Consider the following 63,651-nt stretch of genomic DNA (forward strand, 5'->3'; position numbering starts at 1 on the left):
GCAACCACAACTGTCACTTAGGGATTTGGGACAATTACTGAATCTGGCATTTCACTGTTGAGTGGGGTAGTTGATGGGATCCATAGGTTACCCATTTAGTGGCCCTTATTGAAGGACCAAAAATACATTGGCTGTTCCATCTGTATAACAACCAGTTGTAAGAGGGAAAGGACATTTACTACCCTGTATGCAGATGCAGACGTGACATAGACATCATGGTAACAATCATTAGAAGAGAAACTATAGGCATGGAAGAAACAGAATATATTTCTGATGTTCAAATCAAAGTCTATTAGAATTCTTTGATCTCATAAAATCGTCTGTCCAATGGAATCTTCTACATCTATTTTTTGAACATCAAGTTTGGACTTGAGAGTAATAAAATCAGTACATGCCTTGTAAAACATTGATAGTTATTGAAGAAGTTACAATCTCAGTTTGTGTGACCCTTTGGGCAACTTCTGCAAAAAAAAAAAAAAAAAAGAAAAGATTAGGAAAAGTTCCAACATGCCAGGGCAGGTCATTTCCTCATCTCTTCACAGAAATAAAAGATATGAAAAAAGTATTATGGGGAATCAGGGAGTATCCCAGTTGGGTTAACACACATGACCATGGAAATTCCCTCTTGTGGTTTTTAGACTCAATTAATAAAATATATAAAGGACAGAATAAAATGTAATCTCAAAGTCAAATAACTATAGTTCAAAACAGTATAATCATATTGTTATGGCAAGGTATAAATCTGGCAGCTGCCCAGAGTAGGAGAGTGTAGAAGAGAAGGGAATAAAATAAAATACAAAGTTTGAGGTAAGATTACCTCAGTTAAAGGGCAGCCGGCACTGACAGTGAAGAGGGGACCTTTACAGGATAAGGAAGCCCACAGAAATAGGGTGGTAAAAGCATATGTAGGCTTGGGTCAGCATCCCAAAGAAAACAGCAGAAGAGGACAAAAAGTTGTTCCATCCTTCTGAATCACAACAAAAGAAAACATTGTTCAGCCATGTTCCTTGTTCCTCTGTTCATTGATTGGAAGTAACCTGGATATCTGTCAACAGATGAATGGGAATAGATGTGGAAAACTGATACAATGAAACATTACTCAGCTGTTAAAGGATGAAATTATGAATTTTTTTGGTAAAAGGATGGAACTAAAAAATAATCAACATGAGGAAACAGAAACACAAACATTGCTTATTTGGTTGTTAAGTCTTCATTTAGAAGGCTACAATCTGTGGAACCAGAGGTTAGCTACAGGGTAGTGGACCAGGGAGGAGGGATGAATTTCGCTAGGAAGGGACTTAGAGTCGACAAACATGGATGGTTGAGAGGGCTGGGGTAAACAGTTTGGGTTGTTTTTATCCTTGGGTTGAATGAGAAATATGGGAGATTAATGTACTTTGACACTCATTTCAATATGGAAGTTTTTTATTTACTTTTGATGACAACAAATAAAACACAGATCTTATATGGAAATTCAAATAAGATTTTTTTTAATGAGAACACATACTCCGAATAATGAATTAAGAAAACAGAAAACAAGACAAAAAAGAGTCAGTCAACTTGACCATTTTTTGTCACAGGCCACATTTGGTGTAACTTTAGGCTCTTTCAAAATCTATGTAGACACAATGGCAAATGTTTTCTGTCATTGCTGGATTTTCAAGGTGGTGTAAGATCAAAATTTACTTTTAAATTTTAGAATGGGGTGTCTTGAGCATGGCTGAATTTGAAGGAAGGCAAATTTTGCCACTTATTAGAAAGAAAATTGCAGCTACAGTTGCCAAAACCATGGCACTACCAACCTTCTGAGTGTCTGGGTCAGAAGGCATATTAAAAGATGGTGGAAAGGCAACCCCCCATTTATGAATGATGGATATGTAATTGATCAAAACAGCCAGGAAAAGTAAGCTGCTAGCAATGATCTTCAGAATTCCTGAAAGTCTGAATAGTTTGCAAGTGACATTCCTCCACACTCTTTCCACACACAGAATCCAAAGAGCAATAATGGTAGTGATTTTCCCAAACAGCCCAAAAAAGCTAGCCACCAGCAGCAGGTGCTGGTTTATTTGAATATACAGTGGAATGAAGGAGTCACTGTAGTTGTATTGGTGACATATTTTCATTTTTCTGGAGTTGTTGCCTTTGTGGAAAACACAGGCTTTCCACATGCCCACAAAAGCCCTTGTAGGCTTGGAAATCATAGGGTCTTCATAGTACCACACTCGCCACTGAGGAAGGCTCAAAGACATGCAGCAAAGTAGACAGGCCACTGTGGTCAAAACAAAACCTCCCATTTGGCGATTGTATGTATTCAACATGCTGCTGACAGTGAATACTTGAGATCTGCAAAGGTACACAGGACAATGTGAAGATAGTTACTCAGGACAAGGACAGGATACTCAGGTTTAAAGTACTAAGGGGAAAGTATTATATATGAGAGAGTGAGCCTTGCATGGAGATCTGCTGACTTGGATGTGGAATGAGAAAAGCCTGAGAAGCCCCCTGTGTCAATCTGTTCAGGCAGGTAGATAATCTAATCAACACACCCTCTACACTGTATAATTCTGCATTTGCCACAAACTTCTGGAAATCCCATTGCCTCTCCTATCCAAGGGCTAGTATGAGATGCATGAGACCCTACATCTGATCTGTTGCATGATATCCTCAAGGGACACCCGTGATTAGCAAGTGTGAGAAGTTTTTCCTAGTGATGTGTCAAACATTGTCTCATTATTCATTGTTCTTGGGTCTTTGGATTAGCTCAAAGCTTTGCCTGTTATGAACATCACCATATGAATGAGCATGGTACAGGAAACTTTGAGTGCACACATTGTGTTGTCATTTCTCTTGTGTAGATACTGAGGCATCAACTTTGAGGAGAAATAGTGTGAAGGTCATGTAGTTTTCATTGTGGAATTTATAAAAATATTTCCCAGAAGTTGCATGAATTTTACATACCCAGTAGCAAATCTAGAAGTTTTCAGTTTCTTTATGACATGCTTCTCACTTGCTGAGTACAATACACCAGCACACCAATGCTGAAAGAGATTAAGTAAATGGAAACTCATAAGGGAATAGAAAATTAACTTACTCTGGAATATGCAATATGAAACATATTATATATGTTATCTTACAGCAACCCATTTCATTCTAATATTTAAAATATGTCAAATTCTAAGAAAATTTGTGAACACAGCTGGTGCTAACCCCTAGGAAATTGTAAAATACAGAGAAATTATATTTATAGCTTTATGTTTAGTTGTAATTGTCTACTTGAAACAATATAAGAATGATCAGAGAAGGCAGTCTCACAGAGTCTAGATTTGGTTTGTCTTTAGGCATGCCTGTGAGGGATTATTTTGATAATGTTAACTGTAGAAGGAAGACCTACCCAGTGTGGGTAGCACCATTTCCTAGGAAGGGGATTATGAGCTGAATGTGAGTGTAGAAATGCATATAAATGCTAAAAGGAATGTATTCCTTCATTGCTCCCTCTTCTGGATGATGGCTATCTTGTGCTTAGCTGCTTCAGGATCTTGCCACCCTGACCTCTTCTGATTAATGTGTCTTGACCTGGAAAAGTAAGCCAAATAACCCTTTTCTCCAGTAAGTTTTTTTTTATAATATTTTATGCCAGAAAGAGGAAAAGATTAAGACATGCAGCATAAGTTGTATCTATTCATTCATGCTTGCATTTTCTTCTGTCTTCAAATATGCCAGGTAGACATTAAATATGATAAATTTGAGTCCTTGGAATCAGATTGGTCTAACTTTGTTTTAAGCTTAGAAGTCTATCTCATTATTTCTGCCATTGATTTTTTTGGTTTAGTTTTTTTGTTTATAGTAGACAGGCTCTTACAATGTAAACCAAATATTTTCTAACTTCATATGTAGTCCACATTGGATTCAGACATGAAACAAGCCTTCCTCAGACTCTGAGTGCTGAAGTTATGTGCTTGACCACTATTCATAACTTGTGTAAGAATTTTTCTAATGATGATAACATTTGCAATGTGTGTGTATGTGTGTCTGTGTGTGTGTGTGTGTGTGTGTGTGTGTGTGTGTGTGTGTGTGTTAGAGGTAGATTCCCAGGACAACTGCATGCTAATGAAATGTTCTACCATGAATTTATACTCCTATAATTGGAAGAGCATTTTTCACAGGCTCCCTAACAATCAAATGGAGGGCACAGAGTGTTAGAAATGAGGAGAGTGGATGCCAAGTTGTGCCTGAGACCTGCTCTGAAATTAAGGCTCAAATTATCTGTCTAGTTTGGGTGCAGGCAAATGGCGAATGTAGTTGAAGGTGAATGGAGAGAGTGAGGTAGAGAAGTCATTCAAATCAATCTCTAGAAAATATTTGGGCAGTGCCTAGGAGTCTTTCTTAGTAATACTTTGGACAGTGACATAAGGCGAGGGATTTTTGAAGCTGGAATTTGTTATTATTACAAGAGCCTTTCTGTAAAGGGCCTTATTAATAACCATCATTCTTTTTGACCTGATAATCCTAAATTCAATTTTCTGTGTTGCTGAATATTAAATCTGGGTCATTATGGATACTAGAAAAACACTCTGCTACTGAACTATTATTATTAGACATGATTGTGAAAGATGAACAAGCATATCTTATTTCCAAGAGTATTTCAAGGATACATTTTTTTTTTGCTTAGGATTTTTTTCTTATGATCTGAGAAATGGCCTCATTGAATAGGCCTAAATGCTCTCATGATCATTCTGGAGTCCAAAATGCATGTCAAGTTGTGATCCTCTAGATTTTTCCTATACCTGAATACTAAGATATACTTATAAGAATAGAACTTAGAAGGAAATGAATACTAATTCTTGAATTACTTCATGAGCTGAATCCAGGTTTCCTGTGCTCTACAGTGTTTGGTGATGTAAAGGAATACAGATGCTTTTTTTTTAAATGCTCCAATCAGAGATTTGATTAAAAAACCTGTTTTAATTGTTTTAAAAACCTGTGGTATTTCCGTGGGCCCAATCTTCTCCTTGCAACTCTAAATGATTCAAAAGAATCTTGTATGTGGTTACCCTCAGAGAGTTCATAGTGAAGTTATAGAATTTCCTAAGATAGAAGTGGGATAGCCCTGTGCATGTGAAGGTGATGAGAAGAAGCAGAATTACCCAGAACACAATGATAAAGAGAATGATAAGCTCTATGCAAGAGATTTGCAGATCACAAACATGGCTTTTGCAAGTAACATACTAGTTGAACAGACTAACAGCTCTAGGGGTCAGAGAGGAACAAGTAATGATCAAAGTTAAAAATCCAAATATGGCTTCTATTAAGCACATTAACTCTTACACACAGTATTGTTTTTTGGGTTTCTTTGCTGATGTTGTTGTTTTAACAGCATGATGCTGTTGAATCACCATAACTTAAATCTTCTCTACAGATTATCTTCTAGTGATGACCATTATATCGCAGAGGAAAACTAAATGGGAGTATATCCTTCCATTTATTTTACATTTTCAGATATTTCAATCTATAGACTGATGTGGAAGTCCCCTCTGTATGCCAGGAATATGGTTTTTTTATTTGCCATTGGTTAGTAAAGAAGTTTCTTTCAGCCAGTGGCTTAACAGAATATAGCCAGGCTGGAAAAGATATATAGAGAGAATAGACTGAGTTGGGGAGACACCATGTAGCCACCGAAGAAGACAGATGCCCAGGAACCTTACATGGTAAACCACGAGCTTTGTGGTAAAACACAAAATAATATGAATGAGTTAATTTAAGATGTAAGAGCTAGCTAGAAATAAGCTTAAGCTATTGGTCAAAGAATATTGTAATCAATATAGTTTTGTGTAATTATTTCAGGTCTGGGCCATCAGGAATTGAACAAGCAGCCTCTGTCTACAATAGATTTTGACTATGATTTTCAGGGATGAGAAAACAGAACAGCTCTGTGATGGGATTAGGTGGCTGTGGCTACTTATCTTATAGTGGAAAGGAATAAAAGATAGAATAGGTTCTGGGGATGAGAGAAAATCCCCAATGGCATTCCTTTTGAACTTTACCTCCCCCACATATATACTATCTCCTTATATTTACAGAATATTCTGAAATAGCACCAACAAGTACAGTTCAAAGATTTAATATGTGAAACTTTTGCAGGAACAAGGTATAACACTACTAAACATGATACAGAGTGTTAGTATCCAGGCATACCTTGGTAATATGCCTGGGAAACCTGGAACAGTGCATCATGTACGGTGCCCTGTGTCACGTCTGTGTGCATGGCAGACAGTACCCTGTCCCTTTAAGAGACAAGCTGTAGCACGAATAAAAAAAAATAACTCAGCTATAGAAACTGGGCTTCAATCTGCAAACCAGAAAAACAAAGCACTCAACCCACTAGAGAAATCTTACCTCTAGCCTGGCTGGGTGACCCTAAACTAAGCAAACTAAGTCTCTCCTCTCATTTTATATTCCCTGTAGCGCTGGGATTAAAGGTATGAGCTACAACCACCTGGATATCGTGTAGGCCAGGGTGGCCTTAAACTCACAGAGAACTATTTGTCTCTGTCTCCCAAATCCTTGGATTAAAGGTGTATGTCACCATTGCCTGACCCCTAGTGGGTTTAGGCAAGATTTATTTATCAAAATGCAAATAATATACCACTATATTTACCCTCTTTTGTTTAAAATAAACATGGCTATAAATAACTTAAGAAAAATTACATACAATAAGTAAAATGACTATATACAATATATACATGGAACGAATACATCAACAATGTCTAGTTCATTTGCATTTGACATATTCAGAGAAAATGGTCCACATCTATCCTATCTTGGTGAGTCCAAATTTTTGTACCTAATTTACTCTCTACTACAATTTACATTGCCATCCAAAACTACTTTTTGATATCTCTCAATCTTAAATACTTTACATTTCTTTAGTGAATTTCTTTTCTGAGTCACATGAACAAGGGAAACTATAGTTATAATTTTCTAGTCTTCAACTACCTCAGAGACTCAAAAAGGAAATAATATTAACTGGGTAAGCAGGAAGTGTAAGCAAGCTACTTCCAAAAAATGTGAGAAATGACAGAAATGTCTGGCTGTCTAGAGAGTCACCCAAAGTTCCACTGCAAAGTTGGGGTATCTCCATTTTTGGCCTACAGACCTAGTATAAATGGTACACCTTTTTGCGAATAAGGATTTCATGAAGGGTTTTCTCTCCTTGTCTCAACTAAGTTTGGTGTCTCTTTCTTTTCTGTCCTGATGCTTCAATTAGGACAGCATACCGTCAAGAGTAGAGGCAAGAGCATTTTATTTCCCAGTGGCTTACTTTCACCACAGAGAAAGTAAATTACATATGTAGTTTCTTCAATAACCTTCTCTGAAGTAGATTGGTGTTGCCAGGAGTAGACATGTTTCATTGTCAAACCAATGAAGAACCTAAGTCATTAAAACATCTTAAATGATATATTCTGTAAATCTTTGAAGTGTTTGAAGATGACCCATCTAAAATATATCTTTGTTGTACCTTTAAAACATACCCAATGTGACTACAAGTTTGATTATACTAGGTGATTAATTATTAACCTGCATTTCCTTATTATCCCAGTTGGTGATAAGAATTTTTGAGGACTATAAATTTGAATTACATTGCTAAAAAAGTTATATTGGTACAATACCTTGAACAACAGCACAAATGTATGTACAGTATGTTTTAACAAAATTAATATCAATATACAATATTTGTATATAATATACAAAAGTTCAATCCAATGTAAAACATTTAAAACTAGTAGCTGCTTTTAAAAGTAGATTCAGTAATCTCGTTTGTTTGTCTTACCATAGCTATATCCTCTCTTTTTTCTTGAGAGTAGATTCAATAATCTACTGTTGTATCCTATCATATCAATATCCCCTTATTTCTTTTCAAAAACAAGAACCTTTAATCTAATTTTCTTTGTTTAGCTTTTTTCCTGACCATTGCCCAAAATAACTTGTTACTAGCCCCCTAAACAAGGACAATTATTCACAATTCATTGAAGGACCAAAAACCCCACCTCTTGGGAATGTGGGCATCATATTCTTAAATTTACTTCATGCTGTCTAGGGGTGATGGTATCTTTAGGGGATCCTGAAAAGAAAATATGGGGCATTTGTTGTTCAGTCTATGCCTAATGTGAAAGTACAGAGCTTGTCTCAAGTCCTTGCTAGAGTAGTCTGTTAGGCTGGATCATCTCAGCTATCCTCCTCAAAATTATTCTGACAAGTTTTTAGTGCAATCTCGACCTTAGGTGATGCTTTTCAGCTTAGTGGTATTATCATAATCCTGGAGGAGTCATCATTGTGGGGCCCCATCACCCCCATGGAGACTTCAAATGTTGCTGTTAGGTGTGCTCATGGTTCACTGTAGAAAAGTGAAAGGGGTTCAAACCTAAAAGCATGTACAACAAGGTAGATAAAACTTTTTCTAGAATTAGTTCGTACTTTGTATGACCGTTAATATCATGACTAAAAGTTTAAAATACATTGACATATGTATTAATATATTAGTACATGTTAAGATATATTAATCTTATAAATCTTTTACCTTAAGAAAAGCTGACAAAGTATCAATATAAAAACCAAAGGATTATGAGACTAGTAGCAATAAAATAGTCCTTAAATTTTTGTTTTTCTTCTGTCCCATTGCATATCTCTTCTGACATAAGACAGAGACTTTGAATTTCACTCTAATAAGCATGCTTGAGTTTAGAGGAGAGAGCCACACTCCAATTCCAAAGCCATCTTAAATCTTTAGTTAGACTTGGACTACAAAAAGACCATTTACATTATATGTCTGTAGAGACAGCAGAAACAAAGATTTGGGAAGATTTTATGGAAGTCTTTCCCTGCTGGAAATGTAATATACTAATAGACCAATTTATTCTTTTTCTTGAGGAATTTTTTTATGGATGATTTGTTCTTTTTCTTCAGATATCTCATTTGTATAGTTATCTTCAGATTCCCTAGCTGGATTTCTTTATTCTTCTGAAAAGACAGGATAAAATCCTTCACTAAAAAACCCTAACTGTGGGGGAGATTCTCATTTGGCAAGTTATATCTGATAAAAATTAAAAAGCATTTGTTAGTTTTATATGTTATTTCAGATTAAAAGACCGTGATGAATTATCATCTCTTGTAATTAAGAGGTGTCTCTTGTTGAAAGCAAATCTTTATCAATTTCTGTGGAAGGAAAAGAGAAATCCTTTCCCAAACATAACATATGTCCTGGTTTCCATTCTGAGGTCACCACATCTTTAAAGTATATTGGCTGATTTAATTCCACAGATTTTTCTACAATTCAATGTCTCTCCACAGCGGTTGTTCTCATACTAATGTCCTTTCTCATTAGTATTTAGAAAATTAAAAGTTTATAAAGCATTATGAAACCTATTTTGGGGGGGTATTTATCATTCCTTTCTGTTTATGTGACATATACTTTAGAGTTTGACCTCTTCTTTCTGTAACTGCCTGGCCTATAACATTGTGTAGTAGATATGTAATATGTTTTATATCATAATAAGCAAAACGGAATTTCATTTTCTTAGAGAAATATGTTGGAGCATTATGTCTTTATTTGTATAGGTGTACCCATGATGGTCATACCTTCTAGCAAATGTGTGATGACCAAATCAGCCTTTTTCAAACTCAATCATTGCCCATCGAAAACCAGAATAGCTATTAATGGTGTGGTATACATATTTAAGTTTTCCAAATTCTACAAAATGGAACATATCCATCTGCCAGATTTGATTTCTTTGAGTACCTTTTTGGATGCTTCCTGCAGGTAATGCTGCTTGTTTGTAAAAAGAACAAGTAGGATATTCCCTTAAAATCTCCTTGGCTTGTGGTCATGTAATGGAAAAGTACTTTTTAAAACCTTTGCTATTGACATAATGATTTTTACGAAATACTGAGGCCTTCAAGCGCTTTTACATTCAATCAATTTCTGTATTGCCTGGTGCTAGGTGACCTGGCAGACCCTTATGGGATTGGGTATGTGTTATGTATATGGGATGATGCTTATTCCTTATTATATCTTGTACATGAAAAATAATAAAGCCAATTCTGTATAGTCTGTTATAAATTCAGCAGTTTCAGTATGCAAAATACCTCTCTCTGCATATTGTGAATCAGTAACTATGTTGAGAAGTCCTTTCAAATCCCTTAGTACCATGAGAATAGAATATAATTCTGACTTTTGGACAGGATCATAAGGATCTTCTTTCACTTTACTTAAATTTTCTTATTTGTAACCTGCCTTTCCTGATTTTCTTGCATCACTATATAATATAGGGCCTCCGGTTATTGGTGTGTCCCATACAATGTAAGGAAGGGTCCAATTATTAATCTTTATAAGTCGAACATTTCTCTTGCTTTTAGGATAGCTTTCGATAATCTCTACCAAAAAAAATACTGCAAGCTCTTTGCTATGGTTCACTCTCTTCCCATAATTTGTTAATTTCATCATTAGTAAAAGGTACTATAATTTCTTCAGGCAATAGATAAGGCAAACAGATGCTAGACTTTAGGGTCCTATTGGTTGAATCGTCTTATTAACAGCTCTGAAATCTGTTACCATTCTTCATTTTCCCGATTTCTTTTTAACAACAAATACAGGAGAATTCCAAGGACTGACAAGTTGATTCTTCAATATAGTGAGTATCTAGTTGCTCCTGCATCAGCTGTTCTAAAGTCTGTGATTTTTCTATTGGTAAAGGCCATTAGTTAACCCATACAGGATTGTCTGTCAACCATTTTAAAGGTAAGGCTGTTGGTGTCTTTGAAATATCATCAGCCTTTGTGCCCTCTTCTTGTACAACCTGAATCTTCTGTGACTGCTTTTTATAAAACCCAATATCGTACCCAGAAACATATGTTAATTTATGTTTTGGTTCTATGATTTGGGAAATGTTCATCTGAGTATTCCATTGCTATAACAAATCACATCCCCCCAAATTCATTGCTATGTTAGCTACATTTGGTTTTAATATTCCTCCCTGTTCTTATGGCCCTATACATTTGACACATCCCGTGCTCTACTTTATCTGAAATAAAGTTCTGATCCCTAAGAACTGAACATTTATATCCTGGTAGGATAATTTGCATGCCACGAAGCTGAGGAAGTTATTGTTTCATCTGTACCTGTGTCTACCAGACTTTCAATAACAATGTCATTTATTCATATTTTTAACTTTGATCTTTGTTCATTTATAGAAGTTTGTCAAAATATTCAGTTTATGGCTTCTCTTGAATTTCTTTGTTCTCTCTTCTATAGTCATTTTATTATCAGAAGCAGTATGGTTTCTTACAATAGGCAAAAGGTACTTTAGTTGTTCTGGGAAGGAGTTTCCTGTATAATAGCATGAAGGAACTGAACTAGGTTTGGAATAAGGGTCACATTTGTCTTAGGGGCCTTTGAGAAGCCCTTCACATAGATTTCCAATGGCAAAGGATTACCTTGAATATTCCTTATTGCCCTACATCCATGAATTCAGTGCCTGCTTTTGTAACACCTTTTGCATTAGTCCTGAAGGAAGGGTCATTCTGAAAGGATTATTTTAAGAAAAAAAGATTGTTTATAGGAATACCCTGTATACAATCCCTTTTAAAGTGAATTTTTTTTTTACCACAGTTATAATAGATAAGGCAAACAGATGCCAGACTTTAGGGAACCTATTGGTTGAATCATCTTATAAACAGCTCTGAAATCTGTTACCATTCTCCATTTTCCAGATTTCTTTTTAACAACAAATACAGGAGAATTCCAAGGACTGACTAGTTGATTCTTCAATATGGTGAGTATCTAGTTGCTCCTGCATCAGCTGTTCTAAAGTCAGTGGTTTATCTATTGGTAAAGGCCATTATTTAACCCATACAGGATAGTCTGTCAACCATTTTAAAGGTAAGGCTGACACTTTGATTTTTCCCTCAAACCTCTGAAAACTACCTCTCTTATCCATGTATCATCGTGTCCATGGGTTTCTGTATTAATTGGTTCTTGGATACATTCTTCCAAAGGTGCTGACCTTGTGTTTAATGGCCTAATTATCCTTTTGTGTAGAGAACTGGCATTCTTAAAAAACAGAGATTAAATTATTGCTTGTCCGGTGGTGCAGGAGAATTGACTGCATTCTGTCAATCATAATTTAAATAAACACTGACTGGCCAGGCAGGAAATACAGGCAGGAAAACCAGACAGGAAGTAGAGGTGGAGCAAAGACAATGGGAGTATTCTGGGAAGCAGGAAGCTACCTCCACCAGTCCTGCCCAGATCACTGAAGAACAGCATGTGACCTACCCCACTGAGAAAGGTAATGAGCCATGTGGCTAACATAGGTAAGAATAATGGGTTAATATAAGCTACAAGCTCTAATAAGTAGCCTGAGCTAATGGGCCAATAAGTTTATCACTTATGGAGACCTCTGTGTGATTTTATCTGGGACAAAATGGCTGGGGGACCAGGTGGGACAGAAACCCCAACAAGCCCGGACCACATGTTACAGTCCAGCATCTGAATTTCTTATCATTTTATTTACTGCTGAAATCAATCTTTGTAAAACTTTCATAAAGGCTTCCTTTGGCTCCTGTATTAAGTGACTCAATTTTCCTTCCTAATTCTCCAATTCTGTTCCAAGCATTCAAATCTAAGGCATGGCATAAATCCAGTTTGTGAATATCATATACAGCCTACTTTCTATAGTAGCATAGTCTCCTTCACCAAGAGTTTGATCTTGGGGGATTTCTCTACCTCTCGCTTTAGTTCATTGTTCAATAATCTTAGCCTCTTCTTTGCACCAGGTATCTATTGTAATTGTGTACTGATCTCTAAAACTGCATTAACCAAATCTTTCTAGTCATTAGGAGTAATTCTATTACAAAGTGACTATAAGTATAACATTTGCATGACAAAAGGTGAATGCTTGCTATATGAGATGGTTGTTTCCTTGAATCTCTAAATCTAACCATGGCACAGGGATACAGTTAGCTATAACATAGCCTCTGCCATTTTGAAATTCCTGTAATGTTGCTGGGAATATTATGATTGGCTGTCTGTAAACCTTAGGCTCTTCCTTTCCATTCTTATAATGCAAGGCTGAAATTGGCTCTCCATTAAATTCTTCTTGCCTGGGTTTGAATTTCTCTGTGATCTGCTTTACTAGCTATTTCTAAGTCCTATATCTTAGCACTCAGATTAATCAACTTTTTAAGTGATGCAACAAAAATGATAATGCTGATAATGTTTATAATTGACATTACATAAATTCCATCTAAATCAGATATTATCTCAATCATTCCATTTTTAACCTGTCAAGCATATCATCAGACAGAGATATATAATTTCTTTGTTAAAATGTTTTTTTCCATTTTTATTGTATGAAAAAACTCTCTCTTTTAACTAATTCTTGCCTTTAATAATTCCCAATTATCGTACCAAATCTACCAACAATGTTGATATAGAAGTGAGGCTGATTTCTGCTATGTAGAACAGTAAAAGCCTGACTGGATTACAAGACAGCCAACTAGTTTGGCAGGAGCCTGAGGAGAGGGTTCAGGGACAGTCTGCAACCCATGATGGAGAGATAGAAAGAGAGAGAGAGAAAACCTAGATGAGTGGGGGTTGGATCCCCACGCACAACCCTGGGCTTTGTTGGTGGATAAAAAGCTTCAGGCAAATGAATTTTTCGTGAATTTGTACCCCAAATATTTGACACCAAATACAGCATAAATAAGAAAAACCCTGAGACAGAAAAGAAATTGCGGTTCAACCCACAAACCAAGAAAGCAAAGCAACCAAACCACTAGAGAAGTCTTACCTCTACCAAGGCTGGGTGACTGTAAACTAAGCAAATTAATCCTCTCTCTCACCTCCCAGTTTATATTTCCTCTAGTGCTGGGTTTAAAGGTGTGTGACTCTCTAGGACTGGGATTAAAGGTGTGAGCCATCACCAACTGGATATGTTTCTGCATAGATCTTGTGTAGCCCAGTGTAGCCTTTAACTCACCAAGATACATGTGACTCTGTCTCCCAAATCCTGAGTTTAAAGGTGTGTGTCACCATTGCCTGATGTCTAGTGGCTTTAGCTTTTCCTCTAGTATTCAGGAAGAATTTATTTATCAAAATACAAATAATATACCACTACAACAAACTCTGCCTACTCCCACTCTCTTTTTCATTGCTCTTCTGAAGGGACAGGGAAGAATTTTTCTGTCTCCTCTTACCTTCTTTTTAAATTTTTTTTCTCTTTCCCTCCCTCCCTTCCCTTTTCCCACTCCCTTCCCTTCCCCCCATATGGTTAGTTCTGTCACTTCATACTCTATAAGTGATTTAATTCTGCTTCAATATATCTTACAAAGTAATAAAAACTTAAGGTTATGAAGGTCTAGTTTAAATTAACAAAAAACTAACAATCTCAAACATAAATCAAACATGTTAAGTAAAAACCAAGTATAGTCAATCTGGAGGACTCAGGGTAAAACTCTCCTCCACAACCTCTCAGTTTGGATCATGCTCTTCAGAAAAATCCTTCAATATAGTCATAACTCATATATATCCCATAGACAGGCCTCAAATGCTCAAACAGTGCCACGAAAAAAATATCAGGAACCAACCGTCACTGGTCATTAACATCTCTTAATATCACTGGACTCAATTCACCTATAAAAAGACACAAGCTAACAGAATGGATATGAAAAGAGCATCCATCCTTATGCTGAATACAAGAAATAAACCACAACCTCAAAGACAAACATTACCTCAGAGTAAAGGGTTGGGAAAGATTTTTCAATCAAATGGACTTAAGAAGCAATCAGTTGTAGTTATTCTAATAGCTAACAAAATAGACTTCAAACTAAATTAATCAAAAGAGATGGAGAAGAACACTTTATACTCATCGCAGGAAACATTTGTCAAGATGAAGTCTCATTCTGAACATGTATGCCCCAAATAGAAGGGCACCCACATATGTAAAAGACACATCACTAAAGCTTAAATCACACATCAAACCCCACACACTAGCAGTAGGAGATTTGTATACCTCACTCTGACCAAAGGACAGGTCAGCCAGACAAAAACTTAATAGAGAAATAAAACAACTAACATATGTCATGACTCAAATGGGCTTATCAGACATATTTAGAACATTTCACCCAAACACAAAAGCATGTACCTTCTCAGAATCTCATCGAACCTTTTCGAAGCAAACCCCAACTGATACAAAAAAAAAAAAATGGAATAACCTGTATCTTATCAGATCACAATGACTTAAAGTTAGAATTCAATAAGACTAATTACAGAAAGCCTACAAACTCATGGAAATTGAACAGTGCTCAACTGAATCACCCATGGATCAAGAAGAAATAAAGAATTAAAAGTCTTTCTAAAATTCAATGAAAATGAAGGCACAACAGACACAAACATATGAGACAAGAAGAAAGCAGAGCTAAGAGGAAAGTTCATAGCACTGGGTACTGACATAAAGAAAGTGGAGAAATCTCACACTAGAGATTTACCAGCACACCTGAAAGGTCTAGAACAAAAAGAAGCAGATTCACCCAGGAGTAGACAACAGAAAATAATCAAATTGAGACCAGAAATAAAAAAATAAAAACAAAGAAGTACAAAAAAATCAATGAAACAAAGAAGTTGTTCCTTGAGAAAAATCAACAAGTTAGAAAAATCCTTATCCAAACTAACTGAAAGGCAGAAAGAGAACATCCAAATTAACAAATCAGAAAGAAAAAGAGGGACATAACAGCAGACAATAAGGAAATCCGGAGACTCATTAGCTCATACTACAAAAACCTGTACTCCACAAAATTGGACATGGACAATTTTCTGGATAGGTACCACATACCAAAATGAAACCAAAACCAGATGAACAAATTAGATAGACTTTGAACGTGTAAGGAATAGAATCAGTCATCAATAATCTCCCATCCAAAGATAGCCCAAAGCCCAATGATTTCAATACGTAATTCTACCTGAATGTTAAAGAAGTGCTAATACCTATTCTCAAATTATTCCACAAAATAGAAACAAAAGGGACATTGCCAAACTATTTTTACGAGGTTACATTTACCCTGATACTGAAACCACACTAAGACTCAACTAAGAAAGAGAATTATAGACCATTTTCTTGTATGATTATTGATGCAAAAATACACAATAAAATACTGGCAAACAGAATCCAAGAACATATAAAGATAATCATCCACCATGATCAAGTTGTCTTCATCCCAGAGGTTCGTGAATGCTTATTCAACATATGAAGAACTATCAATGTTGTCTACAATATAAATAAACTGAAAAAACACGATCATCTCATTAGATGCTGAAAAAGCATTCAACAAAACCCAATACTTCTTCATGATAAAGGTTTATTTATTTATTTATTATTTATTAAAGATTTCTGCCTCCTCCACCACCGTCTCCCATTTCCCTCCAACTCCCCCGGTCAAGTCCCCCTCCCTCGTCAGCCCAAAGAGCAATCAGGGTTCCCTGCCCTGTGGGAAGTCCAAGGAACACCCACCTCCATCCAGGTCTAGTAAGGTGAGCATCCAAACTGCCTAGGCTCCCACAAAGCCAGTACGTTCAGTAGGATCAAAAACCCATTGCCATTGTTCTTGAGTTCTCAGTAGTCCTCATTGTCTGCTATCCGGTTTTATCCCATGCTTTTTCAGACCCGGGCCAGCTGGCCTTGTTGAGTTCCCCATAGAACATCCCCATTGTCTTAGTGTGTGGGTGCACCCCTTGCGGTCCAGAGTTTCTTGCTCGATAATTCGTGATCTTAGAGAAGCTAAATAAGAAGGTGAACCCAAAGAAAAACATATAGGCATCCTCCTGAATATTAAGCTTCATCGGGCGATGAAAGGAGACTGAGACAGAGACCCACATTGGAGCACCGGACTGAAATCTCAAGGTCCAAATCAGGAGCAGATGGAGAGAGAGCACGAGCAATGATAAAGGTTTTTGAGAGATCGGGGATACAAGCAATGTGCTTAAACATAATAAAGGCAGCATACAGCAAGCTGGCAAGCAACATCAAATTCAATGGACAGAAACTCAAAGAAATTCCACTAAAATCAAGAATAAGACAAGGCTGTTCACTCTCTCCATGTCTATTAAACATAGTACTCAAAGTTCTATCTAGACCAATAAGACAACAAAAAGACATCACAGGGATACAAACTGGAAAGGGAGAAGTCAAACTTTTGCTATGATAGTATACATATCGCCCTCCAAAATTCTATGAGGGAACTCCTAGAAATGATAATACCTTCAGTAATATGGCTAGATGCAAGATCAACTCAAAAATCTGTAGTCCTCCTATATAAAAATGATAAAGGGGCTGAGAAAGAAATCAGAGAAACATCACCATTTACAATACCCACAAATAACATTAAACATCTTGGGGGTAGGATAAACCAAAGAAGTGAAGTGCCTGCATGTCTGTCGCCCTAGTAACAAAACCCCAAGACAGATACTGGGATTCAAGCTGGAGATTAGAAAACCAAAACAGTCAAGCCACTAGGAACAATTTACCTGTACCGAGACTGGACAACTGCAGAGAGCCAAACCTTTGTCTCCTCTCATTTTATATTCCACTTTAGTGCTGGGATTAATGGGGTGACTCCCTAGTACTGGGATTGAAGATGTGAACCACCACCACCTGGATCTGTTTCTGCATCAATCTCGTTTAGGCCAGGGCAACACTGAACTCACAAAGGTCCATCTGCCCCTGTCTCCCAAATCCTGGGATTAAAGGTGTATGATATCACTGCCTGGCTTCTAAAGGTTTAGTTTTATTTTCTTATCTTCAGGTGAGGCTTTTTTATTAAAAATAAATAAAATATCATTATGTGCGACAAGAACTTTAAGTCTTTGAAGAAAGAACGTGAAGAAGACATCAGAAAATCAAAAGATCTCACAAGCTCTTGAAGAAGAAAGATCAACATAATAAAAATGGCATTTCTACCAAAATCAATCAACATATTCAATACAATCCCCATCAAAATCCCAACACAATTCTTTACAGACTTTGAAAGAACAATATTCAACTTTCATTTAGAAAAACAAACAAACAAAAAAAAAACCAAGGATAGCCAAAACAATCCTATACAATAAAGGAACTTCTGGAGGTATCACCATCCCTGACATTAAGCTCTACTATAGATCTACAGTAATGAAAACAGCTTGGTATTGACAGAAAAACCAACAAGTGGACAACGGAATTGAAATGAAGACTGCGATATTGATCCACACACCTAAGAACATGTAATTTTTGACAAAGAAGATAAAATTATCCAATGCAAAAAGAAAGCATCTTCAACAGCTGGTGATAGCATCACTGGAACTCACCATGTAGAAGAATGCAAATAGGACCATATCTATCCCCATGCACAAAACTCAGGTCCAAATGGATCAAAGAACTCAACATGAATCTCAGCTATGGCTTCATTTCTTCCTGCCATGATATTACAGACTAACCCGCTAAAATTGCAGACAACTTTTACATGCTTAGATTCATAAGAGTTCCCTTGACCATAAAGTCTTCATAGAAATACAATGTTAAATAAAACAGGAGCTATCTCAAATACCATGTGATTACAATAAGGAAGTCCCTGGCAGCTCAACCCTACAGAATAAAAAGCCATAATGATAGTTGCTAGGGCCCAGAGCAGTGAGAAATAAGAGGTGACAGTTGATAAGTATAGAGCTAGTCAGAGAAAATGGAAAGTCAGGACGGTTTCACAACACAGCAGTGAATGATCGTTCTGCTGTGGAACTGTATACTGAATTTTGATATGAATGAGTTTTTAACCTCATTATGCAGACCAAGCAATAAAAATGAATAGAAGCTCTACTAACCAGCGATGCTGCTGTCAAGTGAACGGATGGTAGGTGACGGGACAGGAAAGCCAGTTACATAGGCCAGTAGAGCCGGCAAGGAGCTGACTCCTCTCACTTGTCCTTTGAGGCTCTTTTTTGCCTTCACAGTGAGCTCTGAGCTCTTGAGCTATCGTTGGCTGCTTCTAGTTCTGAGAATTCTATTGAGTCACCAAATTCCAAGTCTCACTTGATCTCACCTACTTGCTTTCTGTGATTAATGTTTGAGTTGATAGGGACGGGGGAGACTGCGAATGACGGACAGACACATCACACAAGAGAGTGCTTGGAATCTGCTGTAATTTTACCAAATTCATGGTTTCATTATATAGTAATCAAAGAACAAATCAGAAGGTCATGTGTCATCAGTTGGCACAGTATGAAAGCTTCTTTTGGTCACATTACCAGGGACAGGTGTTAGACATAAAACATCCTTAGAAAAGGAAATCCTGTCCTTGGGAACTTAAACCTCAGACAAGTGATTTCATCTTATGAATAGAAAGCTTCTGTCTCATTATTGCTATCATGGCCCTTCGTCTTCCTAACCCTTTATTTCATCTAGTGACCAAATATACCTAATCAGTTCTCCGCACCTGTTAAAATATACTTTTTAGTACTTTCTTATGCAGCAGACACCATGGGGGTTGGGAACTAGCAAGCCTATCTATAAAGTTCAGAGTATAATATAACAGTCTTTGCCCATCAACATTAACAAATCTATTCCCTTGCTCATCATACTCCCCATGTATGACAAAAGTTCTGCTGTAGTCTTATACATTCCCATACTGTGTTTCGTTATCCCAGAGCTGTTTCTGAAGAGAATGATCCTTGTCTTGTATATATAAAGACTACCATTATTATGAAAGAAATTGTGCAAAGCTCATATCCCGCATAGCCAGCTAATTGAGAAACCAGTCTATGCCCCAAGGGCGGCCAATACCGGGCTGTCTGCCATTAACCTCCAGGAAGCCTAGTCCCATGCGACACATAGCTCCCGTATGGCATAATGACATGTGTCATGTCACACAGACGACACTGGAGTTGATGTTGCACAGGTGAATTCAGCAGCCAATGAGATTATAACTGCAATGATAGAGGGAAACTCCTGAAACACATTTACAAATTACAATGAGATAACAATTACAGTTTTTGGTACAGAGTATTATAGAGCAACTTTGTACTATATTGAAATACACTAGAAGAAATCTTTCCATATGGCTTAGGAAAAAGTCAATATTCAAATTCTGTCCCCGTGGTGCTGTAAAGATGTCTTAGAAAATAGAAACATTTGCCACGTTTTTGGAAGTTGCAATTTTAATTTCCAATACCCATGTCCCATGGCTCACAACTGCCTATAATTTCTGCTTTTAGATATACAACTTTCTTTTCTGATCTTGGATATGGCATACACACAACATACACATAAGTTTACATTTTTGCAGTCTATAGAAATGTTTCAGTGGTTAATAGCACTTGCTTCTCTTCCTTGGTATCTGTTTTCAATCAACAACTCTCATGTGGCATCTCACAAACATATGTATTTCCATTTCAAAGGAATCCATTGCTGTCTTCTGGACCTCAGGGGCATCTGGAGCAAGTGGTGCATAGACATACATGCAGTTAACACATTAATATATTTTTAAAAAAATAATCTTTAAAATGTGTTCTTAGTCTTCTATAGCTTCTTGTTTATAAGATAAAAGAACTGGGATAGAAAATGATGTGAGGGCTGACAGGAAATTATAAACTAAATACCAATAGAATGTTTGCTTTATCTTTTTATGATTTTTGAGACAGTCTCAACATATATTTCCCAGTAATCTTTTTTTTACATTAAGCACAATACAGCAATTTATTTAGATGCTTAAAATGAATACAAAGGGAAATAAAGACCACAAGATCATAATTCTACAACAGTGTGTCATATATTAGATGGTATAAATAAATACAGCCAGAGGTGCTCAACTAAAGAGGAAACTAAATATCCCAAAATGTAGCACTCAACCATGCTTGCTGCTCTGACACAACACTCTTACAGATCTAAAAGGTGTCAAAATTAGTAACTGTAAAATCAATTTTTGCATGTTATTTTAGCTTAAAAGATCTCAGAAGGAGATCTGAAATATCAGTTTTGACAACTGTAATGTCAAGGATACTCAGAACAAGAAAAAAATCCTATAATACAGGAGAGTCCAGATATATATATATATATATATATATATATATATATATATATATATATATATATATATCTTATGCGGCTGGCCTCTGTTGCAAGATTGTACAAGGTTATGTGCAAAAACTAAGTCTGTCCAAAGGTCCATACTATCGCAGAGTCAAGCTTCTGCTAGGTAAATTAGATATAGCATTTATCACAGAGCAAGAGCAACACTAAAAACCAACCTATGAGCGGCACACAGTAACAGTATCATAAGCATAACTTGAGGCATAAAAGACTATACAAATATACATTTCAACTATTCAGAATAAATACATGAAAAAAGATCCATGTTCCCAAGTCTACTAGACACACTGGACTGGTAGCATGTATGCCTGCCCTGCACTACTATGTGATCAGGGTAAGGCTTTCCCAGGACATCCAACCAAACATCTTACCAAGGGAAAGAAATGCTGGAAAAGCAAACAATGAACTGCTTTTCCCTGTGAGCATTCATGAGCTTATTGGTTTTCCACACTTCATTACTGAATCTACCAGAGAAGGGTCTGAAGCAAGATCAACCAACCACATGTCATAGACATAAAAATAACCACTGGGACTGTAGTGGTCATATGTCCCCAACAGTCTGACTGACCGGTCCTTGCAAGGCAGTGCCAGTTAAAAGACAGCTCTGCAATCAGAACAGAGGTCCAAGATGCAACATGGTCCATGTGTGCCAGGCCCCTCAGGCTTGCTGGCTGCTCAGTTTTACTCCAGTTAAGCTGACAAGCGTGGGATCAGCAACTTCGTCAGTCATGTTGTCAAACTGTTCCCCATCCTCACTGTCAATTGTACTATTCTGCCATTCAATCTGTGGGTTTGGTAAGTGCTCTGCGTTCTCAGATGCATTTTCCCACTGTGACTGGTCCTTGGACCAAAACCCTTCAACTTTTCCATAGGAACTATTCTTCCATTTCAACTGCTCTGTGTCATCTTGCACCGTAGCCTTTTTTGACAGCTCGCTTACTGCTCCTTGCATCTTCACTCTGGGAAGAATCATCAGACCAGGTTCCTGGTTTCATTTCACATGTGAAATCACATGTGAAATGAAATCACATCAAAGTCAGAGATCTGTTGGGAACCAGGCCCACTCTCAGATGGTGAAGCACCATCTTTCCACTCAACTACATCATCTTGGTCTACCTCACTGTCAGAGGCATCATGCATTAGTTTGGTTGGCTCCTCAGTCAAATGGATAGTTTCATATTTTGAACCATCCTCCTCCTCTTTTTGGTCTAGCCTCTTAGATTCCAAAGCATCCTCAGGAATGACCTTCGGTACATGCTCCTCTGAATTATCACTAGGAATTTTAGGCTCAACTTCAAAGACAGGGTCAAAGGGCTGTGGCTTCGACTGGATTCTTCCTCTAAATCCTCAAAACTGTCTGAGAAGCTGTCATCTTCCTTCTCAAGGCTAAGCTTTTTGTCAGCAGTCTTACTAGCATTGCCTCTTGAGTCCTTCTCGTCATGATTTTAGAACAGCCACTCAGCATCAAAGTCCATCTCGTGTTTGACTTTATTTAATTCATGTTAAAGCCTAGCAGCACACCGGGCTTGTACTTCTCACAGTCACGAACAAACTTCTTTCTCTTGTTACTGAAATGGGAAGCAATGTCACTCTTCCATAGCCACAGACTGGCGGCTAACTTCTCAATTTCTCTCCTGGTGTTTGTTGAAGTATCTTGTGAGGAAGCTTTTCCTAGCTTCGTAAGAGTCATCTTCATGACCCTTGGGGTCTACAGCTAAAACAACAGGCTCTTCAGGCTCCTCTTCAAAGCAGCTCGGAGAATCACTGTCATCCTCTAGCTTTCGTTTTTTTAGCAGAGGAAACTCCACCTGTTCATAGGTGCGCTTCACAGGAGCCAGGCCTAGAGACTGATTGAGCCGAGAAGGTGCATTTGTTTTGGCCCGGCCATTCTGGGTTTTTCCAACACCCCTGCAGTGGACTAGGTGCAGGGTGATGGTTGAGACTGTCATGTTGCTAGTATGCACACCAAGGCAATGGATACATTTGTAGGTTAGCTTTTTCTCAACTGGATGAACTGTCTGAATAACTTGGTGACTTTCTCGTAAATGATGTGCGAGTGCATCAGATATGGGTCCTTTTAGGATTGAAAAGCAAAGAGGGCAAAGGGTTTTCCCAACATCTTTTTTATAGGGCACTGCAGCTTGAGGTGAACTTTTAACAGGGACATCTGCTTTTTCCTGAACATTTGGCTGTGGCTTTGGAGGAACCTTGGCATTAGTTTGGGCATGGTAAGCAACTGATTCGGCTGGGGCATCCCTCAGATTGTATGTGGTCACCAGGTGATGGATGTTGGTGTGACTCCCCTGTTGCAATGTCAAATCAAAGCTCAAAGTAGACTCGGTTTTAGGTCCCATCTCTTCATCAATGTGAACCATTCGCATGTGTGCTGCCATCTTTTCCACGTCACTGAAGGTTGAGCGGCAATAGGGACAAGACAGACCATGAATTAACATATGGTTGAGCAGGGTATCTGTGGGCAAATAGCGGTTACATTAGAGGTATTTGCTAGTAAAATTGTGTATTTTGATAATGTAGTTAGCTTCTTCTGGGCCTCTATCAGCTTTATGTTCCTTTTCAAACTGAACACTATAGACATTCTCAGGAAAATCTCGTTACAGATTGTACATATTTTCCACTTCTGAGTAGCACAGTCGTTGCTTGGAGGAGGGCGTGTGGCTGCTGGTGGAGGTTTAGAACCGGATTGACCTAATACTCTAGAAGCCTGTGACTTAGACACAGAGGGAGACTTCACCTGGCCTGGGGGTAGAGAGGTGGTACTGGCAGTCTGCAAGGAGTACCTGGCCGATGCTGGGGGACTTTGCTCAGCACCAAGCCCATACGACCTCCCATTTCCACTTGGAAGTAACTTTTTCACAGACTGAGACTGCTGAGGGATGGAAACTGGAGCCTTGCCACCTAGACCCACTCTCACTGACTGGCCAGCACCGTAGCTCTGGCCTACAGGTTTGACTCCATAGTTGTTTTTCTGCAGGTGAACATTGGACATCCTATTGACTCCTGCTGAGTTGAAGTTAGGCTTTGGTATTGACAATTGATTCACCATCTGCTGTGATGACAGAGACAGAACATTTCCAGAAGAAAGGGAATTGATTCTTGGTGGCAGTCCCATGCCCTTTTTCTCTTGAGATTTGGGAGCAATCAGCATCAAGGTTTTGGCCCGGGGAACTACAACATTTGTGTGCCCAATCATGGCAGTGACCTGATAGTCTATCCGTTCATGGTCCTCAATGACATGCTGCACCAAAGCTTCATAGACTTGGGCATGAAAAGGCATTGCTTGTAGTGGATGTTACACTCTTCTCAGGCATTTGCACCCAGGGGGACAGCACCATTAAGTGATTTTTCCCCTGCCTTTGCTATATATGGTGCTGGTACATGCTGAAAAGGCTCCCTGTAGATGTGCTTCCTGACAATCTAATATAGAGGGTCTCGGTAAGTGCACTTCTTGCAGTAATACACGGCTTGCTCTACACTGTCAGCCTGCTTAGGTTTAAGGCCATCGTTTTTGTTTGAAGCTTTGAAAGTGCTGAGGCTGCTACTCGGTGCGCTGGAGTTTGGAGCACGAAATATTTTAAAGTGTGTTTCCAAAGTCTTTTTATCTGCATTGAAGGTACAGTGAGGGCGATTAAGGAAAGTACTATTTTCAAAGTCTTCACTATGAACATTCCGGAAATGACTTTTGTAGGCAGAGAAGAATTTTGAGGAAAACGGACAAGCACTGCAGCAAAAAGGTTTTGTCTGATAGTCCTGATTTTTTGTAAGTGAAGGGTCCTACATTCCTACATCCTCCCATGTAGTGTTTTTCAAATAAAAGCCATTAGGTTAAAACTGTTTAAAATCCTTGGCTCAGCCTCGAGGCATGCACAGGGCCTGTGTGCTCCAGGGCCCGGCAGTGGGCAGGTGGCAGCAGGGGCTATGGCGGTGAAGACATGCCCAGGGCCTCTTCGTGCAGGCTCCAGCTCGAGCCACAGCCTCAGCTGCTGCGGGGGGTGGTCAGCGGGTGTGGGGGGGGCAGTTTCCCAGTAATCTTGAGATTGTGTTGAGCCATGTTCTACTGCAAAGCACTGGTCTTTTAGGCATGGGTCAACATGCCCCTCTTAAACATTGCATAACTCTCTAATATTTTATTTTTGAGATTAATAATCATTCTATTTGTTCTTCAATATTCTGTGATATATTGACCTATATTTTGATTATGACTATTGGATAACAATAAGAATAGAAAAACTATATTTTGATGATGAATATAGGATATCAATCAGAACAGAAAAATAAAGAGATCAAGAGGATAAAAATTGAAAAGGGAGAAGTCAAACTTTTGCTACTTGTAGAAGATACAATACCATACATAAATGACCCCAAAAATTCTACCAGAGAACGCCTACAGCTGATAGACACCCTCATTAATGGTGCAGGAAACAAGATCAACTCAAAAAAAATCAGTAGCCTTCCTACTTACAAATAATAAAGAAGCTGAGAAAGAAATCAGAGAAACATCACCCTTTATAATAGCCACAAATAACATAACCAAACACCTCAACACAAATCCAGCCATGTTGAACCTCATAGAACAGAAAGTGGGAAGTATGTATATATTCCATACTTTCTTCATCCATTCTTCCATTGAAGGACATCTAGGTTGTTTCTGGGTTCTGGCTATTACAACCAATGCTGCTATGAACGTAGTTAAGCATATACTTTTGTTGTATGATAGGGCATCTCTTGGGTATACTCCCAAGAGTGGTATTGCTGGGTCCAGGGGTAGGTTGATCCCGAATTTCCTGAGAAACTGCCACACTGCTTTCCAGAGTGGTTGCACAAGTTTGCATTCCCACCAGCAATGGGTGAGTGTACCCCTTTCTCCACAACCTCTCCAGAACAGGCTATCATTGGTGTTTTTTATTTTAGCCATTCTGACAGGTATAAGATGGTATCTGAAAGTTGTCTTGATTTGCATTTCCCTGATCGCTAAGGAAGTTGAGCATGACCTTAAGTGTCTTTTGGCCATTTGAACATCTTCTGTTGAGAATTCTTTGTTCAGCTCAGTGTCCCATTTTATAATTGGGTTGATTAGCCTTTTACGGTCTAGTTTCTTGAGTTCTTTTTATATTTTGGAGATCAGACTGTAGGGATAGGTCCCGCCCCTTGGGGGGCGTGTTCGCCTCGGGGTAATGTTTGCCTATAAATTTGGCGAGCATGCTCCCAGCCATCGCTTATGCTTTCCTGATCTCCGCGGGATCCGTGGTTCTGTAAGTCTATTTCTACATTAAAGATATATATATATATATATATATATATATATATATATATATATATTTACAATCTGTCTGCATTTGTTTACGCCTTTACATTTTGGAGTCCAACGTGGGCTATTTTGCCCCCAACTCAAGCGGGTAGCCCGCTAACTAACACAGCACCCTCCTGGGTGCTGTTTTTTAGTTCGTGACTCCAGCCCCAGTGCGGAGTCTGAGACATACTTGGCCACACAGGCCCATTCTGCCTGCCTTGGCTAAGTTTGCAGCGGAACCCCACTGCTTGAATTAGCAGAAGCTTAAGTACCTGCAGTTTTGCAACAAAAGCTGCCACAGCGGCAGATTTGGTCTGATACAAAGTGACTTGGCCGGGCAGTGGTGGCACAAGCCTTTGATACCAGCACTTGGGAGGCAAAGGCAGGCGGATCTCTGTGAGTTTGAGGCCGGCCAGGCAGTGGTAGAACACGCCTTTAATTCCAGCACTTGGGAAGCAGAGGCAGGCAGATCTCTGTGAGTCTGAGGCTGGAAAGGCAGTGGTAGAGCACGCCTTTAATCCCAGCACTTGGGAAGCAGAGACAGGCAAATCTCTATGAGTTTGAGGCCTGCCAGGTGGTGGTAGCGCACGCCTTTAATCCCAGCACTTGGGAGGCAGAGGCAGGCGGATCTCTGTGAGTTCGAGACCAGCCAGGCAGTAGTGGTGCACGCCTCGGCAGGCAGAGACAGGCGGATCTCTGTGAGTTCGAGGCCAGCCTGGTCTACAAGAGCTAGTTCTAGGACAGGCTCCAAAAACACAGAGACCACCACTGGCAGGAACCGATCATTGCAGGTAAAAAATTTTTCTTTTATAAATAAAATGTCTGAACACATTAGTATTCAAGAATTTAACAGTTTCTTTTTTAATTGTACCATGTGGGAGGTTTTACAAGAGGTGTCTATCACCCCACATCTATGGATCCTTCTGGGATTCGTAGTTTTCATTGGCACTAAATGGTTTAATAATAGAAATATGATAAAGTCTTTACAAGACAAATCCAGGATTCTTAAGGCAGAGATTGAACGCTTAAAAACAATTGAGAATGACAACAATCTTCTCAAGAATCAGTTTGAAGTTCTCCAGGCTGATGTTAAGGAGAAATTCATTACTATGGAAGAGGGAACAGCTGATCTGGATGGTAAGCTTCAGTCCCTTTCTGTAGGAAATGAAACATTAACTGAGAGAATCAAAACTGCTGAATGTGACAATCGGATTTTGTCTAAAGCTTATGACAGATTGACGGAAAGATTGTCAATACAAGAAGGCACAGTTTATGCCATAAAAATTATGTCCAAAGATGAGATGTTATCTCTAACGGACAAACTTCATACTTTAGAATCCTCAGTGAAGGCTTTGGAACATAATTCTGGACAGGAGATTCAGACATTGCAGAAGGCAATGGTGAATAGAATTGAAAAGATTGAGGAATTTCTAAATTCTGATGAAGAAGAGCAAAGGGTAGAAAGGCAAATTTTAACTACATCTGTGGGTAAATCTCTCCGGGACAATTTCCAAAAAGCTCTACCTACAGCTCTACCTGCCTTTCCAGTAATAACAACAGAGAAGGTGATTGGTTCCAAAAACCCTAGGGTCATCAAGGAGGATACATGGGAGCCTGTCCGTATGAATGACCTCAAGGAAATTAAACAGGGTGTTATGACTTTTGGGATGCAAGCCTCTTTTGTTAAAGAGATGCTAAGATCTTGGGCCACGACAAGCAGAGCAACCCCCTTGGACTGTCTCCAGCTGAGCTCTGTGGTACTTGAGAGTGGACCACAATTGAAATGGAAATGCTTATTCAGGCAAGAGGCTAGACTCTTAGAACAGCAGGAAAAAGCGAAGGGAATTGACATTTCCCTAGATAAAATTCTAGGTGAAGGGCTCTTTTCTGACCCTCAGGAACAAGCTAATTTGGATGAAAACACACTCTCCATGTGTACTACAGCAGCCTTAAGGGCTTGGGACAGGGTACAAGACCCAGGACAGAGAATGGAATCATTTGTCAGAGTTAAACAGGGTCAGAGAGAACACTTTAGTGACTTTTTACAAAGATTAACTAAGGCTGTACAAATAGGGATTTCTGACCCAGAAGCAAGACATATAATGATTGAGTCTTTGGCTTATGAAAATGCAAATGTGGAATGCAAAAGGATTTTGGGCCCTTTGAAGCTCAGATCAGCGCCCTTAGAAGAATGGGTCTTGCATACATTCAATGTTGATACATTTGATTATGGCACTGAAGCATGGGTAGAAGAAGCAATTTCCAATGGCAAAAGGAGACACCAGAATACCAAATGTTTTAATTGTGGAAAAATGGGTCATATGAAAAGGAATTGTAGACAACGGATTTTCAGAAATAATAATAATAATAATGCATCTTTCAGAAATAATAATAATAATGCATCTTCCAGAATTAACAGAAATAGGAGGACTCAGCCTTCAGGTTTATGTAGAAAATGTGGAAAAGGCAGACATTGGACGAATGAATGCAGGTCTATAAGAGATAGACAAGGCAACCCGATACAGTCAGGAAACGTGAGGGGGGGGCCTCACAGGCCCCCATGGCAAACATGGTTCAGTCATTTCGAGTTTCTGCAGAGAACGTGCCTCATCAGGACAATTAGGAAGCTCCATGCCTACTGTTACAAGTAATAATGATCAGAAAGTTAAGGTACGTGTGTTTTGGCAAACTTCTATAAATGATCAAAGACCTAAACAGAGAGTGTGTGAAAATGGCATTTTTATTACTGGCCTGCTGGACACAGGTGCTGATGTAAGTATCATTACCCCAGAATCTTGGCATCCATATTGGCATCTTCAGAATGTAAATGTTCAGCTCCTGGGAATTGGAAGCCTATCTCGAGTAAGGCAGAGCAGGAGATGGGTTGAATGTATAGGGCCAGAGAGACAAATAGGAAAATTAAAGCCATATGTAGCCAATATCACAATGAATTTATGGGATCGTGACCTATTACAACAATGGAATACCGAAATTAACATTCCTGCTACTTCTAGAGCCTATATTTCTGAGAATAATATTAAAAGATATTACAAACGGAGAAAACCGGCCATTTGGGCTGTACAAGAACAAGCAATTGAGGTCCCTTCAGAGATACCAACAGCCTTGCCTCTAAAATGGTTGACTGAGAAACCAATATGGACAAAGCAATGGCCTTTAGCTGAGGAAAAGTTACAGGCTTTAGAACAGCTGGTATAAGAACAATTAGATGCTGGACATATAGAAAAATCTACCAGCCCTTGGAATTCTCCTGTATTTGTAGTTAAGAAAAAATCAGGTACATGGAGAATGGTGACAGATCTCAGGGCCATCAACAAGGTTATTCAACCTATGGGCCCTCTGCAATCTGGAATTCCTTTGCCCTCTTTATTACCAAAAGGATGGCCTCTCATAGTTATTGATTTAAAGGATTGTTTTTTCACTATACCTTTGCAAAAAGAAGATAGAGAAAAATTTGCCTTCACAGTGCCTACTTATAACAATTCTCAACCTTCGAGGAGGTACCACTGGACCATTCTCCCCCAGGGTATGTTAAATAGCCCCTCCCTGTGCCAATATTTTGTGAACCAACCATTGCAAATAATACGCAAGAAATTTCCCAAATCTATAGTATACCATTACATGGACGACATCTTGTTATCCGATTCAAACATGGATACCTTGAACAGACTGTTTGAAGAAATAAAGATACTTTTACCTAAATGGGGATTGCAAATCGCTCCTGAAAAGATTCAGAAGGGAGATTCTGTTAATTATTTAGGTTATAAAATAGGTTTGCAAAAAATTAAGACACAAAAAGCACAAATTAGGAGAGATCGCCTACGGACTCTTAATGACTTCCAAAGACTGTTAGGAGACATTTCCAGTCTACGACCAGCTATTGGAATAACACCTGATCTAATAATTCATTTGAACAAAACCTTGGATGGTGATAAAGATTTAAACAGTCCCAGAGAATTAACAGCTGAAGCAGAAAAGGAACTGACAATGATTGAGGAAAAATTATAACAGGCACATGTGGACAGGGTGAATCCAGAGCTCAACTGTATTCTCGTCATACTACCATCAAAAATTTCTCCTACAGGAATTTGAATTCAGAGAGATGATATTATTTTGGAATGGATCTTTTTACCACATAAACCAAGTTAGAAACTGAAAACCTATGTGGAAATAGTCTCTGAGTTAATTATAAAAGGCAAGCTGAGACTACGTCAACTAGCAGGCATAGACCCAGCAGAAATTATAGTGCCTTTCACTGCTGATGAACTAAAGAAATTATGGGAAGATAATGAACCATGGCAAAGAGCTTGTGCTAATTATTTGGGAGACATTAATAACAACTATCCAAAAAGCAAGAGGCTTAACTTCATAAAGAGAACTTCTTGGATTCTTCCTTGAATCGTCTGTGATGCTCCAATAACTGGAGCCCGTATTCTATAATGATGCCAATAAATCAGGGAAGGCAGGTTACAAATCAGAAGACTTGGATAAGGTGGAACAAAGTCCGTATAATTCTGTCCAGAAGGTGGAATTATATGCCATTCTTATGGTGCTAAGGGATTTTAAAGAACCTATTAATATAGTTACAGATTCACAATACGCAGAAAGAGTTATTTTACATATTGAAACTGCTGAATTTATACCTGATGATACTGAACTAACCTCATTGTTCCTCCAGGTTCAAGATTTGATCAGGAACAGGCTTTGCCCTATGTACATAACACACATCCGATCCCATACGGGTCTGCCAGGTCCTCTAGCACAAGGTAATGCAGAAATTGATCAATTATTGATTGGCAGTGTGCTACAAGCCTCTGAATTTCATAAAAAAACATCATGTTAATAGCAAAGGTTTGAAGAAAGAATTTTCAATTACATGGCAACAAGCTAAGGAGATTGTAAAGAAATGCCCTACTTGCTCTTTCTATAACCAAATGCCACTGCCTGCAGGGGCTAATCCAAAGGGCACCCAAAGGAATGAAATCTGGCAGATGGATGTGTTCCACTTTGCAGAATTTGGCAAATTAAAATATGTTCATCACACCATTGACACTTATTCAGGCTTTCAGTGGGCAACTGCTTTAAGTTCAGAAAAAGCTTATTCAGTAATCACTCATTTATTAGAAGTCATGGTATCATGGGTATACCTACACAAATAAAGACGGATAATGGTCCTGCTTATATCTCTAGGAAAATGAAACGGTTTTTTGATTATTACAATATCAAGCATGTTACAGGTATACCATACAATCCTACAGGTCAAGCAGTCATAGAAAGATCAAATCGAACTATAAAGGATATGTTGAACAAACAGAAAGGAGTGGAAAATACCCCAAGAAATAGGTTACATAATGCTTTGTTAACTTTGAATTTTCTCAACGCTAATGAGAAGGGAACAACGGCTGCAGAAAGACATTGTATAATGGAAAAGTCTACTGAACTAAATCAACCAGTTTATTTCAAGGATGTGCTGACCTCACAATGGAAGCCAGGAGATGTGCTACGTTGGGGAAGGGGTTTTGCTCTTATCTCCACAGGTAAGGAAAAATTGTGGATACCATCAAAATTAATAAAGGTTCGGTTTGAAGAAGAGAAGCCACTTGGAAAAGATAAATAACAATTCTTGCATAAGGATGGCAAACATACTGATGGTAAGAAATACAGATAGGTTGGAGGCAGGGTTCTTTTCTTATCTCTACAGGAAAATACTCATCTTCAAAGAAATTGAGGGACCCTGAATATTTAATTAATGATGGATGGACACTTTTTGTAAGTATTAATTTATATATATATGTCTTATTAAACATTTCTTTATAAATATAGAGAGCTGGTTTTGAAGTTGGACTCTGGCTCAGTCCCTCTCCAATTCCAAGCCTGTTAGTAAGAGAAAAACCCAGAGTTTCTGGAGTTTCTGTCTCATGTCAAGAGCCATGATATGGGACAGAAAGAAATATGAGTTTAGAAAACATCTTTGCTTTTCTTCATATCTATCATACTTTTCATTGAAAATATCTATCATGCCTTTCATAGAATATATATATATATGTATGTCTATATTATTAATGTTTAAGTTTTTCACAATGAACAATGAGTTTTTCCTGACGTGACATTTGAAGTTTCCAGGAAGAAGATGGGGCCCCACAACAACAACTCTACCTGGTCGATATGACGTCATGATACTGATAGCTCTACTACAAGACCTGTTTTAGATACCACCTGCACAAGACGATCCCAACTTGGTTAGCTGAAATGGTGCACATCTTGTACAACATTCTGGCCATACCTCCACAAAATACTCAAAGACTATTTGCAATTGTAAAAGACATTGATCTTGAAATTTAACCATCATTTTACTTTCACAGGAACCCCCAGAAAGAACGTCGCCCCCATGAAAGCTGGAAGTAATTCTAGAGTACGACGTTCCCTCTCCCAGTAAAGTTTACCCCTGGGTTTAGGGACATCATTTAGGGGTTGGAAGGTTGGGGGAGGAATTTTGTAAGCTCAGGGATCATTTTGAAAAAAAAAAGAGGGAATGATGGGATAATAGATTTATAATTGTGAGTTACTGCTTTTAGACAAATATATTGGTATCGATTCTTGTATATTGATACAAAGTTAAATTATATTGACTATTGTATGCATGCATGTTTCTATCTCTGTTTAAAACATTTTTTATGTATTGACATAAATTGTATTGATAAATATATATTGTATATATTTACCATATTGCAGTGTACATTTCTACCTCTGACTAAGCAACTTATATAATGTTTGTGTATTGATATATATTTACCATATTGCAATGTATATTTGTACAGTGTTTATATTTGGAGGTCATTATCCTCATTTGTTACACAGTTGTTTATTGTCTTAGTCTTTAAGTTAGATAGATATTGAGAATTATATAGATAAATAGTCATCTAAGTTTGTCATTTATAATTAGACTAATCAGGTTCTCTAGATATATAGAGATTATACTCAGTATAGATAGATAATCTTCGACGTCTTCAAAGAGCTATAGAAAATGGCCTTTAATCTGACTCAGAGTTTCGTGATAGTGAGACACAATTGCTCCTGGCAACACCGCTCTATTCCCGAGAGAATGTTGAGCACCAAAGACACTCCATCTGGAGCCTTTTTATTTGGCAGAACTGGCCTTTGGGCAAAGAAATGCCCATACCTCAACTACTGGCAGAGATACAAGCGTGCTTCAATGGATAAAACAGGACTGTCATATCCTGCCAAGACAGGGTAAGATAGTTTTGAAAAGTTCCTTGCCTTTAATAATGGTATGTCAGTTATGTTAGGCCTTAGCCAAAATTGGTTGACTCAACATTACAAATGAGACTTTGGGTGATTGCCCAGGTAGTCAGTTGTCTCTGTCAATTGTTGCACATTTTGGATATATCTCGTTTGTTGAGTAGTGTTTATTCCCTTCTCAGATCTTTGACGGAGTTGAAGATTATATAATTGTAGTTACTCTCTACATTATTTGGACTCCTTGAGATAGAATGCTTAGCAAAGATTTTGTTCTCAATATTGTTTGTTATATTTATTATTTGTTGTTATTGTATATAGTTGTATTTGGTTTGGTTCTGTCTTATTTAGACAAAAAGGGGAGATGTAGGGATAGGTCCCGCCCCTTGGGGGGCATGTTCGCCTCGGGCTAATGTTTGCCTATAAATTTGGTGAGCGTGCTCCCAGCCGTCGCTTCTGCTTTCCTGATCTCCACGGGAACGGTGGTTCTGTAAGTCTATTTCTACAGAGAAACCCTGTCTCAAAAAAAAAAAAAAAGCTATAGATATATATATTTTTACAATCTGTCTGCATTTGTTTACGCCGTTACATCAGACCTTTGTCAGTTGTGGGGTTGGTGAAGATCTTCTCCCAGTGAGTGGGTTGCCTTTTTGTCTTAGTGACAGTGTCCTTTGCTTTACAGAAGCTTCTCAGTCTCAGGAGGCCCCATTTCTTCAATGATTCCCTTGATGTCTGTGCTGCTGGGGTTATACGTAGTAAGTGGTCTCCTGTGCCCATGTGTTGTAGAGTACTTCCCACTTTCTCTTCTATCAGGTTCAGTGTGTTTGGACTGATATTGAGGTCTTTAATCCATTTGGACTTGAGTTTTGTGCATGGTGATAGATATGGATCTATTTTCATTCTTCTACAGGTTGACATCCAGTTTTGCCAGCACAATTTGTTGAAGATGCTCTCTTTTTTCCATTGTATACTTTTAGCTCCTTTATCGAAAATCAGGTGTTCATAGGTTTGTGGGTTAAAGTCAGGGTCTTCTATTCGATTCCATTGTTCGAATTCTCTGTTTTTATGCCAATACCAAGCTGTTTTCAATATTGTAGCTCTGTAATAGAGTTTGAAGTCAGGGATGGTGATGCCTCCAGACAATCAGCAGTAAAAAACAAGGACTTCTTGAATTTTGCATACAAATGGATGGAAATAGAAAACACTATCCTGAGTGAGGTAAGCCAGACCCAAAAAGAGGAACATGGGATGTACTTACTCATATTTGGTTTCTAGCCATAAATAAAGGACATTGAGCTTATAATTCACATTCCTAGAGAAACTAAATAAGAAGGTGAATCCAAAGACAAACATATAGTCATCCTCCTGAATATTAACCTTCATCAGACGATGAAATGAGTCAGAAACAGAGACCCACATTGGAGCACTGGACAGAAATCTCAAGGTCCAAATCAGGAGCAGAAGGAGAGAGAGCACGAGGAAGGAACTCAGGACCGCGAGGGGTACACCCACACACTGAGACAATGGGGATGTTCTATGGGGAATTCACCAAGGCCAGCTGGCCTGGGTCTGAAAAAGCATGGGATAAAACTGAACTAGCTGAACATAGTGGACAATGAGCACTACTGAGAACTCAAGAACAATGGCAATGGGTTTTTGGTCCTACTGCACGTACTGGCTTTGGGGGAGCCTAGGCAGTTTGGATGCTCACTTTACTAGACCTGGATAGAGGTGTGCGGTCCTTGGGCTTCCCGCAGGTCAGGGAACCCTGATTGCTCTTTGAGCTGATGAGGGAGGGGGACTTGATTGGGGGAGGGGGAGGGAAATGGGAGGCGGTGGTGTGGAGGAGGCAGAAATCCTTAAATAAATTAATTAATTAAAAAAAAGAAAGTGGGAAGTAGCCTCGAATGCACTTGCACAGAAAACCACTTCATAAATCTAATACCAGTAGCACAGACACTGGGAGCAACAGTAAATTAACAGTACCTTCTGAAACTGAGAAGCTTCTGTAAGGCAAAGGACACAGTCAATATGTCAAAATGGTAGCCTCCAGAATGGGAAAAGATCTTCACCAAACCCACATCAGAGCATTATCTTCAAAATACATAAAGAACTCAAGAAACTAGACATCAAAATACCAAATAATCCAATTAAAAATGGGGTATAGATCTAAACAAAATTCTCAACAGAGGAATATCAAATTGCCAAAAGACAATCCAGGAACTGCTCAACATCCTTAGCCATCAGGGAAATGCAAATAAAACTGAATCTGATAGACCATCTTATACCAGACAGAATGACTAAGATCAAAAACACCAATGACAGCTTATATGGAACAGGATGCAGAGTAAGGGGAACACCCCTCCATTGCTGGTAGGAGTGCAAGCTTTTATAGCCACTTTGTACCTTCAGTGTTCTCTGGTCACATTAGACAAATCTTAAACTATGTCAGTCACCTGCTAGGCTCAGCTTAGTGAATGGAGCTGGTAGTTGACTTCAGCCCACAGGCAGCAGCTGGTAACTGCACCTATTTATGCCACTGAGCACCAACCTAAATGAGAAACTTCATGACTAGCATGCTACATATGGCCCCTTGTCCAGAACTTTTCTTATTTTCTCAAGCCCTGTTTGTATATTCAAGCCCCAATCTGGGTGCCATTTGTAGTCGGATTTTTCTTTTGACCACCAGATCACAAAAAAAAATGACAGTGAGACCTATTAATTATGAAAGCTTGGCCTATAGCATAGGCTTGTTTTTAGCTCTTGTAATTTAAATTAACTCATTCCTATTTACCTGTGTGTTGCTATGTGGCTCGTGGCTTTTACTTCTCCTGTATGTCTTGCTCCTTCTGTATTGAGCTGTTGACTCTGCTTTTTTTCCTAGAGCTCTCTCTGTCAAGAAGTCCCTGCTATACCTTCTTCATAGTTATTGGTCATTTACTTCTATTTACTTCTTTATTATACATTCAAAGTGGCATATCTTTATATGGAGTAAGAAAATATCTCACAACCATGGGTCTTTTAATTTTTTCATATGAAGGTGAGAATTGTCCTTTAAAGATCTGTGAAGAATTATGTCGTAATTTTCATGAGAATTTTATTGAATTTGTAGATTGATTTGGTAATATGGCCATTGTTACTATGTTAATCCTATGAATACATGAGCATAGGAGAGCTTTCTACCTTCTGATATCTTTAATTCCCTTCTTAAATTATTGGAAGTTTTCATCGTGCAATGCTTATACTTGCTTGGTTAGAGTTACCACCAAGATATTTTATATTATTTGAGACTATTGTAAAAAGTATTCTTTCCCTTATTTCTTTCTCAGCCATTTTTATATAGGGGGTTGCTGTGGAATAATTCTTTTGTACAATGTGAAGATTTGTGGCTGTGATTGGCTTAATAAAGAAGCTGACTGACCAATAGATAAATAGGATAAAGTTAGGCAGGAAAGCCAAATTTAGAATGCTGGGAAGGAGAAAGCAGAGTCTGGCAGCACCATCCAGATGCAAAAGAAACAGGAGATGAATATGCCATACTAATAAAGGTAATGCCATGTGGCAGAGTGTAAATAAGGAATATGGGTTAACTTAAAATATACAAGTTAGTTAGTATCAAGCCTGAGCTTTTGGACAAGTGTTTATAATTAATATAAGCCACCGTTGATAATTTGGGTATGGTTCCCAGGATGGAAAATCTCCACTTACTGATTTTTATGAGTTTATTTTTGCATCCAGTCACTTCACTAAAGGTGTTTATTAGTTGTAGGAATTCCCCAGTAGAATTTTGGGAGTCATTAAAGTATATCATATATATATATATATATTATGTCATTATATATATATATGGTATAATCATATCATCAGTAAGATACTTTGACTTCTTCCTTTCCAAATTGTATCCCCTTGATTTCCTTCATATGGTGAGCCCACAAGTATTATATAGCAAATGTACAGCTGACAGACCAACAAGTAGATTCATGGGAAGTATACACATATATATCTACATGGAGAAACCCTTTCAGAAGAAGTGAGGGGACATTTGTTAATTCTATAGAAATTATTCAATGATGCCCTTAGTGTCTGTGCTGCTGGGGTTATACGTAGGAAGTGGTCTCCTGTGCCCATGTGTTGTAGACTACTTACAACTTTCTCTTCTATCAGATTCAGTGTGTTCAGACTAATATTGAGGTCTTTAATCTATTTGGACTTGAGTTTTGTGCATGGTGATAGATATGGATCTATTTTCATTCTTCTACAGGGTGACATCCAATTATGCCAGCACCATTTGTGGAAGATGCTTTCTTTCTTCCATTGTATAATTTTAGCTCCTTTGTCAAAAACCAGGTGTTCATAGGTTTGTGGATTAATATCTGGGTCTTTGATTCGATTCCATTGGTCAACATCTCCAGTTTTTGTGCCAATAACAAGCTGTTTTCGTTACTATAGCTCTGTAATAGAGTTTGAAGTCAGGGATGGTAATGCCTCCAGATGTACATTTATAGTATAGGATTGTTTTGGCTATCCTGGGTTTTTTTGTTTTTCCATATAAAGTTAATTATTGTTCTCTCAAGGTCTGGGAGGAATTTTGTTGGCATTTTGATGGGGATTGCATTGAATCTATAGATTGCTTTTGGTAGAATTGCCATTTTTACTATGTTGATCCTACCCATCCAAGAGCATGGGAGATCCTTCCACTTTCTGGTATCCTCTTCAATTTCTTTCTTCAAAGACTTAAAGTTTTTGTGAAATAGATCTTTCACTTTCTTGGTTAGAGTTTGCTCAAGATACTTTATGCTATTTGTAACTATCGTTAAAGGTGATGTTTCTCTGATTTCCCTCTCTGCTTCTTTTTTCTTTGTGTATAGGAGGGCAACTGACTTTTTGGAGTTGATCTTGTATCCTGCCACATTACTAAAGCTGTTTATCAGCTGTAGGAGTTCATTGGTAGAGTTTTTGGGGTCACTTATGTACACTATCATACCATCTGCAAATAACAAAAGTTTGACTTTTTCCTTTCCAATTTGAATCCCCTTGATCTCCTTATGCTGTCTTATTGCTATTGCTAGAACTTCAAGCACTATATTGAAGAGGTATGGAGAGAGTGGACAGCCTTGTCATGTTCCTGATTTTAGCGGGATGGCTTTGAGTTTCTCTCCATTTAATTTAATGTTAGCTGTCGGCTTGCTGTATACTGCTTCTGCTTTTATTATATTTAGGAGTGAATTTTGTATCCCTAATATCTCCAAGACCCTTATCATAAAGGGGTGTTGAAATTTGTCAAATGCTTTTTCAGCATCTAATGAAATGATCATATGTTTTTTCCTTCAGTTTATTTATATGATGGATTACATTGATAGATTTACATATGTTGAACCAGCCTTGTATCTCTAGGATGAAGACTACTTGATCAAATGTATAATCTTTGGATGTGTTCTTGGATTCGATTTGCCAGTATTTTATTGAGAATTTTTGCATCAATGTTCATGAGTCAGATTGGTCTGTAATTTTCTTTCTTGGTTAAGTCTTTGTGTGGTTTCAGTATCAGGGTGACTGTAGCTTCATGAAAGGAGTTTGGCAATGACTCTTCTGTTTCTATTTTGTGAAAGACATTGAGGAGTATAGGTATTAGCTCCTCTCGGAAGTTCTGGAAGAATTCTGCATTGAAACCATCTGGTTCAAGGCTTTTTTTTTTTGGTAGGGAGGTTTCTGATGACAGCTTCTAATTCCTCACGACTTACCGGTCTATTTAAACTGTTCACCTGGTCTTGATTTAATTTTGGTATATGGTACTTATCTAAAAAAGTGTTCATTTCTTTCATATTTTCCAATTTTGTGGCATATAGGCTTTTGTAGTAAGATCTCATATCCTGTGTCTGTGGTTATGTCCCCCTTTTCATTTCTGATCTTGTTAATTTGTGTGTTTTCTCTCTACTGTTTGATTAAATTGGATAGGGATTTGTCAATCTTGTTTATTTTCTCCAGGAACAAGCTTTTTGTTTCATTGATTCTTCGGATTGTTTTCGTGTTTCTATTTTGTTGAGTTCAGTCCTCAGTTTGATAATTTCCAGTCTTCTGCTCCTCCTGGGTGAGTCTGCTTCTTTTTTTCCTAGAGCTTTCAGATGTGCTGTTAAGTCTCTAATGTGTGCTTTCTCTGGTTTCTTTATGTGGTCACTTAGTGCTATGAACTTTCCTCTTAGCACTTCTTTCATAGTGTCCCATAGTTTTGGGTATGGTGTGTCTTTATTTTCATTGAATTCAAGGAAGACTTTAATTTCGTTCTTTATTTATTCCTTGGCCCAGGGGTGGTTCAGTAGTTGACTGTTCAGTTTCCATGAGTCTGTAGGCTTTCTGGGGTTAGAATTGTTGTTGAATTCTAACTTCATTCCATGGTGGTCTGATAGTACACAGGTGGTTATTACTATTTCTTTGTATCTATGGATGTTTGCTTTGTTATCAATTATGTGACCAATTTTCGAGAAGGTTCCATGTGGTGCTGAGAAGATATATTTTTTTCTGTTTGGGTGGAATGTTCTATAGATGTCTGTTAAGTCCATTTGGTTCATTACATCTGATAGTTCTCTTATTTCTCTCTTAAGTTTCTGTCTGGTTGACCTGCCCATTGGTGAGAGCAAAGTGTTGAAATCTCCTACTATTAGAGTGTGGGGTTTGATGTATGCTTTGCGTTCTAGTAATGTTTCTTTTACATGTGTGGGTACTTTTATATTAGGACATAGATATTCAAGATAGAGACGTCCTCCTGATGAATTGTTCCTATTATGAGTATAAAGTGTCCATCTCCATCTCTTGTAATGGATTTTAGTTTGAAATCAATTTTGTTAGACATTAGTATAGCCACACCCACTTGTTTCTTTGGACCATTTGATTGGAAAAACTTTTCCAAACCCTTTACTCTGAGGTAGTGTCTGTCTTTGAGTTTGAGGTGTGTTTCTTGTAGACAGCAGAATATGGGATCCCAATTTCATATCCATTCTCTTAACCTGTGGCTATTTAAAGGTGAATTGAGTCCATTGATATTAAGTGATATTAATGACCAGTGATTGTTAACTCCGGTTATTTTTCTCGTGGTAGAGTTTGTGTGTTTCCCTTCTTTGAGTTGTGCTGGTGGAGGGGTGTCAGATGCTTGTGTTAATATGGGTGTTGTTGGCTTCCTTGATTTGTGATTTTCCTTCTAGTATTTTCTGTAAGGCTGGGTTGATGGCAACGCATTGTTTAAATTTGTTTTTGTCCTGGAATATCTTGCTTTCTCCATCGATGGTGAATGCAAGCTTTGCTGTGTATAGTAGTCTAGGCTTGCATCCATGGTCTCTTAGTGTCTGCAACACATCTATCCAAGACCTTCTGGCTTTCATGGTTTCCATTGAGAAGTCAGGTGTAATTCTGATAGGTTTCCCTTTATATGCTACTTGACCTTTTCCCTTTGCAGCTCTTAATATTTGTTCTTTATTTTGTATGTTTTGTGTTTTGATTATTATATGACGAGGGGAAGCTTTTTTTTTTTGATCCAGTCTATTTCATGTTCTGTATGCTTCTTGTACGTTCATAGGAATATCCTTTTTTAGGTTGTGAAAGTTTTTTCTATACTTTTGTTCAATATATTTTCTGGGTCTTTGAGCTGTAATTCTTCTCCTTCTTCTACCCCTATTATTCTTAGGTTTGGTCTTTTCATAGTGTCCCAGATTTCCTGGATGTTTTGTGTTAAGAATTTGTTGGAGCCGGGCGGTGATGGTGCACACCTTTAATCCCAGCACTTGGGAGGCAGAGGCATGCTTGGATGTCACCATGGCCATGGAAATCAGCATAGGCCATCATGATTACCATGGCTCCAATGGAAGCATTGTCCTCAGAGACCAACATGGACTCGGATATTTGTCCAGAACTGCATCATCTGCATGACTTTCTGTGATCACTAAAGCTCTATACATCAACACAGACCCTGGCTGCTGCAGGAGAATGGACCCAGACATGTACCCTTGCAGCAAACCAGGCCCGATGCCATCATGTTCCCTGGATGGCAGCACAGTCCACCTAGACCAACATGGCCTTATGATCACTGCCACAATGATCACAGTAGGTAGCCTATACCCTGGTCATCCCCATGGCCCTGAGCACATGAACCATTCCACCTTTTTCTCTCAAATTCACCACCATATATTGACATCTAAACACCTTTGTGGCACTGGGCAAGCCTGTGTACGGTTCAGGCAGCCTGGAACATGAGGACTGAGATTGCCTTGAGGGTGTATTCTGTCCACCAGAGCTGAATGACATAAGGGGGCCTATGGATCTTGATTGTTTTTAAATTTTTCTTTTTGGGGGCACTGCTAGGGTGAGGAGATGATATGAGTGGAGTTAGAGGTGAGTGAAATTAGGCTACATGATGTGAAATTCCCAAAGAATCAATAAAGAAATTGTTAAAGAGAAAAGGAAAAAAAACATTTAAGGTGAAGAAAAACAACACAGTTAAGAAACATCAGCATAAACGACTTTGATCTTGATCTTTTCTTAATATTGCCTTACTAGTATTTCCTTAATATTAGGTGTTACGCTCATTTTTTTTTCAAAATCAGTTTTGTGTACTGCATATATCAGGCATAGGAATGATTAGCAAGTAAATAATAGATTCATTTTGTTTTAAAAAAAAATCAGACATCTGGAGTCAGATGAAAAACAGAGCAGGGAAGGGGAAAAGAAGGAAGGGCTGTTCTCCACAAAATTTTCAGTTTATATAGGCACCAAGACATGTTAGCAATTTCATAGGTGGTAACAAAAGTATCAAGCATGCATTTCACAGAATCATCAAAGGACTGGTGGATCTGGCAAGGAGGCACCTTAAGCCTCAGAGGGGCCATAGTTGTAAAGCTCCCTGGTGACTGGGAACACAGTGTTGGTAGCTATAGCAAGGGCCTGGGAAGAAGGCAAGGTACCTTATTTACATTAGCCTCTAGTTGATTAAGAGGAATCTCTTTTGGGGCTTTGCTTTTGACTCCAGCAGGGTGCCCAAGGGGGAATTTCTCTCTATGAAGCTAGTTTTAGCAACTCAGGCCTTTTTCCTGTATAAAACAGATAATTTCCTGGCTATGATCTTATGGTAATTGAAACCAAGGTTAAGGCGAAATACAGAATATCAGTAGTTTGCTAAGTTAGAGCAGAAGACCCATAGATTACACCTTTCTGAGTCTGCTGTTAGAGCAGACATACTGCCTTCTGTTTGGGGCTCCTTTCTTATCAGTGAGTACTGTCAATAAAGAAAGTTGTGGGGGAAATTTTTATGTAGATTTTGACTATGAGAACAAATGTTTGACTGAGTGAATGCTTTCACCCCAGATCTTCACAGTGAAAGGGAAGATATCTGACTGCCCTACGGAAAAAGTTAAGGTTTATAAACTACTGGGATATTATAGAATGGAGTAATCTCATGATTTCATGAGATTTCTATAGAATTAACAAATGTCCCCTCACTTCTTCTGAAAGGGTTTCTCCATGTAGATATATATGTGTATACTTCCCATGAATCTACTTGTTGGTCTGTCAGCTGTACATTTGCTATATAATACTTGTGGGCTCACCATATGAAGGAAATCAAGGGGATACAATTTGGAAAGGAAGAAGTCAAAGTATCTTACTGATGATATGATTATACCATATATATATAATGACATAATATATATATATATATATGATATACTTTAATGACTCCCAAAATTCTACTGGGGAATTCCTACAACTAATAAACACCTTTAGTGAAGTGACTGGATGCAAAAATAAACTCATAAAAATCAGTAAGTGGAGATTTTCCATCCTGGGAACCATACCCAAATTATCAACGGTGGCTTATATTAATTATAAACACTTGTCCAAAAGCTCAGGCTTGATACTAACTAACTTGTATATTTTAAGTTAACCCATATTCCTTATTTACACTCTGCCACATGGCATTACCTTTATTAGTATGGCATATTCATCTCCTGTTTCTTTTGCATCTGGATGGTGCTGCCAGACTCTGCTTTCTCCTTCCCAGCATTCTAAATTTGGCTTTCCTGCCTAACTTTATCCTATTTATCTATTGGTCAGTCAGCTTCTTTATTAAGCCAATCACAGCCACAAATCTTCACATTGTACAAAAGAATTATTCCACAGCAACCCCCTATATAAAAATGGCTGAGAAAGAAATAAGGGAAAGAATACTTTTTACAATAGTCTCAAATAATATAAAATATCTTGGTGGTAACTCTAACCAAGCAAGTATAAGCATTGCACGATGAAAACTTCCAATAATTTAAGAAGGGAATTAAAGATATCAGAAGGTAGAAAGCTCTCCTATGCTCATGTATTCATAGGATTAACATAGTAACAATGGCCATATTACCAAATCAATCTACAAATTCAATAAAATTCTCATGAAAATTACGACATAATTCTTCACAGATCTTTAAAGGACAATTCTCACCTTCATATGAAAAAATTAAAAGACCCATGGTTGTGAGATATTTTCTTACTCCATATAAAGATATGCCACTTTGAATGTATAATAAAGAAGTAAATAGAAGTAAATGACCAATAACTATGAAGAAGGTATAGCAGGGACTTCTTGACAGAGAGAGCTCTAGGAAAAAAAGCAGAGTCAACAGCTCAATACAGAAGGAGCAAGACATACAGGAGAAGTAAAAGCCACGAGCCACATAGCAACACACAGGTAAATAGGAATGAGTTAATTTAAATTACAAGAGCTAAAAACAAGCCTATGCTATAGGCCAAGCTTTCATAATTAATAGGTCTCACTGTCATTTTTTTTTGTGATCTGGTGGTCAAAAGAAAAATCCGACTACAAATGGCACCCAGATTGGGGCTTGAATATACAAACAGGGCTTGAGAAAATAAGAAAAGTTCTGGACAAGGGGCCATATGTAGCATGCTAGTCATGAAGTTTCTCATTTAGGTTGGTGCTCAGTGGCATAAATAGGTGCAGTTACCAGCTGCTGCCTGTGGGCTGAAGTCAACTACCAGCTCCATTCACTAAGCTGAGCCTAGCAGGTGACTGACATAGTTTAAGATTTGTCTAATGTGACCAGAGAACACTGAAGGTACAAAGTGGCTATAAAAGCTTGCACTCCTACCAGCAATGGAGGGGTGTTCCCCTTACTCTGCATCCTGTTCCATATAAGCTGTCATTGGTGTTTTTGATCTTAGTCATTCTGTCTGGTATAAGATGGTCTATCAGATTCAGTTTTATTTGCATTTCCCTGATGGCTAAGGATGTTGAGCAGTTCCTGGATTGTCTTTTGGCAATTTGATATTCCTCTGTTGAGAATTTTGTTTAGATCTATACCCCATTTTTAATTGGATTATTTGGTATTTTGATGTCTAGTTTCTTGAGTTCTTTATGTATTTTGAAGATAATGCTCTGATGTGGGTTTGGTGAAGATCTTTTCCCATTCTGGAGGCTACCATTTTGACATATTGACTGTGTCCTTTGCCTTACAGAAGCTTCTCAGTTTCAGAAGGTACTGTTAATTTACTGTTGCTCCCAGTGTCTGTGCTACTGGTATTAGATTTATGAAGTGGTTTTCTGTGCAAGTGCATTCGAGGCTACTTCCCACTTTCTTTTTTTTAATTAATTAATTTATTTAAGGATTTCTGCCTCCTCCACACCACCGCCTCCCATTTCCCTCCCCCTCCCCCAATCAAGTCCCCCTCCCTCATCAGCTCAAAGAGCAATCAGGGTTCCCTGACCTGCGGGAAGCCCAAGGACCGCACACCTCTATCCAGGTCTAGTAAAGTGAGCATCCAAACTGCCTAGGCTCCCCCAAAGCCAGTACGTGCAGTAGGACCAAAAACCCATTGCCATTGTTCTTGAGTTCTCAGTAGTGCTCATTGTCCACTATGTTCAGCTAGTTCAGTTTTATCCCATGCTTTTTCAGACCCAGGCCAGCTGGCCTTGGTGAATTCCCCATAGAACATCCCCATTGTCTCAGTGTGTGGGTGTACCCCTCGCGGTCCTGAGTTCCTTCCTCGTGCTCTCTCTCCTTCTGCTCCTGATTTGGACCTTGAGATTTCTGTCCAGTGCTCCAATGTGGGTCTCTGTTTCTGACTCATTTCATCGTCTGATGAAGGTTAATATTCAGGAGGATGACTATATGTTTGTCTTTGGATTCACCTTCTTATTTAGTTTCTCTAGGAATGTGAATTATAAGCTCAATGTCCTTTATTTATGGCTAGAAACCAAATATGAGTAAGTACATCCCATGTTCCTCTTTTTGGGTCTGGCTTACCTCACTCAGGATAGTGTTTTCTATTTCCATCCATTTGTATGCAAAATTCAAGAAGTCCTTGTTTTTTACTGCTGATTGTCTGGAGGCATCACCATCCCTGACTTCAAACTCTATTACAGAGCTACAATATTGAAAACAGCTTGGTATTGGCATAAAAACAGAGAATTCGAACAATGGAATCGAATAGAAGACCCTGACTTTAACCCACAAACCTATGAACACCTGATTTTCGATAAAGGAGCTAAAAGTATACAATGGAAAAAAGAGAGCATCTTCAACAAATTGTGCTGGCAAAACTGGATGTCAACCTGTAGAAGAATGAAAATAGATCCATATCTATCACCATGCACAAAACTCAAGTCCAAATGGATTAAAGACCTCAATATCAGTCCAAACACACTGAACCTGATAGAAGAGAAAGTGGGAAGTACTCTACAACACATGGGCACAGGAGACCACTTACTACGTATAACCCCAGCAGCACAGACATCAAGGGAATCATTGAAGAAATGGGGCCTCCTGAGACTGAGAAGCTTCTGTAAAGCAAAGGACACTGTCACTAAGACAAAAAGGCAACCCACTCACTGGGAGAAGATCTTCACCAACCCCACAACTGACAAAGGTCTGATGTAACGGCGTAAACAAATGCAGACAGATTGTAAAAATATATATATCTATAGCTTTTTTTTTTTTTTTTGAGACAGGGTTTCTCTGTAGAAATAGACTTACAGAACCACCGTTCCCGTGGAGATCAGGAAAGCAGAAGCGACGGCTGGGAGCACGCTCACCAAATTTATAGGCAAACATTAGCCCGAGGCGAACATGCCCCCCAAGGGGCGGGACCTATCCCTACATCTCCCCTTTTTGTCTAAATAAGACAGAACCAAACCAAATACAACTATATACAATAACAACAAATAATAAATATAACAAACAATATTGAGAACAAAATCTTTGCTAAGCATTCTATCTCAAGGAGTCCAAATAATGTAGAGAGTAACTACAATTATATAATCTTCAACTCCGTCAAAGATCTGAGAAGGGAATAAACACTACTCAACAAACGAGATATATCCAAAATGTGCAACAATTGACAGAGACAACTGACTACCTGGGCAATCACCCAAAGTCTCATTTGTAATGTTGAGTCAACCAATTTTGGCTAAGGCCTAACATAACTGACATACCATTATTAAAGGCAAGGAACTTTTCAAAACTATCTTACCCTGTCTTGGCAGGATATGACAGTCCTGTTTTATCCATTGAAGCACGCTTGTATCTCTGCCAGTAGTTGAGGTATGGGCATTTCTTTGCCCAAAGGCCAGTTCTGCCAAATAAAAAGGCTCCAGATGGAGTGTCTTTGGTGCTCAACATTCTCTCGGGAATAGAGCGGTGTTGCCAGGAGCAATTGTGTCTCACTATCACGAAACTCTGAGTCAGATTAAAGGCCATTTTCTATAGCTCTTTGAAGACGTCGAAGATTATCTATCTATACTGAGTATAATCTCTATATATCTAGAGAACCTGATTAGTCTAATTATAAATGACAAACTTAGATGACTATTTATCTATATAATTCTCAATATCTATCTAACTTAAAGACTAAGACAATAAACAACTGTGTAACAAATGAGGATAATGACCTCCAAATATAAACACTGTACAAATATACATTGCAATATGGTAAATATATATCAATACACAAACATTATATAAGTTGCTTAGTCAGAGGTAGAAATGTACACTGCAATATGGTAAATATATACAATATATATTTATCAATACAATTTATGTCAATACATAAAAAATGTTTTAAACAGAGATAGAAACATGCATGCATACAATAGTCAATATAATTTAACTTTGTATCAATATACAAGAATCGATACCAATATATTTGTCTAAAAGCAGTAACTCACAATTATAAATCTATTATCCCATCATTCCCTCTTTTTTTTTTCAAAATGATCCCTGAGCTTACAAAATTCCTCCCCCAACCTTCCAACCCCTAAATGATGTCCCTAAACCCAGGGGTAAACTTTACTGGGAGAGGGAACGTCGTACTCTAGAATTACTTCCAGCTTTCATGGGGGCGACGTTCTTTCTGGGGGTTCCTGTGAAAGTAAAATGATGGTTAAATTTCAAGATCAATGTCTTTTACAATTGCAAATAGTCTTTGAGTATTTTGTGGAGGTATGGCCAGAATGTTGTACAAGATGTGCACCATTTCAGCTAACCAAGTTGGGATCGTCTTGTGCAGGTGGTATCTAAAACAGGTCTTGTAGTAGAGCTATCAGTATCATGACGTCATATCGACCAGGTAGAGTTGTTGTTGTGGGGCCCCATCTTCTTCCTGGAAACTTCAAATGTCACGTCAGGAAAAACTCATTGTTCATTGTGAAAAACTTAAACATTAATAATATAGACATACATATATATATATATATTCTATGAAAGGCATGATAGATATTTTCAATGAAAAGTATGATAGATATGAAGAAAAGCAAAGATGTTTTCTAAACTCATATTTCTTTCTGTCCCATATCATGGCTCTTGACATGAGACAGAAACTCCAGAAACTCTGGGTTTTTCTCTTACTAACAGGCTTGGAATTGGAGAGGGACTGAGCCAGAGTCCAACTTCAAAACCAGCTCTCTATATTTATAAAGAAATGTTTAATAAGACATATATATATAAATTAATACTTACAAAAAGTGTCCATCCATCATTAATTAAATATTCAGGGTCCCTCAATTTCTTTGAAGATGAGTATTTTCCTGTAGAGATAAGAAAAGAACCCTGCCTCCAACCTATCTGTATTTCTTACCATCAGTATGTTTGCCATCCTTATGCAAGAATTGTTATTTATCTTTTCCAAGTGGCTTCTCTTCTTCAAACCGAACCTTTATTAATTTTGATGGTATCCACAATTTTTCCTTACCTGTGGAGATAAGAGCAAAACCCCTTCCCCAACGTAGCACATCTCCTGGCTTCCATTGTGAGGTCAGCACATCCTTGAAATAAACTGGTTGATTTAGTTCAGTAGACTTTTCCATTATACAATGTCTTTCTGCAGCCGTTGTTCCCTTCTCATTAGCGTTGAGAAAATTCAAAGTTAACAAAGCATTATGTAACCTATTTCTTGGGGTATTTTCCACTCCTTTCTGTTTGTTCAACATATCCTTTATAGTTCGATTTGATCTTTCTATGACTGCTTGACCTGTAGGATTGTATGGTATACCTGTAACATGCTTGATATTGTAATAATCAAAAAACCGTTTCATTTTCCTAGAGATATAAGCAGGACCATTATCCGTCTTTATTTGTGTAGGTATACCCATGATACCATGACTTCTAATAAATGAGTGATTACTGAATAAGCTTTTTCTGAACTTAAAGCAGTTGCCCACTGAAAGCCTGAATAAGTGTCAATGGTGTGATGAACATATTTTAATTTGCCAAATTCTGCAAAGTGGAACACATCCATCTGCCAGATTTCATTCCTTTGGGTGCCCTTTGGATTAGCCCCTGCAGGCAGTGGCATTTGGTTATAGAAAGAGCAAGTAGGGCATTTCTTTACAATCTCCTTAGCTTGTTGCCATGTAATTGAAAATTCTTTCTTCAAACCTTTGCTATTAACATGATGTTTTTTTATGAAATTCAGAGGCTTGTAGCACACTGCCAATCAATAATTGATCAATTTCTGCATTACCTTGTGCTAGAGGACCTGGCAGACCCGTATGGGATCGGATGTGTGTTATGTACATAGGGCAAAGCCTGTTCCTGATCAAATCTTGAACCTGGAGGAACAATGAGGTTAGTTCAGTATCATCAGGTATAAATTCAGCAGTTTCAATATGTAAAATAACTCTTTCTGCGTATTGTGAATCTGTAACTATATTAATAGGTTCTTTAAAATCCCTTAGCACCATAAGAATGGCATATAATTCCACCTTCTGGACAGAATTATACGGACTTTGTTCCACCTTATCCAAGTCTTCTGATTTGTAACCTGCCTTCCCTGATTTATTGGCATCATTATAGAATACGGGCTCCAGTTATTGGAGCATCACAGACGATTCAAGGAAGAATCCAAGAAGTTCTCTTTATGAAGTTAAGCCTCTTGCTTTTTGGATAGTTGTTATTAATGTCTCCCAAATAATTAGCACAAGCTCTTTGCCATGGTTCATTATCTTCCCATAATTTCTTTAGTTCATCAGCAGTGAAAGGCACTATAATTTCTGCTGGGTCTATGCCTGCTAGTTGACGTAGTCTCAGCTTGCCTTTTATAATTAACTCAGAGACTATTTCCACATAGGTTTTCAGTTTCTAACTTGGTTTATGTGGTAAAAAGATCCATTCCAAAATAATATCATCTCTCTGAATTCAAATTCCTGTAGGAGAAATTTTTGATGGTAGTATGACGAGAATACAGTTGAGCTCTGGATTCACCCTGTCCACATGTGCCTGTTATAATTTTTCCTCAATCATTGTCAGTTCCTTTTCTGCTTCAGCTGTTAATTCTCTGGGACTGTTTAAATCTTTATCACCATCCAAGGTTTTGTTCAAATGAATTATTAGATCAGGTGTTATTCCAATAGCTGGTCGTAGACTGGAAATGTCTCCTAACAGTCTTTGGAAGTCATTAAGAGTCCGTAGGCGATCTCTCCTAATTTGTGCTTTTTGTGTCTTAATTTTTTGCAAACCTATTTTATAACCTAAATAATTAACAGAATCTCCCTTCTGAATCTTTTCAGGAGCGATTTGCAATCCCCATTTAGGTAAAAGTATCTTTATTTCTTCAAACAGTCTGTTCAAGGTATCCATGTTTGAATCGGATAACAAGATGTCGTCCATGTAATGGTATACTATAGATTTGGGAAATTTCTTGCGTATTATTTGCAATGGTTGGTTCACAAAATATTGGCACAGGGAGGGGCTATTTAACATACCCTGGGGGAGAATGGTCCAGTGGTACCTCCTCGAAGGTTGAGAATTGTTATAAGTAGGCACTGTGAAGGCAAATTTTTCTCTATCTTCTTTTTGCAAAGGTATAGTGAAAAAACAATCCTTTAAATCAATAACTATGAGAGGCCATCCTTTTGGTAATAAAGAGGGCAAAGGAATTCCAGATTGCAGAGGGCCCATAGGTTGAATAACCTTGTTGATGGCCCTGAGATCTGTCACCATTCTCCATGTACCTGATTTTTTCTTAACTACAAATACAGGAGAATTCCAAGGGCTGGTAGATTTTTCTATATGTCCAGCATCTAATTGTTCTTATACCAGCTGTTCTAAAGCCTGTAACTTTTCCTCAGCTAAAGGCCATTGCTTTGTCCATATTGGTTTCTCAGTCAACCATTTTAGAGGCAAGGCTGTTGGTATCTCTGAAGGGACCTCAATTGCTTGTTCTTGTACAGCCCAAATGGCCGGTTTTCTCCGTTTGTAATATCTTTTAATATTATTCTCAGAAATATAGGCTCTAGAAGTAGCAGGAATGTTAATTTCGGTATTCCATTGTTGTAATAGGTCACGATCCCATAAATTCATTGTGATATTGGCTACATATGGCTTTAATTTTCCTATTTGTCTCTCTGGCCCTATACATTCAACCCATCTCCTGCTCTGCCTTACTCGAGATAGGCTTCCAATTCCCAGGAGCTGAACATTTACATTCTGAAGATGCCAATATGGATGCCAAGATTCTGGGGTAATGATACTTACATCAGCACCTGTGTCCAGCAGGCCAGTAATAAAAATGCCATTTTCACACACTCTCTGTTTAGGTCTTTGATCATTTATAGAAGTTTGCCAAAACACACGTACCTTAACTTTCTGATCATTATTACTTGTAACAGTAGGCATGGAGCTTCCTAATTGTCCTGATGAGGCACGTTCTCTGCAGAAACTCGAAATGACTGAACCATGTTTGCCATGGGGGCCTGTGAGGCCCCCCCCTCACGTTTCCTGACTGTATCGGGTTGCCTTGTCTATCTCTTATAGACCTGCATTCATTCGTCCAATGTCTGCCTTTTCCACATTTTCTACATAAACCTGAAGGCTGAGTCCTCCTATTTCTGTTAATTCTGGAAGATGCATTATTATTATTATTTCTGAAAGATGCATTATTATTATTATTATTTCTGAAAATCCGTTGTCTACAATTCCTTTTCATATGACCCATTTTTCCACAATTAAAACATTTGGTATTCTGGTGTCTCCTTTTGCCATTGGAAATTGCTTCTTCTACCCATGCTTCAGTGCCATAATCAAATGTATCAACATTGAATGTATGCAAGACCCATTCTTCTAAGGGCGCTGATCTGAGCTTCAAAGGGCCCAAAATCCTTTTGCATTCCACATTTGCATTTTCATAAGCCAAAGACTCAATCATTATATGTCTTGCTTCTGGGTCAGAAATCCCTATTTGTACAGCCTTAGTTAATCTTTGTAAAAAGTCACTAAAGTGTTCTCTCTGACCCTGTTTAACTCTGACAAATGATTCCATTCTCTGTCCTGGGTCTTGTACCCTGTCCCAAGCCCTTAAGGCTGCTGTAGTACACATGGAGAGTGTGTTTTCATCCAAATTAGCTTGTTCCTGAGGGTCAGAAAAGAGCCCTTCACCTAGAATTTTATCTAGGGAAATGTCAATTCCCTTCGCTTTTTCCTGCTGTTCTAAGAGTCTAGCCTCTTGCCTGAATAAGCATTTCCATTTCAATTGTGGTCCACTCTCAAGTACCACAGAGCTCAGCTGGAGACAGTCCAAGGGGGTTGCTCTGCTTGTCGTGGCCCAAGATCTTAGCATCTCTTTAACAAAAGAGGCTTGCATCCCAAAAGTCATAACACCCTGTTTAATTTCCTTGAGGTCATTCATACGGACAGGCTCCCATGTATCCTCCTTGATGACCCTAGGGTTTTTGGAACCAATCACCTTCTCTGTTGTTATTACTGGAAAGGCAGGTAGAGCTGTAGGTAGAGCTTTTTGGAAATTGTCCCGGAGAGATTTACCCACAGATGTAGTTAAAATTTGCCTTTCTACCCTTTGCTCTTCTTCATCAGAATTTAGAAATTCCTCAATCTTTTCAATTCTATTCACCATTGCCTTCTGCAATGTCTGAATCTCCTGTCCAGAATTATGTTCCAAAGCCTTCACTGAGGATTCTAAAGTATGAAGTTTGTCCGTTAGAGATAACATCTCATCTTTGGACATAATTTTTATGGCATAAACTGTGCCTTCTTGTATTGACAATCTTTCCGTCAATCTGTCATAAGCTTTAGACAAAATCCGATTGTCACATTCAGCAGTTTTGATTCTCTCAGTTAATGTTTCATTTCCTACAGAAAGGGACTGAAGCTTACCATCCAGATCAGCTGTTCCCTCTTCCATAGTAATGAATTTCTCCTTAACATCAGCCTGGAGAACTTCAAACTGATTCTTGAGAAGATTGTTGTCATTCTCAATTGTTTTTAAGCGTTCAATCTCTGCCTTAAGAATCCTGGATTTGTCTTGTAAAGACTTTATCATATTTCTATTATTAAACCATTTAGTGCCAATGAAAACTACGAATCCCAGAAGGATCCATAGATGTGGGGTGATAGACACCTCTTGTAAAACCTCCCACATGGTACAATTAAAAAAGAAACTGTTAAATTCTTGAATACTAATGTGTTCAGACATTTTATTTATAAAAGAAAAATTTTTTACCTGCAATGATCGGTTCCTGCCAGTGGTGGTCTCTGTGTTTTTGGAGCCTGTCCTAGAACTAGCTCTTGTAGACCAGGCTGGCCTCGAACTCACAGAGATCCGCCTGTCTCTGCCTGCCGAGGCGTGCACCACTACTGCCTGGCTGGTCTCGAACTCACAGAGATCCGCCTGCCTCTGCCTCCCAAGTGCTGGGATTAAAGGCGTGCGCTACCACCACCTGGCAGGCCTCAAACTCATAGAGATTTGCCTGTCTCTGCTTCCCAAGTGCTGGGATTAAAGGCGTGCTCTACCACTGCCTTTCCAGCCTCAGACTCACAGAGATCTGCCTGCCTCTGCTTCCCAAGTGCTGGAATTAAAGGCGTGTTCTACCACTGCCTGGCCGGCCTCAAACTCACAGAGATCCGCCTGCCTTTGCCTCCCAAGTGCTGGTATCAAAGGCTTGTGCCACCACTGCCCGGCCAAGTCACTTTGTATCAGACCAAATCTGCCGCTGTGGCAGCTTTTGTTGCAAAACTGCAGGTACTTAAGCTTCTGCTAATTCAAGCAGTGGGGTTCCGCTGCAAACTTAGCCAAGGCAGGCAGAATGGGCCTGTGTGGCCAAGTATGTCTCAGACTCCGCACTGGGGCTGGAGTCACGAACTAAAAAACAGCACCCAGGAGGGTGCTGTGTTAGTTAGCGGGCTACCCGCTTGAGTTGGGGGCAAAATAGCCCACGTTGGACTCCAAAATGTAAAGGCGTAAACAAATGCAGACAGATTGTAAATATATATATATATATATATATATATATATATATATATATATATCTTTAATGTAGAAATAGACTTACAGAACCACGGATCCCGCGGAGATCAGGAAAGCATAAGCGATGGCTGGGAGCATGCTCGCCAAATTTATAGGCAAACATTACCCCGAGGCGAACACGCCCCCCAAGGGGCGGGACCTATCCCTACAGTCTGATCTCCAAAATATAAAAAGAACTCAAGAAACTAGACCGTAAAAGGCTAATCAACCCAATTATAAAATGGGACACTGAGCTGAACAAAGAATTCTCAACAGAAGATGTTCAAATGGCCAAAAGACACTTAAGGTCATGCTCAACTTCCTTAGCGATCAGGGAAATGCAAATCAAGACAACTTTCAGATACCATCTTATACCTGTCAGAATGGCTAAAATAAAAAACACCAATGATAGCCTGTTCTGGAGAGGTTGTGGAGAAAGGGGTACACTCACCCATTGCTGGTGGGAATGCAAACTTGTGCAACCACTCTGGAAAGCAGTGTGGCAGTTTCTCAGGAAATTCGGGATCAACCTACCCCTGGACCCAGCAATACCACTCTTGGGAGTATACCCAAGAGATGCCCTATCATACAACAAAAGTATATGCTTAACTACGTTCATAGCAGCATTGGTTGTAATAGCCAGAACCCAGAAACAACCTAGATGTCCTTCAATGGAAGAATGGATGAAGAAAGTATGGAATATATACATACTTCCCACTTTCTGTTCTATGAGGTTCAACATGGCTGGATTTGTGTTGAGGTGTTTGGTTATGTTATTTGTGGCTATTATAAAGGGTGATGTTTCTCTGATTTCTTTCTCAGCTTCTTTATTATTTGTAAGTAGGAAGGCTACTGATTTTTTTTGAGTTGATCTTGTTTCCTGCACCATTAATGAGGGTGTCTATCAGCTGTAGGCGTTCTCTGGTAGAATTTTTGGGGTCATTTATGTATGGTATTGTATCTTCTACAAGTAGCAAAAGTTTGACTTCTCCCTTTTCAATTTTTATCCTCTTGATCTCTTTATTTTTCTGTTCTGATTGATATCCTATATTCATCATCAAAATATAGTTTTTCTATTCTTATTGTTATCCAATAGTCATAATCAAAATATAGGTCAATATATCACAGAATATTGAAGAACAAATAGAATGATTATTAATCTCAAAAATAAAATATTAGAGAGTTATGCAATGTTTAAGAGGGGCATGTTGACCCATGCCTAAAAGACCAGTGCTTTGCAGTAGAACATGGCTCAACACAATCTCAAGATTACTGGGAAACTGCCCCCCCCACACCCGCTGACCACCCCCCGCAGCAGCTGAGGCTGTGGCTCGAGCTGGAGCCTGCACGAAGAGGCCCTGGGCATGTCTTCACCGCCATAGCCCCTGCTGCCACCTGCCCACTGCCGGGCCCTGGAGCACACAGGCCCTGTGCATGCCTCGAGGCTGAGCCAAGGATTTTAAACAGTTTTAACCTAATGGCTTTTATTTGAAAAACACTACATGGGAGGATGTAGGAATGTAGGACCCTTCACTTACAAAAAATCAGGACTATCAGACAAAACCTTTTTGCTGCAGTGCTTGTCCGTTTTCCTCAAAATTCTTCTCTGCCTACAAAAGTCATTTCCGGAATGTTCATAGTGAAGACTTTGAAAATAGTACTTTCCTTAATCGCCCTCACTGTACCTTCAATGCAGATAAAAAGACTTTGGAAACACACTTTAAAATATTTCGTGCTCCAAACTCCAGCGCACCGAGTAGCAGCCTCAGCACTTTCAAAGCTTCAAACAAAAACGATGGCCTTAAACCTAAGCAGGCTGACAGTGTAGAGCAAGCCGTGTATTACTGCAAGAAGTGCACTTACCGAGACCCTCTATATTAGATTGTCAGGAAGCACATCTACAGGGAGCCTTTTCAGCATGTACCAGCACCATATATAGCAAAGGCAGGGGAAAAATCACTTAATGGTGCTGTCCCCCTGGGTGCAAATGCCTGAGAAGAGTGTAACATCCACTACAAGCAATGCCTTTTCATGCCCAAGTCTATGAAGCTTTGGTGCAGCATGTCATTGAGGACCATGAACGGATAGACTATCAGGTCACTGCCATGATTGGGCACACAAATGTTGTAGTTCCCCGGGCCAAAACCTTGATGCTGATTGCTCCCAAATCTCAAGAGAAAAAGGGCATGGGACTGCCACCAAGAATCAATTCCCTTTCTTCTGGAAATGTTCTGTCTCTGTCATCACAGCAGATGGTGAATCAATTGTCAATACCAAAGCCTAACTTCAACTCAGCAGGAGTCAATAGGATGTCCAATGTTCACCTGCAGAAAAACAACTATGGAGTCAAACCTGTAGGCCAGAGCTACGGTGCTGGCCAGTCAGTGAGAGTGGGTCTAGGTGGCAAGGCTCCAGTTTCCATCCCTCAGCAGTCTCAGTCTGTGAAAAAGTTACTTCCAAGTGGAAATGGGAGGTCGTATGGGCTTGGTGCTGAGCAAAGTCCCCCAGCATCGGCCAGGTACTCCTTGCAGACTGCCAGTACCACCTCTCTACCCCCAGGCCAGGTGAAGTCTCCCTCTGTGTCTAAGTCACAGGCTTCTAGAGTATTAGGTCAATCCGGTTCTAAACCTCCACCAGCAGCCACACGCCCTCCTCCAAGCAACGACTGTGCTACTCAGAAGTGGAAAATATGTACAATCTGTAACGAGATTTTCCTGAGAATGTCTATAGTGTTCAGTTTGAAAAGGAACATAAAGCTGATAGAGGCCCAGAAGAAGCTAACTACATTATCAAAATACACAATTTTACTAGCAAATACCTCTAATGTAACCGCTATTTGCCCACAGATACCCTGCTCAACCATATGTTAATTCATGGTCTGTCTTGTCCCTATTGCCGCTCAACCTTCAGTGACGTGGAAAAGATGGCAGCACACATGCGAATGGTTCACATTGATGAAGAGATGGGACCTAAAACCGAGTCTACTTTGAGCTTTGATTTGACATTGCAACAGGGGAGTCACACCAACATCCATCACCTGGTGACCACATACAATCTGAGGGATGCCCCAGCCGAATCAGTTGCTTACCATGCCCAAACTAATGCCAAGGTTCCTCCAAAGCCACAGCCAAATGTTCAGGAAAAAGCAGATGTCCCTGTTAAAAGTTCACCTCAAGCTGCAGTGCCCTATAAAAAAGATGTTGGGAAAACCCTTTGCCCTCTTTGCTTTTCAATCCTAAAAGGACCCATATCTGATGCACTCGCACATCATTTACGAGAAAGTCACCAAGTTATTCAGACAGTTCATCCAGTTGAGAAAAAGCTAACCTACAAATGTATCCATTGCCTTGGTGTGCATACTAGCAACATGACAGTCTCAACCATCACCCTGCACCTAGTCCACTGCAGGGGTGTTGGAAAAACCCAGAATGGCCGGGCCAAAACAAATGCACCTTCTCGGCTCAATCAGTCTCTAGGCCTGGCTCCTGTGAAGCGCACCTATGAACAGGTGGAGTTTCCTCTGCTAAAAAAACGAAAGCTAGAGGATGACAGTGATTCTCCGAGCTGCTTTGAAGAGGAGCCTGAAGAGCCTGTTGTTTTAGCTGTAGACCCCAAGGGTCATGAAGATGACTCTTACGAAGCTAGGAAAAGCTTCCTCACAAGATACTTCAACAAACACCAGGAGAGAAATTGAGAAGTTAGCCGCCAGTCTGTGGCTATGGAAGAGTGACATTGCTTCCCATTTCAGTAACAAGAGAAAGAAGTTTGTTCGTGACTGTGAGAAGTACAAGCCCGGTGTGCTGCTAGGCTTTAACATGAATTAAATAAAGTCAAACACGAGATGGACTTTGATGCTGAGTGGCTGTTCTAAAATCATGACGAGAAGGACTCAAGAGGCAATGCTAGTAAGACTGCTGACAAAAAGCTTAGCCTTGAGAAGGAAGATGACAGCTTCTCAGACAGTTTTGAGGATTTAGAGGAAGAATCCAGTCGAAGCCACAGCCCTTTGACCCTGTCTTTGAAGTTGAGCCTAAAATTCCTAGTGATAATTCAGAGGAGCATGTACCGAAGGTCATTCCTGAGGATGCTTTGGAATCTAAGAGGCTAGACCAAAAAGAGGAGGAGGATGGTTCAAAATATGAAACTATCCATTTGACTGAGGAGCCAACCAAACTAATGCATGATGCCTCTGACAGTGAGGTAGACCAAGATGATGTAGTTGAGTGGAAAGATGGTGCTTCACCATCTGAGAGTGGGCCTGGTTCCCAACAGATCTCTGACTTTGATGTGATTTCATTTCACATGTGATTTCACATGTGAAATGAAACCAGGAACCTGGTCTGATGATTCTTCCCAGAGTGAAGATGCAAGGAGCAGTAAGCGAGCTGTCAAAAAAGGCTACGGTGCAAGATGACACAGAGCAGTTGAAATGGAAGAATAGTTCCTATGGAAAAGTTGAAGGGTTTTGGTCCAAGGACCAGTCACAGTGGGAAAATGCATCTGAGAACGCAGAGCACTTACCAAACCCACAGATTGAATGGCAGAATAGTACAATTGACAGTGAGGATGGGGAACAGTTTGACAACATGACTGACGAAGTTGCTGATCCCACGCTTGTCAGCTTAACTGGAGTAAAACTGAGCAGCCAGCAAGCCTGAGGGGCCTGGCACACATGGACCATGTTGCATCTTGGACCTCTGTTCTGATTGCAGAGCTGTCTTTTAACTGGCACTGCCTTGCAAGGACCGGTCAGTCAGACTGTTGGGGACATATGACCACTACAGTCCCAGTGGTTATTTTTATGTCTATGACATGTGGTTGGTTGATCTTGCTTCAGACCCTTCTCTGGTAGATTCAGTAATGAAGTGTGGAAAACCAATAAGCTCATGAATGCTCACAGGGAAAAGCAGTTCATTGTTTGCTTTTCCAGCATTTCTTTCCCTTGGTAAGATGTTTGGTTGGATGTCCTGGGAAAGCCTTACCCTGATCACATAGTAGTGCAGGGCAGGCATACATGCTACCAGTCCAGTGTGTCTAGTAGACTTGGGAACATGGATCTTTTTTCATGTATTTATTCTGAATAGTTGAAATGTATATTTGTATAGTCTTTTATGCCTCAAGTTATGCTTATGATACTGTTACTGTGTGCCGCTCATAGGTTGGTTTTTAGTGTTGCTCTTGCTCTGTGATAAATGCTATATCTAATTTACCTAGCAGAAGCTTGACTCTGCGATAGTATGGACCTTTGGACAGACTTAGTTTTTGCACATAACCTTGTACAATCTTGCAACAGAGGCCAGCCGCATAAGATATATATATATATATATATATATATATATATATATATATATATATATATATATATCTGGACTCTCCTGTATTATAGGATTTTTTTCTTGTTCTGAGTATCCTTGACATTACAGTTGTCAAAACTGATATTTCAGATCTCCTTCTGAGATCTTTTAAGCTAAAATAACATGCAAAAATTGATTTTACAGTTACTAATTTTGACACCTTTTAGATCTGTAAGAGTGTTGTGTCAGAGCAGCAAGCATGGTTGAGTGCTACATTTTGGGATATTTAGTTTCCTCTTTAGTTGAGCACCTCTGGCTGTATTTATTTATACCATCTAATATATGACACACTGTTGTAGAATTATGATCTTGTGGTCTTTATTTCCCTTTGTATTCATTTTAAGCATCTAAATAAATTGCTGTATTGTGCTTAATGTAAAAAAAAGATTACTGGGAAATATATGTTGAGACTGTCTCAAAAATCATAAAAAGATAAAGCAAACATTCTATTGGTATTTAGTTTATAATTTCCTGTCAGCCCTCACATCATTTTCTATCCCAGTTCTTTTATCTTATAAACAAGAAGCTATAGAAGACTAAGAACACATTTTAAAGATTATTTTTTTAAAAATATATTAATGTGTTAACTGCATGTATGTCTATGCACCACTTGCTCCAGATGCCCCTGAGGTCCAGAAGACAGCAATGGATTCCTTTGAAATGGAAATACATATGTTTGTGAGATGCCACATGAGAGTTGTTGATTGAAAACAGATACCAAGGAAGAGAAGCAAGTGCTATTAACCACTGAAACATTTCTATAGACTGCAAAAATGTAAACTTATGTGTATGTTGTGTGTATGCCATATCCAAGATCAGAAAAGAAAGTTGTATATCTAAAAGCAGAAATTATAGGCAGTTGTGAGCCATGGGACATGGGTATTGGAAATTAAAATTGCAACTTCCAAAAACGTGGCAAATGTTTCTATTTTCTAAGACATCTTTACAGCACCACGGGGACAGAATTTGAATATTGACTTTTTCCTAAGCCATATGGAAAGATTTCTTCTAGTGTATTTCAATATAGTACAAAGTTGCTCTATAATACTCTGTACCAAAAACTGTAATTGTTATCTCATTGTAATTTGTAAATGTGTTTCAGGAGTTTCCCTCTATCATTGCAGTTATAATCTCATTGGCTGCTGAATTCACCTGTGCAACATCAACTCCAGTGTCGTCTGTGTGACATGACACATGTCATTATGCCATACGGGAGCTATGTGTCGCATGGGACTAGGCTTCCTGGAGGTTAATGGCAGACAGCCCGGTATTGGCCGCCCTTGGGGCATAGACTGGTTTCTCAATTAGCTGGCTATGCGGGATATGAGCTTTGCACAATTTCTTTCATAATAATGGTAGTCTTTATATATACAAGACAAGGATCATTCTCTTCAGAAACAGCTCTGGGATAACGAAACACAGTATGGGAATGTATAAGACTACAGCAGAACTTTTGTCATACATGGGGAGTATGATGAGCAAGGGAATAGATTTGTTAATGTTGATGGGCAAAGACTGTTATATTATACTCTGAACTTTATAGATAGGCTTGCTAGTTCCCAACCCCCATGGTGTCTGCTGCATAAGAAAGTACTAAAAAGTATATTTTAACAGGTGCGGAGAACTGATTAGGTATATTTGGTCACTAGATGAAATAAAGGGTTAGGAAGACGAAGGGCCATGATAGCAATAATGAGACAGAAGCTTTCTATTCATAAGATGAAATCACTTGTCTGAGGTTTAAGTTCCCAAGGACAGGATTTCCTTTTCTAAGGATGTTTTATGTCTAACACCTGTCCCTGGTAATGTGACCAAAAGAAGCTTTCATACTGTGCCAACTGATGACACATGACCTTCTGATTTGTTCTTTGATTACTATATAATGAAACCATGAATTTGGTAAAATTACAGCAGATTCCAAGCACTCTCTTGTGTGATGTGTCTGTCCGTCATTCGCAGTCTCCCCCGTCCCTATCAACTCAAACATTAATCACAGAAAGCAAGTAGGTGAGATCAAGTGAGACTTGGAATTTGGTGACTCAATAGAATTCTCAGAACTAGAAGCAGCCAACGATAGCTCAAGAGCTCAGAGCTCACTGTGAAGGCAAAAAAGAGCCTCAAAGGACAAGTGAGAGGAGTCAGCTCCTTGCCGGCTCTACTGGCCTATGTAACTGGCTTTCCTGTCCCGTCACCTACCATCCGTTCACTTGACAGCAGCATCGCTGGTTAGTAGAGCTTCTATTCATTTTTATTGCTTGGTCTGCATAATGAGGTTAAAAACTCATTCATATCAAAATTCAGTATACAGTTCCACAGCAGAACGATCATTCACTGCTGTGTTGTGAAACCGTCCTGACTTTCCATTTTCTCTGACTAGCTCTATACTTATCAACTGTCACCTCTTATTTCTCACTGCTCTGGGCCCTAGCAACTATCATTATGGCTTTTTATTCTGTAGGGTTGAGCTGCCAGGGACTTCCTTATTGTAATCACATGGTATTTGAGATAGCTCCTGTTTTATTTAACATTGTATTTCTATGAAGACTTTATGGTCAAGGGAACTCTTATGAATCTAAGCATGTAAAAGTTGTCTGCAATTTTAGCGGGTTAGTCTGTAATATCATGGCAGGAAGAAATGAAGCCATAGCTGAGATTCATGTTGAGTTCTTTGATCCATTTGGACCTGAGTTTTGTGCATGGGGATAGATATGGTCCTATTTGCATTCTTCTACATGGTGAGTTCCAGTGATGCTATCACCAGCTGTTGAAGATGCTTTCTTTTTGCATTGGATAATTTTATCTTCTTTGTCAAAAATTACATGTTCTTAGGTGTGTGGATCAATATCGCAGTCTTCATTTCAATTCCGTTGTCCACTTGTTGGTTTTTCTGTCAATACCAAGCTGTTTTCATTACTGTAGATCTATAGTAGAGCTTAATGTCAGGGATGGTGATACCTCCAGAAGTTCCTTTATTGTATAGGATTGTTTTGGCTATCCTTGGTTTTTTTTTTTGTTTGTTTGTTTTTCTAAATGAAAGTTGAATATTGTTCTTTCAAAGTCTGTAAAGAATTGTGTTGGGATTTTGATGGGGATTGTATTGAATATGTTGATTGATTTTGGTAGAAATGCCATTTTTATTATGTTGATCTTTCTTCTTCAAGAGCTTGTGAGATCTTTTGATTTTCTGATGTCTTCTTCACGTTCTTTCTTCAAAGACTTAAAGTTCTTGTCGCACATAATGATATTTTATTTATTTTTAATAAAAAAGCCTCACCTGAAGATAAGAAAATAAAACTAAACCTTTAGAAGCCAGGCAGTGATATCATACACCTTTAATCCCAGGATTTGGGAGACAGGGGCAGATGGACCTTTGTGAGTTCAGTGTTGCCCTGGCCTAAACGAGATTGATGCAGAAACAGATCCAGGTGGTGGTGGTTCACATCTTCAATCCCAGTACTAGGGAGTCACCCCATTAATCCCAGCACTAAAGTGGAATATAAAATGAGAGGAGACAAAGGTTTGGCTCTCTGCAGTTGTCCAGTCTCGGTACAGGTAAATTTGTTCCTAGTGGCTTGACTGTTTTGGTTTTCTAATCTCCAGCTTGAATCCCAGTATCTGTCTTGGGGTTTTGTTACTAGGGCGACAGACATGCAGGCACTTCACTTCTTTGGTTTATCCTACCCCCAAGATGTTTAATGTTATTTGTGGGTATTGTAAATGGTGATGTTTCTCTGATTTCTTTCTCAGCCCCTTTATCATTTTTATATAGGAG

The 63,651-nt window shown here is 38.8% G+C and overlaps 1 protein-coding gene and 2 pseudogenes across 1 annotated transcript; 1 reads left to right on the forward strand and 2 right to left on the reverse strand.

The window, feature by feature from the left end:
* Positions 1 to 1,688: 1,688 nt before the first annotated feature.
* LOC121441217 (claudin-34-like) lies at positions 1,689 to 2,318 on the reverse strand. Its single transcript, XM_041642371.1, has one exon. It carries the CDS (start codon positions 2,316 to 2,318, stop codon positions 1,689 to 1,691), a length of 630 nt encoding a protein of 209 aa, XP_041498305.1.
* A 19,501-nt stretch (positions 2,319 to 21,819) lies between these two features.
* Positions 21,820 to 41,622, reverse strand: LOC121441218 (annotated as a pseudogene).
* A 96-nt stretch (positions 41,623 to 41,718) lies between these two features.
* Positions 41,719 to 59,183, forward strand: LOC121441219 (annotated as a pseudogene).
* Positions 59,184 to 63,651: the final 4,468 nt, after the last annotated feature.

Source organism: Microtus oregoni, unplaced genomic scaffold (genome assembly GCF_018167655.1).
Source record: "Microtus oregoni isolate MIOR12 unplaced genomic scaffold, Mior012 000074F_001, whole genome shotgun sequence".
Taxonomy (NCBI): Eukaryota; Metazoa; Chordata; class Mammalia; order Rodentia; family Cricetidae; genus Microtus; species Microtus oregoni.

Bases quoted from the DNA above. Each gene is read 5' to 3' on its own strand.
- LOC121441217 (XM_041642371.1), bottom strand. From the start codon at position 2,318: ATGTTGAATACATACAATCGCCAAATGGGAGGTTTTGTTTTGACCACA.